Below are 72089 nucleotides of genomic sequence, written 5' to 3'. Positions count from 1 at the left end.
TATAATGAGTTCAAAAATCACGGTAGGGAAAACATATCAGTTTTAGAATGCTGGGACCAGGGCCGGCCCGAATGGGTGTCACGTGGGGAGGGGGGATTGCCAATACAACTTTTACCCCCTAAAAAAAAACCATACACACACATACACCCTTCGCGCCGGCGTTAGCTGGGGCTCTCTAGATACATTTACGAAAATAAATTACTCCAATATAAAAATTGGTTTTAAAGAGTTGAGCTCACCTCTGGCCCGCTGTGCGCCGTTGTCAAAATCCGTTACACAAAATGTTACCTTGGTTTCATAAGGGCTTTCAAAAATTATGAAAATCGATCGATTTTCGATATTATATATATATGTATATATACATATATATGAAACATATATATATAAAACATATATATACATATATATATATATATATATATATATATATATATATATATATATATATATATATATATATTATGTATATATATAATTATGAAAATTGTCGATTTTTGTCGGCTTTCATAATTATATATATATATATATATATATATATATATATATATATATATATATATATATATATATATATATATATATATATATATATATATATATATATATATATATATATATATATATATATATATATATATATATATATACATATATATAGCTATAAATATTTTAAAATGGGTTGAAGTTTTATAAATTACTTATAAATTATAAATAACTGATATCAAATAATTTAATATATTGTTGTTTTTTTTTTAATATTATTGTCACATTACACTACAATGTGACTGAGTTTAGGGTTGAAATTTTTTTCTGACAACGTTAGAAATCTTAAATTTTTAATTCTGATCATTCAAAAATAAACAGTTGACACTATGATTTATAGTATCTACTGTTTATTTTTGAATAGTCAAAGATATTTACACTTTCTAATGTAATATTTCTAATATTTCAAAAATTTATGCTTTCTAATGTTGCCAGAAAAAAAATTCCCATCCTAAAATAAAACTAATAATTTAATTATAATAATATATATCATAAAAAAAATAAAAAGTTTATGTTTACATTTTTTTTTGTAATAGTTTGTTAGAAGATTTAAATTACTTATGTATCTTAAATATACTTATGTTTGTGTAATATCTAGAAATTATGTTTTCTATAACTTGCTTATTGCCCCAAAAAACATAAAATGGAACCAAATTATTTGGAAAATTCAGTAAACTATCTTAATGTAATCTCTCTTGGAAATCCAGAAACAGGAAAATCTTGTTTAATAAAAAGATTCTGTGAAAAGCGTTTTGTAAGCAAATATCTTCCCACTATTGGTGTTGATTTTGGCGTAACAGAGGCCAAATTTGGTGAACTTGTTATAAATATAAACTTATTTGATTTATCTGGTCATCCTATTTTTTATGAGGTTAATTTGGATTTTCCTTAAACTTATATATAAAGTTGAGTCTTTTTCAAGCATTTATTGTATACTATTTAGTTAAAGATTTATTATTAATTTTTTACGTTATCTAGGTAAGAAATGAGTTTTACAAAGACATACATGCTGTTATTTTAGTTTTTGATATTACTCTTAGTGAATCATTTAATTGTTTAAATAAATGGATTGAAGAAATTAAACAGTATACTAACACTGAAGATTTTAAGAAACTTATATTGTTGTTATGTGGAAATAAAATTGATAAGAAAAAACGTCTTATTGAATGGGACCAGGCATGTACTTGGGCAAGAATGAATGGATGCTTTTATTTTGAAACTTCTGCTCTGACAGGAGAAGGTGTTGATGAAGTTTTTCAAACAATGTTTAAATGTTCGAGAAAAGTTTTACTCAGAAACAAGTTAAAAGATATGTCAGATGGTAAATAAGATGAAACTAAAATAATAATACTGTTAACTTTAATTAAAATTTTAACTTTAGTTAAAAGTTATCATAATAACAATGATACTAATATCATTGTTATAAATTGAAAAAAACTATAAATCTAAAGTAATTAGGACTAAAAGTTCAAATAAAAATTTTAATCTTTTTGTCTAAAATAGTAACTTAGAAAATAGACAAATGTTTATGGTTAATAGACATAATGTATCACTGCGTAGAAAATATTTTAGATTTTATGTTTTGACTCAATAAGTAAATATAAATGAATAAGTAAATATAAATAAGTAAATAAAAATAAGTAAATAAAAATAAGTAAATGTAAATAAGTATAAAGTTTTTTTAAAGATTATAGATGGATTATTAGTAATAATAAGTTTATTATAGATTATTAGTATTATTAAGTTTACTATTCTTTTGAAATCAATTTTTTAACTTTTTTGATTTTTAATTGTTTTAAACTTTATTAAGTTATATATTTGGATTTATTTATCATTTACCTTTTTTATGCTGATATTATTCGGTTATCAAAAACAATTGTGTCAAGGCTGTTTTTGAGATTGATTTTAGCTTTAACTAGTTACAGTTGCAATTGTGTCAGTTGCCATGACACAATCGTTTTTGATAATTTAATCTTTAGTTATTTGATAATTAATTTTTAAAATTTTTGAAAAAGTAATAGAGGAGCAGTATCAGTTTCTGGTTATCTAAGAAGCAGAAGATTACAGTAGCATTGTTAAATATTTGGTCTTTTAACTTGTAAAGACTCAAATAGTCACATGCTTGGCCTTGGAATTTAATTTTGTAAAAATTCACCCATTTGTTGGGAAACTAGATTTGAATTCACAAACTATTCTTTTATGTGCTTTTGTTTAGCACCACTTCACTCTATCACCTATCTCTTTGCTCTATATCACTCTCCTTTAGTAAGTGACCGGGGCCCCAACATAAAATGAGACTTTTTGCAAACCCAGCCCCAGCAAAATTATAAGATTTAGCAGGGATTGATAGCTGGGGGAAAAAAAAATTTATAATACTTTTTATATTTTAATTTTATACTTACATTTACTATTTATTATATACTGGCATATATTTATATATTTTTAAACTCTAATTTACTTCCAACAAAATGTGAGCAACCACTATTAAGTTAGGAGTTATTTTAAAATAGAGGATAGGTTAAATTACTAGAAAATGGTTAACTGAAGACTTTAAAAGTTGTAGGATGTATTAAAAAGGAAAACATGAAGATAAGGAAGAGTTATAAGGCTTTTTTGATGTGCAAGGAAAAATATGAATTAATAAAAGTTTTTTTAGCATGAAGGGACAGATAGAGTAAAAGCAAGAATGAGTTGGTTTATCGTAATGTAGATGATTGCTCGTTTGAGCATTGACTAAAATAATATGTGTAGAAAAAAAGAAGAAGTGCAACCTTACAACAATGGGAGAGTGGTTCAGGCTCGGCAGATAAAGCAGGTCTAACTACATTAGCAATGTGCTTTGTCTGAGAGTAAGAGGGTTGTTATTTGTCAATATAAGAATGTCAACAATATTGCAATATTTTTTTGCAGTAAATAAAAGAGTTTTGTTGCCTGAAAAAATTGTGGATTTTAAGTCCAGAATTTAAACCCACAAGCCACTGCAAACCTTAGGCTGTTTCAGAAGAGAGATCAGATTAAAAACCAGCTGCTTGTTCTAAGCAATCAAAAAGTAATTTTTTTAGATTTCATGAAGTACTATACATGTAAATTTTTTATAAAGATTGTATTGTAGATAAGAAACATTACAGGAGCAAAGAAGAAGAGCTTTGTGGTACCCTTAAAGTTACCTGAAATAAAGAGGAATGTAGGCCTTCAAGAATAACTTTAATACTGCAGTTAGAAAGAAATAATTTAATAATCTCAAAAACTTTATATAAAGAAACTAACAGAGTGAAAACTAATTGTAGGATAGTTGGAGAGGTCAAAGTATTTTCTGAAGTTTTAAAAATTGGAACCACTTATTTAGCACTTTTTAAAAGTTTAGAGAATTCTGGAGAACACTTTATTAAATAGTGTTTCCATCATAGTCTTAAAGTTTAAGACTATGATGGAAATTTTGTCTAGAGCACAAACTGTAGAGGTGTTAAATTGAGAATTAACTTTAGTATTAGAAGCCATAGTGATTTTGATGTTTAACAATGGGTTAATCTGTTTAACTGGCAGAAAGAGTGTGGTCATTAGATTCAAGAGTTAAATCAGATTAAGATTTCTTTGCAAAAAATCCATGCCTTAATTTGGGGAGAAGTAGAAAAGGTCAGACTTATAATGTTCTTATAAAAAAGATGAAAAAAATGATTACTATTTAATAAAGCAACTGCTCAATATGGTGAAAATGTGGAGTAGAATGAGTAGCATGTAGAAAGGTAGCAGCTTCAGGAGAAAATGGTAGTGGTAGAATTAAGAAAACTTCAAAGGGGGTGCCTTATATTGTATGAATGAGGTTTAGTTAAGGAAAGAAAATGCTCTAGATGTTTATATTAGAGAAACAGTATATAAGAGGAGGGCTATAGCCTGATGATAATGATCATGATGGTAATGATGATTATGATGATCATATTGATCACAATGATGTTTACATATGCATATATATACAAAATATAACATGAATTTCAAATAAAAAAAGTATACTTTAGGATGTATAATTGATTATGCAGCCCTGGTCACAAACCTGGCTCTGGCCCTGGCTATATTTTATCAAACCCGACTCCTGCCCCGGTCAAATATCAACGCGGTCACTACTATTCTCCTTCATCTCAAGACTGTACTCTTTTTGATGTTATTTCTGAACAAATTAACCAAGCCCTTTCTCTTTATCCTTCAGCCAATATCATTGTTGTTGGTGACTTTAATGCTCATCACACTGACTGGTTTGATTCTAGTGTCAGTGTCTCTGCAGGTGTTAAGGCCCACAACTTTTGCCTTTCTCAATCTCTAACACAAATAGTTAACTTTCCAACTCGCTTTCCAGACAATCCGAATCATTTACCTTCTATACTTGGCTTATGTCTTGTTTCTAATCCTATTCAGTGCTCAGTTGCTTCACATTCACCCTTAGGTTCTTCTGATCAGGGTTTGATTTCTCTAAAACTATTATCTCCTTTTTCTTCATCAACAGAATCTCCCTATTATTGTACCTCTTACAACTACCTTAAAGCTGACTGGGACTCTTTCTGTGATTTTCTATATGTTGGCCTTTGGGTAGAAATTTTTTGTCTTCCTGATGACTAATTTGCTTCATATGTAACTTCTTAGATTCAGGCTTCCATGGAATCTTTTATTCCCTCTTGACAATTCCAAGTCAAGCCTCACTCTTCTCCGTGATTTTTCTCTCATTGCGCTGCTGCATTTTCCAATTGTAACCACTACTTCCATATCTATTGCTAAAACAATTCTCCAGAAAACAGATGTCTGTTTACTATTGCTAAGAACCATTGTAAAAAAGTTTTGTCTAATGCCAAAGCCTGCAATTATTAGGTCACAAAATCTTGTATTTCATCTCAAAAATTAGGCTCCAGAGACTTCTGGAGAATCTAATCCACTAATCACATCCTACCTGATATAGCCTACAACCAGGTTGATCCATTGCTGGACATTCATATCATTCAAGCTTCTGTATCTAAAGTGATTTCCTGCTTGTGGTCCGGACAACATACCTGTTATAGTCTTGCAGAAGTGTTTTCTGGAGCTGTCATCTATATTTTTAAAACTATTTAACAAGTGCCTATCAGAGTCTTGCTTTCCAGCTTGTGGGAAAGCAGCACCTGTTACTCCTATTTTTAAACATTCTGGAGAGTGATCTGACTCTCCAGAATGTTTCTAACTACTGATCTAACTACTGTCCAATTAGTCTTTTTCCTATCATAAGCAAGGTTTTTGAGTCTTTAATTAACTAACGCCTAATCTCTCATCTTGAATCTAGTAACCTACTTTCTGATCATCAATACAGATTTTGATCTTTTTGTTCTACCGCTGATGTGTTAACAGTAATAACTGATAGGTTTTATTGTGCATTAGATAGATGTGGAGAGGTTAAGGCTATTGCTCTCAACATTTCTAAAGCCTTTAATTAAGTTTGGCGTGATCTTTCCCATAATCTCTCTTTGTACGGTATATCAGGTAACATCTTAAAGATTATTGAATCCTTCCTTACCAATCATAGTATAAAAGTTGTCCTCAATGGACAGCACTCTTCTTCATTTCCTGTAAATTCAGGAGTTCCTCAAGCTCTATCCTTGGCCCTACACTTTTCTTAATTAACATTAACAATCTCCCAGAACTAAAATTTCTTTACTGTCTAGCTCTGGAAAAATGATGTAGAGTTTTACTGCAAACCTAACTCATAAGTTAAGTTTGCAGTTTAAATGATTTAAAAAGTGCTTACTTACCAATAAGTTTTTTGTGTTGTTACATTTCTGTTATAATTTTATTATCACATGGTATAAAAAGTAAAATTTTCAATACTGTTGAATCATTTTTCTTGAATCACAGTATAAAAGTTGGGATATAAATGAGTGTTAAATGATTTATAAGTAATTCTCTTCATTTTTTTTAGTATTTTTATTGTACAACTTTTCCTTTATATAATGATTTTTTTAATAAAGTTTATATAAAACATAAACCTTAATGAGATAATCTGAAAAGTAAAATGTTTCATCTGTATAAAAAAATTTGCTATATTGATTTTACAATTACAAAGTATAACAATATATAAATATAATTATAAATCTGATGAGTTGAAAAAAATAATGGTAATGACTTAAGCTTGTCTTCTTTAAAGGTTTATTTTTGATGTTAGTGTTATTTTTACTAAAACCATTGTAGGCTCTAGAGGTTTTAACTTTTTAGATTCTTCTTTACTTTCCAATATAATTTTATATAAGTCTATAATTATAATTAAAAAAGTCCCATGTTATTAATAACAATAACATTTAGTTATGCATTTTGTAATACTAAAAAAATTTGTAGTAAAATTTATTTCAAAATAGAGTCTGACCATTGACTAATGATAAAAGTTATTAGATTAGAAGAGTTAGAATAACAAAAACTATTTCATTTTTTTTCTTTTCTTTTTTACACGAAGTCTTTATGTAATGCTTATTTAAATGGTGAATTGGTATAAAATTTATTGCTAATTTATTTTTTAATTTTAATTTATAATTTATTTTTTAATTTTGATTTATAATTTATTTTTTAATTTTAGTTCATTTTTTAATTTTAATTCATTTATATCAAAACTAAATCTTAATTGTAAATAGTAAAAAGTTTTTTTGAGTTTTTTTTAAGGTCAATAGTGAGTTAATGTATTAATACTACCTTTTTTATTTTGGGTGTAGACTCAATATCTAAGAAGAAAGGAACAAATATTTTTTCTCCCTCCTCCCCCCCCCCCATCTTGTTTTGTTTCCACTATTAAATTGAAGTGGTGTAAAAATACACATCTTCATTTGTGTGCTAAGAGAAACTTAGAACAGGACTATGTGGATGCATAAATTGATTTTTATAGTCTTTGATAATCTGCTTTATTTTTTTTTTTATTACTACTATCCATGTTAAACTGGTGTTTGCATCTTTTTTATTTACTGTCCACCAATGCCTTAACATTTAGACTTGTGATGGCATTGGTGGACAACAATATAATTATCCATTTTAAACTGGCTTTTGCATCTTTTCTATTTGCTGTCCGCCAATGTCTTCACATTTAGACTTGTGATTCGTGGACAACAAAAAAAAAAAAAGTAATTCAGCATCAATATAAAAGTCTACTTTGTGATTGCAAATAATAATAAAGTTTCTAAATTGTGTTGCACCTCTATAAATGAACTATTTTAAATTAATTCGTGCAGTGTTTGTCTAGATGTAATTAATAATGTTGTATTTTATCTAAAAAATGTTGTGCTTTGTGGTCAGTATCATTAGAAACAAAGAAAAATAGCTTGATATCATTACACCATTTGATTTATGCTATATAATAATAAAATGAAATGTATGTTTTTAATTATTCCAGTGGCAATTTTTTACCACATCTTGAACAATAAGTTTGGAAGAAAATTAGATGTTAAAAACAAAGATTTGACAAACCTAAGTCTTTTTTTCTAATGGATTGCTCTTTTTTTTTTAAAGTTTTTGGGTTAGCTTTTGGTTTTAAGTAAATAAGGCGTAAGTTTATCTGGTATCTATTTTATTGCATATAAGTTCAATAAAGTCTTCTATATAGGTTCTCTAATCAATATAGTTTTATTTGTATGTTACCATATGTATAAGGTTATGGTTATGGCCCAGTGTGTACAAGATGTATTTGTAATGTCTGAAAAACATAATAATATGTTTTAATACATTTAAGTAAGCATTACATAAAAGGTTGCATTTAGAAAAGATAAAAGATAAAAAAATATTTTAATATTATAAGTTATAAAGTAGTCTCATAAAATTTGTTGTGGTGACATCATAATTTTGGCTGTCAAATTGTATTTATTGTTAGACTTACATGTAGTTATGGTGCGCTAAATTAAATTTAACTCTGATGTATGAATCTGTCGTATGGAAGACTGTCTGTGCCAAATTTTAAGTTGGTGTTCATTAAATATTGCTATTTAAATTAAATATTGCTATTTAAATTAAATATTGCTGTTGAACTTAAATATTGCTATTCAACTTAAATATTGCTATTTACAAAAACTGCTGAGTTGACATAAGTTTTTTAATTTTTATAGAATTTCTTAAGAATCATATAAAGTTGGATTCTTAAACTTTTAAATTTTGCAAATAATCATAAACTATTTAGTTTAAAAACTAGCAAAACTAAAAATGATATGATAAAAATTTTTGGTTTTTTGTTGATTTAATGTGCTATGTCTCTTTTTTTAGACTGTTGCAAGGAGCAGTTGGATGCTATTAATCTCTTAAAATCTAGCAAAAATAGCTATGAATGTCTTGGTTTATCAAGTAATGCTTCTGTGGAAGATATAAATAAAGCTTATAGGCGTCTAGCCAAGCTTCTTCATCCTGATAAATGCAAACTTGCCAATAGTACAGATGCTTTTCAGTTATTGTTGGTTGCAAAAGATGCTTTGTTAAACAATAAGAATAAAGTTGCAAATTGAGTTATATATTTTCATGTATATTTATAGATTAGTTTATCTTAATATTGACATAAGAATTTTTAATTTTAGTTTTTTTCCTTTATATATGTATGTTAAAAATTTGGTTTAAATTTAAAGATGTATAGTAAAAAACAGTCTTTTTTTTTTCTTTTCCAAATACCTTAAATTCAATTTTAATTATTTTTCAATTTCATAAATAAAATTTATTAAAAGAATAATGACATTTTTAAATGTTTTGATTAATCTGTGATAATTGTTTAAATGAATGTTAACATAGTTGCCATGAACAATAAAAAAATAAATAAGTTTAGTGAAGACATGCAAGAGATGTACTATTTGTTGAAAAACCAAAAGTTGGATTCAAATAAACCTCCGAAAGAACTATGTAATTTTTTTTTTTTTAGAACATGCATGTTGTTTTTTTAAATTTTATTGGTATGTATATTAATTTTGCTTTTATTTTTAATATGTATAATTTTTTTGGTTTTTTTGTTGGTATTTCAATTATTCATTTATAAACAGATGTTTTAATTATTTATGGGTGTGAGCAAATTTCTAATTTGTAACTTTTTAATATTTTTTTCAAATACTCAATCCTGGTCTGCAAAGCATATTTAAGCCAGGAAAAGAATGAGATTTTAGAAAATTGCCTTAACTTTTCTATAATTTTACATTTAGATAAAAAAATGTCAGTATAAAAATCCATTTAAACTATCTTTTATGCCTACATGGTATACACACATTTATGCATACACACATATAGCTTTTATATGAAGTTTAATTGGATTTATAAGCACCTGATTTCTTTGTATTAATGACCATTTGCATTGATGATATATTCATGTATAAACCAAAGTGTAAATCTATGAGTTTTTTAAAAATTTAAACAATAGTTTAAAATTTTAAACTATTGTTTAAATTGGATTCAAATTATAAATTAAAATGTGTTTAAAAAAAATCCAAAACATATTTCTCAAATAAACTATATTATGTTTACTAATTTGTTTGTTAAAGTTTTCACTTTATAAAATAAAATTTCTTTTTAGGCTCTGCAAAAGCTTATCTGCAATATTATATATTACCTATACTTCTACCAGCTATAAATGAGTTACTCACACATATCCAAAAAAACAATATTTTGTCTGTAAGTTATTACATTTAGTTATATTATAGTAATCACACACACACACACACACACACACACACACACACACACACACACACACACACACACACACACACACACACATACATTAATTCTTTTCTATTGACAAATGGTTTTTGATAATTTATAGCCTAACTTTTATACAGCATTAGAAATTCTTGCTAGATTTTTTGTATATTGATTGCTATATATTTATTTATTAAGATTATTCATAAAATTTTGATTAAAACATATATCAAAATTTTGATATAACATATATTTTTTAACATATATGTTTACAAATTTATTTATTATTTATTACAATAAATCTTAAGTTTAGGGATATTCCACGTTGTCACGGCGTGACATTTGACTTTATTTTTGGGAAAAACATCAGATTTTAGTGCATTTAAAATTAAAATTTTAAAAATTAAAGATACTAAAAAATTTTCATATACATTACAGTTTGTAAAAACAAAATTATTTAGTTTTAATATTTTATAGACTTTTAGGTATACACATTAAAAGGTTGCGTCATGACGTGACAAAAATTAACTAGCATTTTCTGTCATTAGAAGAAATGACAGTAGTTCAGCTCTTGTGTATATTTTGAAATAATTTTTTGTTATGCCTGGGATACTTAAAAGTTGTTATAATAGTTTCATAACATTTTTAAAATGTTTTATAAATTTAAATGGAGACACCACGTAAATATATCAACAGAGTTTAAGTCACACCGTGATGTCACGGTGTGACCTGTACAAAATTTTTTAATATTAAGACAATAACATCATCAAAAAGACAGTTGAAACAAAAGAAACCAATTTATTTGGATTTTTTTTATAAGATTGATATAACAATAACATTTAACAAAACAGTTTATTTACAATAATTTCAAAAAAAGTCTTGTAAAATTCAACTACGTTTTTTTATTAAATTTTATCTAGTTAACTAAGTATGATGCACTTGAAAAAGGTTTCATTTCCATTTTATCATTAAACTGTTTTAAGCAATGGGCACTAAATATTCCAGGCGTTTTACAAGCATTATTAATGATGTTTCCAAGTTCTATGCCATCAAAAGCAGTTTTAATTTTTTCAGCAGCAACCATGAAAACATTTACTTGACTTTCATCTCTGACAGCTTTATAAAATGCTGTTGTGTCATTAATCAGAGCTTCTCTTCGAACAATTTTTTGTGTTGCTAATCTTTTTATGGTTGCTCCTATACCATCGCATGGTCCTTTACTATGAGAGGTTGCAAAGTAATTCCAGCAAATTTTAATTTTGTGCTTGCTTTCAAGCAATGGAATTGAAGCTACTATGTAACAATTTTTAAATTGACTGCTAGGACTATCAGACCAAACTTGCAAGTATTTTACATCCTTTCTAATAAGGTTAGTTATTAACAAGTCAATAAAATAAATAACTGAACTTCTTGAATGGTTTAAATCATCAGAAATAATAACGGCAGATTTACAAGAGTCACCATGCCAGCTAACAGCAGTAAATAATGTTACTAACTTTTTGTTCCAATGTGCTGACTGAACTTCATCCTGCCAGAAAGTCAACTTGTAACAAAACTGAATCAAGATTGCTTTTTAAAACTTTTTTTTGGTTTTTATAACTCATTGATTGTTTTCCTTTTATAAAATAATGCAAAAGAAATTTGGGGAGCATTTTGCAAACATTGTTATACAAAATTATGGCTTTGTCTTTTTTTATTGCTTTTTCGAGGTACTTAGTTCCATTAAGTTGCGTAACTTTCTCCTAAAGGTACCAGGTAATTTCTTTATCGTGTTTTTTTTCATCTAATTGGTATGTTTTGAGAAATAACTTTCCATCCTTACAAGCTTCACAAAGATTATTCCAACAGTTATCATTTTACTCATCACACAATAAAGTATTTGGTAAACCATGCAAATAAAGGGGAATTTTAAATCTATGAAATGTAATGCTTTGAGTGACAAGATAATGTTTTCATGTTTTTGACATGAACAAACATATCTAGGCATTAAGCCTAATAAAAGTATAAGGCCTGGTCTCAAACTAGCAAACTTGGATTTACTGATTGAAAAATCAGTGTGTTCATTTTTAAATATTTGATATGCTTCATTTATATTCATTGTTAAATACCTTTTTTGCATTTTCTTTTTTTCTTTATTACATCTTAAAACATTCGTATCTCTTACTCCTGGTGCCTGACGGGATATACCATCTTGTTCAAAAAAACTAATGACGCATAGCTTCGTTTCATCATTAAGAGCATTAGTTCCATGTGTTGGTTGTATATCTGGTAAATCTTTGTTAAACTGAATTGCAAGTTGTTTAACAACAGTTGCTTTTTTAAGAGGAGAAGTTGGAAGAGCACATATTGCTTTTTTAACAGCTTTACCAAGTGTACAAGATGATTTGTAAGCAGAAGAGATGTTAGATGTTATTTAGGTGAAGAAACTCTACTCTTTTTTTTCTTAACTTGTCCTTTAAACGTGCTAATTCAACATTAGAATTTCGTTTTTCCTTTTTCCGCATTGAGTACTTTTCCTTTTAGATTCCGGACCAAATTTTTGCACTTGTTTTTCTCTATACTTTCTCTGGCGTTCAGCATGGCATTTTCATTACTTTCAACGAAGAAATAAACAATTTGCTTGTGGAAGTTTACTTTTTATAAGAATTGTGTAAACAATAAACATTCAGAATAACTTCAGCAATGGCGCGACAAAATTTAAGAAAAACTAAATCACAAAGGTGTTAGTAAAATATGTCTACATATTTACAGGTACACCTACAAGTTTAATAAAAAAAACAATGTTAGTTATATTAAAGGAGGTTTCAAAACTTATCCATAAATAAAAAACAATAAAAATACTACTAATGTTAAACCAACATGTTTTTGCGTAACATTTTTATAAAAATTAGTCTTTAAAAAATTTAATTTTAAAAAATTGTCATAACAATGTGACATAAACTTAAGACACATAACACAAATATAACTAAAAATATTTAAATTTAAATATCTATTGATATTTATTGCCCTATTTTAGTTACAAGTAATTTATAAATATTTATTTAAAATAAATAAATATTCTTACGCTAGAATGAAAAATGTTGCTATTAATGTCACGGTGTGACATGTCACAGCGTGACAAACTTAAAGAAGACCAAATAGAAGTTTCTCAATGAAAGACTATTTAGTTATTATAATAAATTTTCAATTTGAAAAGCAAGAGCCCCATCTATATTTTGCGTGAGACAAATCACATAGAAATTTAAAAAAGTTTTAAAAAAAAAGGTTTCAAAATGATTTACTGGAAAAATAATTTAAATTTGAAGTCTAAAAAATTTTGTTTAAAGTTTAAGCATCAAATCCTAAAATTCTTCGAAAACCAGTTCTACATGTTACATGTTTTTAGAAACTACAAACCTTTAACTTTTGAATGATACATTTAGTTTTTTATTTTCTAGGATTTGAAATTTATATTAAACTTTTTGTACAACGTAGAATTGCCCTTTAGTGTATTTTCATTTTTACAAAATTGTTTGACATCTTGAAAAATATTAATATTATCTCAGCACAAATGTTGCATCTTTGTTTATTAGGTGGAATTGAAACACTACTCCAAAAATTTCTAACTGAATTTTGTGCTTTCTAGAATGGTTCACACATGTTTATCGAGTATGCATTACTTGATTAACTATCAGAGACAAACATCTATTTGCAGAACCACAAGTCTGCCTACTTACTAGTAAATTTATATTTTTTGAAAAAATTGCCCCTCTTTATTTCCAATACTACAAATGCAAGCAGTACATAAATTGCATAAGAATTGCACTGAGCATTTGACAAGTTTGGTAGTTGATTTGCTACCTTTTTTTTTGGTTTTAAGTTTATAATTTTTATCAAAGTATTTAAAAACTTCTACTAGATGATACAGTGTTTTCATGCCACCTCACCATCTAAGATTTTCAAATAGCAAATCTTCTGCATTTTATTTTACTTTCCTAATAGTTTCTTTAATGCATCATAATCTTTAATAAAATTAATCTCAAATGTATAACTACTGATATTGTTTAACACCCAGAATGAAATAGCTGACACTATGTATGTTTGAGAACTCATTCAAAAACATGATGCTGGGATACAATAAAGATTCGTGGCTGAAAACTTTCTGGTTTTACTTTTTTTGTAGTTGATTAATTACACCATTTCGTCAGCTTGTATTAACTTCATAGGTGTCTACCACAATCATCTAATTGGATCCAAGCAAATGAAACTCTTTATTATGTTATTGTAAACTTTATTGGTATTTCCTTTATTTATTTGCCATCAAAATGTAAAAGACCATTTCCCTTTTTTTCCATGGTTGCCTTATAAACAGCTGATGGTGGTGTTGGTGGTGGTGATGGTGGTGTTGGTGGTGGTGATGGTGGTGTTGGTGGTGGTGATGGTGGTGTTGGTTGTGTTGGAGATGGTTGGTATTAAAAAAAGCTAACTTTACTGGATAAACTTTCTTTTTTTTAATTATGCTTGTATTTGAATCCGTAAAAATTCTTTGTCTTCATTGCAAAGCCATATTTGCAAATATGATATCAAACAGTTCAATAAAGTTTACTTACATCATTATATATTTTTAAATTCTTATCCATTTTTTAAATCAGTTTTTCTGCTTTATATGTTATTGTTAATTTAGCATTGTAAAACTTATTGCATAACTCAGCTGCTATTAATTTCACCACCTCAGTTCTGTCAAAATATTTACCTTGCATGTTCCATGCTTTTTTACTAATCTCACTGGTAACAGCATTAAAATTCATCTAAAAAATTGAATTATGAGTATTAATTAGACTTTTAAAATATAATAAGTTATCACTTTTTTAATGAAAAGTGTAAACTTATTTGCAAAAAAATAAATTGAAATTTTATGGCTTATAATTTTTTTATGATTATTAGTCATACATTAGAACTTTGAGAGTAAGTTTGCCATAACTAACTTTTTGAAAACCAGATGTCAAAATTTACAAATTCATTAAATTACATAAAGCTTGAGTATTTATACTTAAAATATTTCTAAAAGGTTTTAATAAAGGTTAAAAACTGTTTTAATTGATATCATCAAAAGCTAAAATTTGCGCATTTGCTTTAAATTTGTTTAGTTTTTTTAAAACGAGATTTTAATAAGATGTTTTTTAAGAGCATTACTTCATTTAGAAATGTTAACATACAAAAAAACATCTTTATTTAATGTCTAAGTGTAAGTTGGTGTCTATAATTATTTGTATTTATTGCTCCATTTATGAACCTATCATTTTCTATCTTGATTTATTTCTCAATTTATTTACCTATCATTTTTTATCTAGATTTATTGCTCAATTTATGAATCTATCATTTTTTTATCTAGATTATTGCTCAATTTATGAACCAATAATTTTTCATCTATATTTAGGTAGCAAAGAGTCAACAACAAATTTTCCTGCAACATTTTGTCTAGATTTTTGCTATACTCAAATTCCAAATCAATTTAATTTATGTTAAACATCATTTTATTTAAGATTTCCAAAAACTTTTCCAAACTTTTCCAAATCTTACATTTCCAAAACAATTCCATTGTTTTGGAAATAAAAACTTACATTTCAGTTTCTAAATTTTTTTTGTTACACCATTAAATTTGAACTCAAAATTAAGTGTGTTACAATCTAATCGCAAATGTTCTCTCAAAATTACCAAAAGTTTGTTTTTTCAAATTCTCACTAATATCAACTCACATTCAAAAAAAGGTAAGTTTTTGCCACAATTGCAAGTACCTTGCCAAGTTTTTTTATTTATTTAAAAGATCAAGGATTTTGATTTTTTAAAAAAAGAAAGAAAAAAAATTAATAGTTTTATTGCAAATGTATTGCAAAATGATATGTTTTACTAATAGTTTTATTGCAAAAGTATTGCAAAATGATATGTTTTACTAATAGTTTTATTGCAAAAGTATTGCAAAATGATATGTTTTACTAATAGTTTTACTGCAAATGTATTGCAAAATTTTAAACATACTATTTTATTTTAATCTCTTTAAACGGCTTAACATTATTTGAGCTCCATAAAAAAAGTCAAACTTTGTCAAATTAAATATATACAATAAGGAGAGCTGGCATTTGATGAAAAGATTTTTGCACTAAATTAATATTCACAAGTTTGTTTCTAAATTAAACTGATCAACAAAAGCATTTAAAAATTGACATATTTAAAAATAATTTTCGATAGAATTTTGCAAATCTTATAGACATCTATACACACGTCTTTCTGGTATATCTATGATATCTTTTCTACCTGTAACAGATGTTACATATTTCTAAAATATAAAATTCTTGATGGAATACAGTATAATTTAGTAGATATTTCTAAAATATAAATATCTTGGTAAGAATATAATTATTTCGCATTTTTCAATTTTATCATATATTTATGTCATTTCTAGGTAGCTAATGATAAAACAATAAGAGGTAATAAAATATTACTTGAATTTATTTTTAATGTTATTCTTCTAACTAGTCTGAGTTTTGTTGTTGTATTCCAAAATTTTGCAATCAAGCAAAACTACTGTTACTTAAGTGAAATTTTACTTAAGTTCAAGTAAACGTTGCCAGTTAAAAAGTTTACTCAAGTTCAAGTAAACGTTGCCAGTTGAAAAGTTTACTTAAGTGAAAGTAAAAAGTAGCTCATCAAGAATGTACTCAGCATAAAACTTACTGCATTACTTTTTTAACAGCCATTTTCGAATAACAGAGCTGTCGAAAAATAAAACATAAACACTGTGGTCTATTCTTTTCTGTATATCTGTGCAACTATTATTCTTGACTGATATTTTTAAGTGTGAGTTTATTAACACAAATAATATGATTTTTAAATATGTCATTATTTAATCATTATTTAATCAGTTTTAATAGTTAAAGCTAAATTTTCTGCAAAATTTGCAGAAACATATAGAATGCGCATCATAGAATCAGCAGATATGCGCGTTATGCATATATGAAAAAAAAATGCTTTGAATAAATTTTTTTCTTGAATACAAGGAGTATCTATAAGGAACATCTTCAAATAAAACCATTAATTGTGTAACTAGGATATATAATTAATTGAAAATAATAAGTTATTTTGCATGTTTTTTCACAACACTTTGTACATAATGTAAACATAGTAATCTCTTATTTTATAAAACTATGACCATATAAAGTTTTAACACCCTCAATTTGAGAAGGCTGTAAACTTTGCAGGGTTATAAAAACCAAACACGAAGAGATTGTAGCGTGAAATTTGAAAATGTTGATGAATATAAGTTTAGATAATAGTAGTAAAAAATTTATTATAAACTTCTTGCTCCTATTTTCTTTCTCCTTCCTGTTGACAAATGTGCTTCTTACATAACTTCGTGGATTCAGGCTGGCACGGAATCTTTTATTCCCTCTCGACGATTTCAGGTCCAGCCTCACACTTCTCCATGTTTTCCTCACATTGTGCTGCTGCAATTTCCAATTGAAACCGCTACTTCTATATCTATCAGCAAAACAATTCTCCTGAAAATAGACACCTGTTTATTACTGCTAGAAACCATTTGAGAATAGCAGGTTTTGTCTAACGCCAAAGCCTGCTATTCTCAGGTCATGAAATCTTGTATTTCATCACAAAAATTAGGCTCTTGTGACTTCTGGAGAATCTTTAATAGCAACAATAATAAAGGCAAATCTGTATTTCCACCTCTCTTGTATGGTTCAGACTTTGTCACCTCACCTAGAAAAAGTTGAATTGAATACTCTTTTTAATTTATATTACAATCTTCCAGAAATTCTCACATCTAAAGTGGCATTGTTTGCTGAAAATACCACCATTTATTCTAGTCTTGATAAGAAACCAACACTCTCTGATTGATTGGAGGGGCATTTGAGCTTGAAAAGGTTCTCCCTTCTGCTACAGTATGGGGCTCACAGTGGCTGCTGAACTTTAATTCAGATAAAACCCAATTTTTTTCAGCCAATCATTATTGTAATAATTTAGATCTTCCTTTATTTATGAACGGTAATGTACTGGATGAGGTATCTACCCTTCATCTTATAGGAATAACTCTTACTTCCGACCTTTCTTGGAAACCATATATAAAATCCGTTGCAAAATTAGCATCTGCTAAGGTTGCATATCTTTACCAAGCGCGCCACTTTCTTACTCTGGATTCTATTCTTTATTTCTATAAATCTCAAATCCATCCTTGTATGGAATACTCTTGATATATCTGGGGCGGATCTTTAAACGATGCCCTTTCTCTTTTAGATAAGGTGCAAAAAGGCATTGTAAACATAGTTGGACCTGCTCTTGCAGCCAACCTCCAACGATTATCACATTGTCATAATGTTGCTTCTCTTTCTCTTTTCTACAAATACTATAATGGGCACTGCTCTAAAGAGCAGTAAATAGCGTCTCTTGTACCATCTACTAAAATCAATTCTCATGTTACTCCTTATTTAATTAAGTTTCATCCTTTTTCTGTGACTGTTCCTAAGTGCTCCAAAAACTCTTATTGGTCTAGTTTTTTTCCTCGACCATCAGTTCTTTGGAATTCGCTTTCTTCATCTTGTTTTCCTGATTCATATAATTTGCAATCTTTTAAGTTATCTGTCAATCGTTATCTTGCTCTACAATCTTCATCTTTTCTCTTCCAGTAACTTCCAACTTTAATTAGTGGTTGCTTGCAGCCTTGTTAAAAGCGAAGATGAAGATGGCTGAGGGAGGCATCAAAAGGTAGAGTTTTTTTGTTCCCAAACTCCTATTGCCGCAACTTTTTGCAAAGTATCTTTATTTTACATGAACATAAACATATTAAAGTTTGTAATTTACTCCACGTATGGAAGTTAGCTATTATCTTACACTAAAAAATAAACCCCTTGCCCCTGTATACTTATAGTATAGAAAGTTAATAAAGATTTAATTAACTGTTTACAGACTATTGTAACTTTTACTTTTTAAAAATAATTACATGCAAAAGTTATTGACTTTTGTTATATATGTTTTGTTATTATATGGCAGTGTCATTCTCATCATATGCAATTACCTTAATGTTATTGCTATTATATGACATTAAGTTATCATAAGTGAAGTTATTGTCATGAGGCAGATAAAGTGTAGATTAGTTTGCTTGTCAATCTGGGTCTGAAATTTTTTCCAATTCGGAATCGGAAGAAAAATGGAGAAAGTTTGACATTTTTACTCAGGTTAATTAAAAATAACTATTTTAATTTTTTTTAAAGCATATAATTAGTTGAAAATTATTAAATATCATTATTCTTTTAGAAAAGGAGATCTAGATTTAATGCATGCGATTATATTTCTGAGTATTTATACAGGTTTTAATATTTTATTTATTTATTTGGTACATTAAAATTTTGGTTAAAAAAATGAAGATCTATACTCATTTCTGTGAAAACAAGTTTTAGTTATTATTTAGAGAATTTTCGTTTTAATTTTAAAGAAATAATCCAAGATATTCAAACCGAGCTGATGCGTTCTTAGAAGATATCCCCTTTGTTCAAAGAATTATGCTTAAAAAGTAAAGTTTCCTAGCATTCTTATTTGCTTTATTTTCTGTTTTACATTTTTCATAACACTGGTATACAAGGAATAATTTTTTTACATTGAATAAGTCCTATAAGGTCTAAAGTTGAGGGTTTGGGATTGAATCAGGTGATTCAACTCTATTAATAATGAAATCGTTGGTTCTTTTGGTGAAAAATGAGAGGTTGAAAAATTATTTTTAAATAGGTTAATAACAAAGATGAGAACTGAATTGATCTTATAAAATAATAAGTTTACTCAGTGTGATTATTGATTTTATATTAAAATATTTATTTAAGTTTATAATTACACCTAAATTTAAAAAAAAAAAAAATGAGTTTTTAAAAAGAAGTTATTTTTAATATTAAAAAAAAAGGTTTATCAACAACATGCATCACAAATTCATGAATTCAATCTAGAAATAATTATTCAATATTTATTACTAATAAAACAAGTATTTTTTATTGTAAGACAGATTTAAAAAAGTTTTTGAAAAGAAAGGAAAAGTGTCAACAAAGCTTTTTTTAGTTTTGTGAGTATTAAAAAAGTTAATGTGGCTTTAATGATGATTATGATGATGATGACAGCAACAATGATGGTGATGATGATGATGGATGATGGATGATGGATGATGGATGATGGATGATGATGATGATGATGATGATGATGATGATGATGATGATGATGATGATGATGATGATAATGATGATGATGATGATGATGATGATGATGATGATGATGATGATGATGATGATGATGATGATGATGATGATGATGATGATGATGATGATGATGATGATGGTCATTATCATGATCATGATGATCATGATGATTCATGGGAACACATAAAGTATTTTTATTCAGGCATAGGCAATATGATGATTCATATCATAGACCAGTTAGGTTGTCTTTTAAAAAAAAAGTGTAACACTTGCAGCCTAGTGCTTGTAGTGACTATGGAACTAGCATATCATGGGTGTACTGGCAAAAGAAATTATATTGAAAATTAGCATAAGTCAAATGAAGCATTATCTTTTTTATGGTTATAAAAATATATTTAACGTTAACTCATAAAACTTTATTCAGGCCAAAAGCTTTAAAGCTTTAAATTACTTAATATTTTTCAAAGAGTCATGGTGATTATTTGTGCACTGGAAAAAAACGTTTAGTCGATTTAGCATTACCTGTCTATGGATAATGTTTTAAAAGTTTCAAATTGGAAGAACACTTTAATGATTGATTTCTCTAAACAAGGAATTTTGAGTTAACGTTTTTTTCCAATATACCTGTGATATATCTAATCATATTAGCATCTTTTTTATAATGTGTTGTAAAATGCTTACACACTGTAGACAAGATATAAAAAAATGAATAAATTTTAATAGTAGGTTATGTCTGACCCAACTGAATAGCTGCCTGACAACCTAGTATTTAGGGTTGTTACCACAACAATGTATAATTTAGGATTGTTACTAAGTCTTAGTTAATAATGTATACCAGTGTAATCATAAATTTAAATATTAAATTTTTTTTTTAATCCTATTAGTCCTAGACCTCCTCTGCCGTTATCATTAGTTTGGAGTGACGAGGAAGCAGCAATCAAGATACAATCATTTTGGAGAGGATACGCTGTAAGTTTGTTACTAATGTTTTTGTTAAATTTTTCTTTTTGGCTTTTTGATTGCTACCTTTCTAAATTTGTCCTTTTTTAAATAAAATTAGTTTTAGTCTTCTGCTACATTTTTTATGTATACCTATGTTTTACCTCTACCTTATCTCCTGAAACCACTATATTTCCACATGCTGAAACCGAGTCATCCTAATTTTTTCTACTATTTGTAATGTTTTCCTCGTGTACTTTTTTCCTGATGTTGTCTTTAAACAAGATATAAAAAGTTTTCATTAACCAATAGATTATTGGTAGCCTTGCTGTGATATTTCGGTTAATCAGAACACTGAATGAAAAAAAAATTCATTTAGAGTTATAAGAATTTTAACTATAACAAAAAAATCCAGGGTTTTTTTTTTTTTTTACTGATTTCAAATATTGTCTTGAAATCAGTAAAAAAATAAAAGTTGCACTGTTTTTCACCTTTTTTTCCCAGAACCTTTTTTTTAAAAATGTGTTAATAAAGATTTCATTTTTAAACAAAAAGAACATTAACAAATATTGTGAAAACCTTAGTTTATAATTTATTTATTATGATTTTATAAATAACAGGGGTTGAAAATTACAATATTTCAGTTCTTTAAAGGGGAGACTAGGGCTTGTTGGAAACTAATAACGAGGATAAATTTGTTTTTATTTCCTAAATACTGCTTACTAAAGCACATAATATTCACTAATAATGATCAAATTTAGTTATGTAATATTGAATATATCTTCGATTAGAGTGCTTCAAAAAAAAATATCTGCTTTTGTGGCTAATTGAAACAAATATGAAATTATAAAAATATAACTATAATAAATGCATTTCTACATTACACAAGTTGTAGTATAATAAATTGTTAATACTTTTGTTGAATCACATGTTTAAAAAAATTACACTTCAGTGCAATTAAAATTGCACAGAAATCACAGATAAATTTGGCAGTATATTTAAGTATACTTTTTGAACCTAAATGAATCACCCAGAGTAAATGATCCAGTTTTCTCTTGGATTAGAATTGCCCAACTTTACTTGACAGTATATGCTTCAACTGGCTTGCTATTCTTGTCTAATGCAGGCTTTATACTGTTTTAAGTTTTTTTGTCTCATATTTGAGATCATTGAAACTAAGTTAATGTCCTTAATTTTAATTTTAAGTTTGAGATCTTTTTTCCATGTTGTTTTCAGAGAAAATGCACAGTGGACACAGTTTAGAATGTCATATTTTTGCTTTCATTTGGTTTCACTTTTTTGCTTTCATTTGCATTCATCATGTATTGTTGAAGAGCTTTTTAAAAGGAAAACAGACATCTGGCCAAATGCTCCAGTTTGTGTGAGTAGTGATTCAAAAAGGACAACATTATAATTCCATTGGTATTTGAAAAGTCAAAAACTTCTAAAGGAATAGGTAAATTATGATTGTTGAGTAGTAATAAAGCTGGGTGCTATGGGATGCATTGTACTTGAGTCACAAAGTGCTTTATGAACAGCAAAAAATCCTGTCTGACCATTACACACACACACACACAAAAAAAGATGGTTGCAGAAAATCTAAATGAAAAATATCCATAGGTGGAGAATTACATGAAGGGCTCACTGCACAACACACTTTCACTTAAGCCATGACTTTCTTTAAGATGTATATCAAATATTTTTTTCACTAATTTCAAATATCTGTTGTAAAGCCATGTATTGTACCAAACTCAGATTGTCAAAAAATGAATTCAAATTTTACCTGTTGAAGCTGATTGCATGACTTAGCAATGTAGCCCCGGGTATTCTTATTGCTAGCTCTGGTTTTCTTTTTTAAAAAAGGAAGAAAATCAGTAAGTTATTTTTGATTTTTGTAAACAAACCTTTGCACTTCGGCAGGAGTGTGGCCATAATTTACGCATGAAGCCCTTAATATGTATTTTCATAAGCTTATTTTCTTTTTCTACAATAAAAACATTTCTGTTGTTATGGTACCCTAGCATTGAATTGATCAAGGTCATTTTAGCTTTGATAAAGTTCTGAGTGACACATGAGGAATGCCATAGTCTGCTGCAACTGCTTAGCATTTTTCTCCATTTTCAACTATTCTCTTGACAGTAGCAGACATTATATCGTTTGATATCATGCTTTTTGCTGATGACTGTTGTTTCCAAAACACATTCTAAAAATAAGTTATTAATGTTTTTAACTCTTTTACTCCACAGTTTTTAAAATTTTTATTTTTAGCCATGATTGCAAATAATTTTTAAGAAAAAATCAAACCATTTATAGTAAAAAATAATTTAATTAACAAAAGCATCTGTCAACAGCTTGCAGTAGTGAATAAGTTAAATGATTGAAAACACTTGCAAAATAAAATGATACTTAATTTTAAATTCTAATTTAGCTTGCCAGTATGGATAATTACAAAATTAAAAAAAAAAATCTTTAAGCAATAAAAGAAGGAATATAAGTGGTGCCCTAAACTCCAGTTATCCAAACAACAAACCACAATTATAATTTTTCTATTTATCTAAGCATTTTAATCAAAATTACTTCATGCACAAAACTTTATAGAAAAGTGCATTAAAAGAAAGCCTACTAAGATGTTATCAAATACTACTAAGATGTTATCAAACAATTTTATTATCTTTTAGAATACAAGGTTACATTTAAATTTACAAAAATATTGTATTATGTATATATATAAATAATACAATATTTATATATAAATATTTCTTTTTTATCTTGGCGTTTTTAAAAAATGTCGTAATTGATAAATTAAAATTATTTTTAAACAAAAGTTATTTCATTAATTAATGAGCAAGACTCTCTTAGGAGCTCATTAAGTGTTTAACATTTTATATTTAAAGCTTGCTAGTGAGCAGGTAAAATGGGCAGGTTTTTAACTTGGTTTGCTTTGATATGAAGACATTTTAATGTTTGTTTTTTTTTTCACCGCATTTATTATTAAATTATTAAAATGTATGAATTATTGAATTATTGAAAAGCACAGGGATGCGGAGTCCCAAAAAGGACTCCGGATTTGAAAGTCACAAAAAGATTACTTTATCCTAGTTTTTGGTATCCAGGAGCTCTAAAAATATAAATAAGTTTATGGACTACTAATAGGAAAAAAGTTAAGACTTTTAGGTTAGAGGAACAATCATTTTTTGAGCCTGGATTCCTTAAGTATAATGGTGGCAAGGATTCCAGGACTATGGGCTTAAAAACAATAAGCTTCAAGTCTTTAAATCTCATGAATTTTTTTCTTTTTGTAAATCATAAGTCAACAAACATGTTTAGAGCTTCTGGACACTACAGACTTAGGAAAAGTAGAGATATAAAGTCGGAGTCCTTTTGGGACTCCGCATCCCTGGAAAAGAAATAATTGATATAATATTTTATTTTTAGATTTTTAGAGCATATTTGAGTAGTTATTGTTTTAACTTAACTCTTTATTTATAAAAACAAGTTTTAATGTATTAGCATGTGGTGCTTGGAGTTTTAGCAACAGTTTATTCAAAGAGTTTCGAATCGGATTTAAAGTGTTTCAGTGAAAAAATTGATAGAGTTTGTGAAAATTAAAAATTTTGATGAATACTTAAACATATTTGGATTGAGAGAAAGAGTTTCACAGTTAATTTTGTCTGCTTTGTTTTATATGGCGCTATGGAATCGCAACAGTACATGTAATTTTTGGATTAAGTCAACCATAACTTTACCAGTTGACAAGAAGAAGTATCTTATAGAACATATTTACTAATGTTTACTTGAATGCAAGAATTGGATTTGGATGAGCACACCCAAAGAAGACAAGTAAACTATTGTTATTTTATTTATTACTCAATGCGAACATTATGTAACTCTTTGATATATTGTCTGTCCACCATGACCAGGACAATTTAGTTTCAATAGGATCGAATATAAAATATAAATATCTCAATAAAGTTATTTATCGTGTGTAACAATTTTATAAATATGTTTTTATGTGTTTAAATTGAACTGGAAACAAAAAGAAACCAAAACAAAAAACTTTTTTTAAATAAATTTTTGGTTTTTTGTAAATGTAGAATTAGGTAGTATTACATTATGTGTAATGTTGACTACATTACGAAAGCGTAAAAAAGTAAAAGAAATTTTGTTAACATTGCATTTTTGGACTTTGCGAAAGCATTTGATAAAGTTTCTCATCGTAGACTACTTCATAAATTGAAAGCATATGGGATCAATGGCAATGTTCTCAAATGGATTGAGTCATTTTCGATTAGTAAAAAACAGCGAATTGTTTTAGGTAAACACTATAGTGACTGAATCAATGTTCTAAGTGGAGTTCTACAAGGGCCTCTGCTTGATCCAACATTATTCATTATCTATAAAAACGACTTAATGGATAAGATAAAATCAGTTTATGAAATCTGTGCTGATGACACTAAACTATTACAAGAATTAAGACCTGAGTTTCAAGATGCTGATTGTCTGATTCTTCAAAACCATTTAAACATCACAGAATGGTTAAAGGAATGGCTAATGGAATTAAATATTGCAAAATGTAAAGTTATGCACCTTGGTTATGGAAATAATAATCATGAATATTTAATGAATGATGGAAACACATCTTTTACTCTTACGGCAATGGATATTAAGAGAGATCTGAGTATCTTTATATCTAATGATCTAAAATGGAATCAACACATACAGGTTGCAACACGTAAAGCAAATATGATACTCGGCCTATTAAAAAAACATTTATATCAAGAAATATAAAGCTTTCGAGTAAACCATACACTACGCATGTTAGGCTGCATCTGGAATTCGCTGTTACAGTATGGTGTCCTTACTTAAATAGTGACATCAAAAAAATTAAAAAAATTTAGCCCAAAACAACAAATGTACCTCATGATTTAATAGGATTATCTTATGCTGGAAGGTCTCGGCGTCTCAATTTTACTACTTTGGAAACTTGCAGGCTATGTGGCGACTTGATCCATCAGTTTAAACTAGAAAACAGTTTTGAGATTATCAATTGGCATAAATCACCGTTTCCCAGATCACCATCCAATGCCCTAATGTATGAATTAACATATAATAATGCATGTCATAATTTCTACACAAGTCATGTTGTCGATGATTAGAATAACTTCCTGTTAGCATGCAAAAAGGCTCTGTCAGTTAATGCATTTAAAAATAGAAGTAAAAAGTATTTATTTTCTACAGCTGCAAACAGTACATCTTTTACTGAAGAATAGCTGCGCATTTATTTGTCATGCAATCTAAAAAGACTTATTTAAATACTATTACTATTACTAGGTTGTAATAAAACCTAATTAAATAATTAAACTATTTAAATCTTTTAATTCTAATTTAATTTTTGTCAATTTACCTTGTTGCACACAAATTTTAGTGGTTTTGCCAATTTTAGTGGCTTTTAGCAGCCTCTAAAATTGATATGCTGTCTTGTTATTTGTTTGAAATGTTTTTAGTTCAAAATATGTACAGAATATTATAGACAATAAAAAAGCTACCAAAAATCTTTAAATTGAGTTACATAATTTTTTTCTATTGTTTGTAAGATAAAATTTTCTCAACATTTTTATGTATTCGATCCCAACACAAAATCTTAACTTTAAATGGTATAAGCTTCTACTATTTTATATTTAACACTAAATCTTAACTCTAAATGATAGAAAGCTTCTACTATTTTTTATTTACCTGGTGCTTTTGTCTGCCATTATTTAGAAATATATAAAGTTAGTTTATGACAACATAATATCAATACTACTGCCATTATTAAGCACAACTTCTAAACTCATGAAGCATATAAACTAATTTTTTCAATGTAAAACCTTTTGGTGTTATTTCAAGGTATGCAAGATTCTATTCTAAAAATGCATACATCTGTTTTGAAAGTGTGGTGTGTAAAGAAACCAATTTTTTGGTCTGTTATGTACTTTCTCTCCTAAATTTACACATGTGATTTCTTGTGATTTAACACATGATTATTAGCCTCATTTTTTAGAAACCATTTTTTTTTTGTAATACTTATTTTAATGCTTTGCAAAGTATCAATGTTTTTTTGTATATATACTAGAAAATTCAGCGATTTTCAATTACGCTTTATTTTTTTATTATTTGCTAAAATTTAAGTTGAAGCAATTATTGTTAAAGATAAAATATTTCCTACTCCGGAAGGTTGAAGAATTTCAAAAGTTTCTTCAACAAGAGTTTGTTCAAAAATTACAAAATAACAGCGTAATCCAAAATGTAATTTCTTGATGTTGTGAATATGTGTACTCCACTCTTTTAATTCTTTTTAGATCCCAATTTGTTGTTGAATGATTTATTTTCTCATTATTTATTGTATTAACTCCATTAGTTACGTCAAATCTTTGCATAATATCAAACGTTAAATGTGCCATCTAAAGTTTTTGTATAGGAATACTAAAGTTGCACATTTAAAATTTAAAATGACTATTTCACTAAATATATGTGTAGTCATATTGGAAGGCAAAGTACACAATAGACCACGAAGCATCGTTGACCTTACTCCGCACCACACGCACACGCACTTTCAAAAAAGATTTTCGCTTTTGTATACACTAGAAATTATGTGAAACTAATTGTAATCTTAAATAAAATAATCTTCTATTATGTTGTTTTTAAGTTAGCATTTACAACAATATAACAGGTTATCTGTAAAATAATAAATATTTTTTCCTCCAAGGTTCGAAAACTTGAAAACGTGCAAGAACTTCGAAATTATCAAAATGAAATGAGAACGGTGAGTGAAAGATTTTACTCTTTTCTGAGTTTTAAGAATCTTTAATTACAGTAGTGGTAAAAGTTTATATATATTTAAAAGGCATATGACATCCAGCGCTGAATAATTTTTGTTTTTATTATAGGTATCATGTGAAATTTTGTTTCCTGTTCAAGTCTATATGAAAAAATAGTTAAATTGCTATAAATCGTGACGTGTTCTGCAAGCCAACATTAACAAATCACAGTGTACGGTTATTGGCGATAAGCATGATCGTCATTGGTATCATTCTTTATAAGGATTATTTAAGACTAACGTAAAGAGTAATTAAGATTGTAATATAATCTATATTTATTACAACGTGTCATCTTGTAATCTTGAATTCTTCTCAAAATAGATTTTCAACAAAAACATTACTACACAACTATAAAAATTACTACACAAATTGACATTTAAAACTGTCTAGGATTTATCTATTGCCTAATCTAAATGCATAGTACTTAACTTGACTTTTGATAATAAAACTGCAAGTTCATGACATGAGAAGTAATGAGGACACAAGTTGGGCGTAAAATGCTATTTTTAAAATTTTAAGTCTATTTAGCCCAAATTTAGCTTATTTACAGGAGACGCTATATGGGTAGTGAGTAGTGAATTAGTGCGTTACTGGGGCGCCGCCAGCATTTTTTGGTCTTTGAGATAGCTAACTTCCAGACATAGATCAAACTCCAAACATTTATGTTTATACTTATGTCAAATAAGGATGCTTCACAAAAAATTGCGATAATTGAAGCTTGGGAACAAACAAACAAACAAAAAATTCTCCCCCCCCCCCTCCCCTGCTCCAAACGTCAGAGCAACAAGTTGATGAAATATTTTTTGTACTATTATCAACTAGATTTATATTCATCGATAAAATTTAAATTATATAGTAAATATTTTAGCGTTCAAAAATAATGAACATATAAAGTTTAAACCCCCCTCAATTTGAGGGGGTTGTAAATTTTATACTGTCATAATTTTTGAACGCTAAGAGATAATACTATGAAACTTAAAATTTATCGATGAATATAAGTCTAGTTGAAAATAGTACAAAAAGTATTTCATCAACTTGTTGCTCTCACGTTTGGGGCAGAGGGGACAAAATTTTGGGTTTTTTTTGTTCCCAAGCTCCAATCATCGCAATTTTTTGTAAAGCATCCTTATTTGACATAAGTATAAACATAAATGTTTGGAGTTTGCACCATGTCTGAAAGTTTGCTATCTCCAAGACCAAAAAATGCTGGCGGCGCCCCTGGTGCGTTATCTATAACACCTTTCTTATAAGCATCAAATTCAAGACGCGTTTACTAACAAAAATTATATTCTCGGGTTGTTAATTGACTTGTCTAAAGCTTTTATCACTGTCAATCATGAAATCCTCTTGTTCAAACTAGAAACATGAAGCAATAAAATGCAATTGGCCACAAAGTTATCTTAAAAATAGAAGACAAGGGGTATCTTATAATTCAGCACATACATAGTTAGAAACGATAAGCTGTAAAGTTCCTCAAGGTTCTATTCTTATTTATGTAAATGGTATCTACCTTTCCTAGGACATGCCTAATTTTTTTCCTTTTGCTGATGATCCCAATCTCTTTTAATCCCATTCCAATATAAAAAAATTTTCTCTACAGTAAATCGTGAGCGTGAGTAATATTCTCTTTAAATGTTAGCAATTCTAGATATTTTATTTCATCGCCAATCTTAGGCCAATAACTTGCTTCTTCAACTTCTTCAGCTAACTATAGACAACATACAAAAACAGTTACATCACTAAAAATCTTAAAATTTCCTTTTTTTTCAGTTTTATTTTAGGTGCTCCAAGAAGTCCTTACGGTCTTATCACAGAACACCGTGGATGAACATTTAATAGGAAGTTCACGCCGATGTCGCTAAAATTTCCCGAGAGGTAGGGTTTGAACCACGGATCCTTTGTTTCTGAGGCAAGTGCGCTACCAATGCACCACGGCTACTATGGATTAATAACACTTGTATGATAAAATTTGAGACTAGCTTTAATTAGCAATAATTAACTAGTAAGTTTCATGAAATAACCGCGTCAAATTAAGGACAATACAAAACAACGGCATCAAATTAATGAAAATGCTTAACCATCGTAGAGGTGCGTCATTTTCAAGGCCCTAGAAGGCTTGGTTATAGCAAAAGCACCATCGTATAAATCTTAAAGTGCTTTAAAAAACCCATTCTTTGTTGTAAAAGTAGAAAAAGGCCGAGCAGAACTCCTGAACTGAGGTTTTGGAGTTGCCAAAAAGTGGTCAACTTTATTCAAAATATCGTGACGAATTTATTATTGGCACACAAAGGGTCACATCAATTTACATTGTTCCTTCTGGCCAAGCAATAATCCAAGAGATCTATTTAGAAGAGTGTTTACAAAAGTACTTGCAACTTTTTATTAATAAATATTATTACAAAGTATCGAGATACTTTGTACATCTTTTGGCCCAATTTAGTACCATCTCACTACGCTAATTTGGTAACATATTGGCTTAAAATCGAAAGGATACCATTTATTCAAAAAAAAGGACAACTCAGAAAACTTGCCAGAAGCTCGTGTCATAGGGAGTTTGGGGGCAATGCTTGCTAATCTTAGTTCAACAACTAGCCTTGCTGTTATAAACGCTGTCACTAAAAGCGCTAAACTTCAACAAAACACAGCAAAACAAACAACTTATTACTGACCTCCCAAACCCAACCCATAGAATTCAAAAAGTAGAAGAGGAGTTAAATAAAGTAAAACAGGTATTGAGATTATTAAAATTCTGAAGTTGTAGGCCAGATGTCACCTAAAGTATTGTCCCTGAACTAGAACCGATATAATCTCGTAACTACTATTCATATCCATTTGGATCCACAAAAATAAACCATATGCATGCTATGTTTTATTGTAATTTTATAATCCAGATTTATCATTCTATCAATATCAAAAGCCGAGAACATTTTGATAATGAAAGTATTAATGTTGAAAGCATGATGACTCAGCAAAATCGTAATTTTTTGATTTAAGCAAAAAATGTTCTTAAAGTTAGATTTTTTCTTGTTTAAAGAATTTTTTTTTATTAAAATTAGATTTTTTTTTACTTGCTTAAGAATTTTTTTCTTTAAATAAGATTTTTTTTTTCTTGTTTTATAGAACAAATATAGAATTTTCTTCTTAAAATTTTTTATTTTCTTCTTAAAAAAAGATTTTTTTCTTCATGTTTTAAGAACTTTTTATCTTAATACGATTTTTTTTTTCGCGTTTTAAAATCTTAATATTTGAAAAAAAATTAATTTTGAAGAATTGCGGTTGAGTTGAGTTTTTTTCTTAAAATAATTTTTTTTCTTGTTTTACGAACTTTCTTAAGATAAGAACTGATTTAATAACTCTTTTTTTTTGAAAATACTTTATTCATATTTTCAGTATTTTTTTCTCCCTAATGACAAGAAAAACAAATTTTCATAAAACAATGTAAAAAATGAAACGCTATGGTAATATCTTTATTTAATATCATAAATTATGATAGTATTAAATAAAAAAGTTCTAAAAGAATTAAAACAACCGTTATAGTTTAAATTTAAAGTGGCTGCAATGTTATTTACAAAATCGTAAATGACGAAATAATAATAATTTAATAAATAATAATAAATTTCTATAAATAAATTCTATAGTTTAAATTAAGGACTTGTTAGTTGGTTGTTCGAATTTCTATTTACTGGTCATGTTTGTAGCGGCAAAAATCTTCCCATAAACAACTCATTTGGCCCAAACATAATTCTGTTAATGTCTTTGAATAAAATATAATGCAAAATTGTTAATGTTGTTAACGAATGATCGTCATATTCTATGTCCATGACATAGTATATTTCAACTAGTCCAATCACTGCATCAGAAAAGCTCTCAGAACTATCTATTCACTGCACATAACGATTGCCTCATCTCCATTGTCTATTATGTATAGATAAGGATTTTTTATCTGGAAATAAATTTATCTAACTCAAATCTATGTTTAATGTAACTTTTCATAAAAAGTCGCTGCATCAACTAAAACGTTATTAATCGGGTTTTAGAATTTGGTAACCTTACAATTGACCAGTGCTATGCCTGTTTTTTGGAAGTATATTTAGCCGCTCTATTATTTTCACTCGAACTCGCGACAACTTTTTTCTGCGCAAACCCGACTCGTAGTAGTTAAACGATAAACTTAAGTATAATAGTTTGTTACTTGGTTACCTGAAAATATAATAGTTTGTTACTTGGTTACCTAAAAGCATAATTTTTTATAAAGAAATAAATTTCCTAAACAGTTTTTTGAAAAGATTTTTTTTTGTTTGTTGTTGAAACTTGAAGTTAATTTTTGATAATCAAGTTATTCCAGGTTAGGTGTAAGGTCTTCATAATCACCCTCCTACTGGTAACATGTATCCCAGTGCAACCTGTTCCATGTCCTGCTGCCTTGTTGTATTTGCATCAGTGCTATTTAAAATTAAAGATGTGCCGGGTACCCGTCTATTTTTTTAGGTGTGTTGGTTTACATTGCAATTATTGGAAGTACCTGGGGTACTTTTTAATTTCTAAAGGTGCTTGGCCACCCAGAAACACAAAAAGAGGTGCCAGTTACCTAGAAAACCTCGCGGTGTACCGGATACAGGGTAAGTTTAAATTACCGGATACCCGGCAAAAATACATAAATTACAGGGTACCTATCAACTTCCAGGATTCCCGAGCATTTTAAAAGATTACCTAGCTCCTTCAGAGGGAGCCAGGCACCTTCAAAAATTGGCAAGCAACAAAAAATACTGCCGGGTACCCGGCATTTCTCTATTTAAAATCGGTCATTCCTATTGTAATACATACATATATATTTATTTGTGTCTTTTATATAGTTGGAGGTGCCTTCGTTACTGTTTTAGCTCAACTGGAATCTACTTTATATGCATGTTTGTGTTCTGTCTAAACCTCTGGTGCGGTTTTGATTCACCCGTAAGTTGCTATCAGTATGTTTGTGTTGTTTCTGAATCTTATGCGAGGTGTTGGTTATTTTATGTACGTATGTGTTCCGTTTAAATGTTCAAGTCTGTTTTGATGCAGTGTGAGCTCATTAACTAACTAAACACTCTAACTATAAAGCCTACGCTCAGCCTTATCTCTAGTATTTTGTTACATGTAATATTTTTCCTAATTATCATGCCCGATGTTTTAAGGTACTGTTTCCAGGAAGTAGCTCGTTTTAGTTACTCCAGGTCAGGTTCAGGATCATTACAATCACCCTGCTAATAGTATTATGTAACCCAGTACTACCTGTCCCATGCCCTCCTGCCTTGTTGAGTGTGCTTTTTTAGGCAAAAGCTAGGAGAAACAAACTCCAACTTAAAAACCCCCTGCCTTGGGGCTCTTGGTTTAGTAAAAGAGATGCTGTCTTAATAATAATACTCGTCTTGGCCAGACGTTAACTGCATCCAGCTACTATCTTGCAGGAGGCCTCCTAGGCAAAGACTTTAGGGGTAAGCAGAATAATTCTACCAACATATGTCCCGGTTAATGCTTTTGGTGCGCATTTTCAAAACCACATAAAGAGCCCTATGCTACGACTTGGGGTTAATTAACAGGACTAAGAAAATTGCATACCTCATTGCTTAGGAGGCCTTGCTCTATCTATAAATAAGTCAAGCTCTCTTTAAATTTAAATCATGCCAAAAGCAACTAAAAATATTAAACATAAAAAACCATCCCACCACCAAACTGTTTTAATTTTACAAATACTTGTGTTCTGCGAAGCAACCTTTTGTCAGTTGAATCTTACCTCTCGCAAAATTCACCAGACTTGCTTGCTCTTAGTAAGACTAATCTAAATTCTGCTATTCCTTCTTCTGATCTCAATGGGTACTATCCTTTGACTCGCAAAAACTCCAATAATCACATGCTTGGCTTAGGGGTATTCATACGCATCCATTCACCTATTTGTCGTGAAATCAGGTTCGAATCCTTTGACCATTTCTTTAAGTGCTTCCGCTTAGCACCTCTTCACTCTATCACCTCTCCACTCTATCACAAATAAATATACTTTTATACAATTATACCACTCATTTATTCATTGTCACATAAACTATGTAAACATTGCATGGGTTAGTACAAATAAAAATAAACTTAAACCCCTTTATTGTCAGCAGAAGCATGTAGCACATCTTATATATTTTAAAGACCGTTATACTCATGCCAACCCTCTGTTATTCGAAATGAAAGTTTTTAATATATATGAGCCTAATATTTTAAATATTCTTTTTATGTTTAAATGTAAAACCAATTTCCATAATTTGTATTCATCAAAAGGTAAAAAATAAATATATTTTATATATTTATAAATATATTTTTTTATGATAATTTTATTTAACAACCCATTTTTCAAATGAATCTTCTTAAATTTTGTATTGATTATTGCGGACCATTCTAAAGGAATAAAATAGTTTTAAAAAATTTTACGAAGGGTTTTATTCATCAAAGTAACTACTTTTCTTTTAAACAAAAGCTTAAAAAAAAAGACTTCATTTTTACAATCGAAGGTTTAACAATACACTTCTGATATTTTTTAGTAATCTTTCTTTTACCTTCTATTTAAACATGAACTATATATGTATCATTAACAACTGTAATCTACATACATAATAGATATAAAGCATCTTGTATTTATAACGGAATATTTAAGTTCATTACATCATTACTTATTATTTATCTTGTAAATAACTTATAACTTTTAACGCGAACATTTCTTAGCGGTACTCGACGACAAGACTGTATGGTCTTTTACGAGTCCCTGAGTTCTTTTATTTTTTAATAACGATCATAAAATATATATTTTTTTATTATTATATATTTGTATTTTAAATATTGTAATGAAATGCTTATTTAAAATGTAACAAAAAGAACAAAAAATCACCTTTCTCTTTGTTCTTTATCATTCTTCTTTTCTTCGGTCTTACATTCCATCTTTCCTTGGGAGAGGTAATAAAATCAATCATGTGAATGATCTTATTACCTCTCCCAAGGATAAGGCAGAACTATTTGCAAAAAACTTTTCTTCTAACTTGACTCTCAAATCTTATGGCTATTCTCTTTTTCCATTCCAATTAAACAGGTTTACACATTGCTAGATATTCAAATCACTCCAGCTTCCGTTGCAACAGTCATATTTCAATAAAACTATTCTACGGCTTATAGTGTAGGCAATACTCCTATCATAGTCTTACAAATTTCTCCAGAACACTTCAGTTCTCTCTAAACTATTTATTAAGTGCTTGACTGAGTCTTGAATTCTGCTTACTAGAAAATTGCATCTGTTGTTCCAATTTTTAAACACTCTGGTGGACATTCTGACCCCTCCAATTATCGCCCCATCAGTTTTCTTTCTTTTATTAGCAAGGTCTTTGAGTCTTCAATAAACAAACTTCTCACATCCCATCTTGAGTCAAATATTTAACTGTCAAACGATCAATACTGTTTTCAATCTCTTACTCTACGGCTGACTTGATAACTGCTGTGACTGAAACATTTTATCGTGCATTAGACGGAGGCGGAGAGGCTTGGGCTATTGCTCTTGACATATCTACGGCTTTCGACAAAGTTTGGCATACTAGTCTTCTCCATAAGCTTGTTTCATATGGTATATCTGGGAAAGTTTTTGAGATTATCATATCGTTTCTTTCTAACAGCTTTATTAAAATCATCCACAAAGACCAACAATCTTCTTTATTTTCAGTAACTTCTGGGGTACCTCAAGGTTCTATCCTTGATTCTGTTTTTTTTCTTATTTACATTAATGATTTTCCCAACAACCTTACATCAAAAGTAGCTTTTTTTGCTTATGACTCAACTTTATACTTATACTGCTGACAAAAAGTTTTCTCTTTTTGATCGCTTAGAACAGACAGCCAATCTTGAATCTGATCTCACTTCTGTAACAGATTATGGCTCACAGTGGCTTGTAAATTTTAACTCCAAAAAAGCTCAGCTATTTACTGCAAACAATTATCGCAGTACTGTTGACATTCCTATATTAATGAATGACAATCCTCTTACAGATTATGTCTTCTTGGATTATCGTTTACTAATGACATTTCATGGAAACTATATATACAATCGATTGCCAAATTAGCATCCGCTAAGGTTGCTTTTCTTTATTGTGCTCGGCATTTTCTTTTTCTTGATTCCATTCTCTACCTCTACAAATCTCTTATTCGTTCCTGTATGGAATACCATTGTCATATTTGGGCTGGTTCTTCTAATCGTAGTCTTTTTCTTCTAGACAAGGTCCAAAAACGCATTGTAAACGTAGTTGAATCCGCTCTATCTGCTTAGCTTGAGCCTCTTTCACATCGTTGTAAAGTATCATTGTCGTTATATCTCTTTCTCTTTTCTACAAATACTATCATGGTTGCTGTTCAAAGGAGCTATCATCTCTAGTTCCGTCAACTAAAGCTCATTCTCGCTTGACTCGTCATTCAGCTAAGTCTCATTTTTTTACTGTATCTCCGCATGCTCTAAAAACTTTTATTCTTCTTGCTTTTTTCCTTGCTCTATAACTCTATTCTTTTTTTGTAGTAACTCCCAACTTGATAGTGGTTGTTTGCGGCCTTGTTGGGAGTAAATCAGAATTAAAAAAAAGCAAACATCAAAGGGAAAATTGGATACCTTCGCTCAACTTCATGCAGCACCACGGACTGAAAATAACTTGTAAAATCGGTGTTTAACAAAGTTTCACTTAATGTCAAAAACTTGTTTATAAAGCTCTTTACAGACATGAGCATCATAAATAAGTGTAAAAATAACCCTCTGCTTCGTTGAGGTTTATCTTTACATATACACAAAATCGTTCAAAAAAACGCAAAACTTGTGTTCGAGCTCTCGAGAATAACGATAAAGTGCTAACATGTGACGGAAATAAGATTTACAACTTGATGAACAAACAGTTTTTCTCTGGATATAACAAGGGTTTTCCTAGTAATTGTCCTAATCTTCAGCCACGTACAGATAGCATGAATGCAAATAACTTTTCCCAAGCCGCTATTGAGTTGCGTTTCTCTAAATTAGATAAACACAAATCACTGAATATTAATGGATTTTATACTTACATCCTCTCAAAAGGCCGATCTGCGCAAGTCTTGCGTTTTGGTTTGTTTCTACTTGCTGAAAGCAAGCCAAAGTATCGTCAACTTTTAAAAAAGGTTTCAGAACAAAGCTAATGAACTACAGCTCTATCTCACTCACCTCTATTTCCTGCAAGGAAATGTAGCACCTAATTCGTGAGTGCCTAATTTTTAATTGCATGCTAATACATCTGATTGACCAAAACCTGCTTGACAGCAATCAATATGGATTTGAAAAAAGTAGCTCATTATAAATGAAGAGCTTAGTGCTAAAAGTAACAAAATAAATATTGAGAAAATATAATTTGATCAGAGATATATTACTTTAAAATAAGGATTTAAAATGACTGATCAAAGTAGATTTTCTTAAAACATTTATTTTGTGACTTATGTACTTTTAGCAATAAGCTCTTTAAATGTACTCAGTGTAAAAGTTACCAAATTAATATTTTAACAGCCTGAGTGTAATTAAAAAAAGAACAGGGAAAAATAAATCTCAATCTAGTTGTTTTTAATTAAAGGAAAAACTTTATAAATTAATGCGCAATAGCTGAAGCAATAAAATTAAAACGAAAGTGAAAGTGGAAGTGTTTATTTTAATGCAGATTAATCAATAAACATTTTATTACAATCTAAAATATTACTAAAACCAATAAATATGAACTGTTGATTCAGTAGAAAGATCTTTTGTTTAACAGACTGGCTACAAAACGATAAATCTAAATTGGGTTAGGGACCAAATTTAGGTTTAATGTTTTGGCAGTAAAAACTGTGCTATTGGGTAATGACCAATCTGTGTTACTAGCCGATGACAAACCTGTCGAATAACAAAACATAAACAACGTGATCTGTTCTTTTCTTTATATCTTTATCTAATAAACTTTTTCTAAAGGTTGAGAAACAGTTAGTTTTCAAAAATAGAAAAATTTAAACTTGTCCATAGAAATTCCTAATTACAAATTATTACCATCTGAACACGAAATATTTAAAGCTTTTGATGAAAACAAATTTACTTTAGGCGTCTTTATTGATCTAAGTAAGGCTTTTGATACGGTGGATCATAATATTCTCCTGCACAAACTTAAAAATTATGGTATCATAAGTTTTAACTTAGCATGGTTTAAAAGTTATCTAACAAACAGGAAACAGTACATCTCGTTTAATGATAGTAAAACGGATTTAGCGACAATTTCCTGCGGCGTCCCACAAGGATCAATTTTAGGGCCCCTTTTATTCCTCATTTATATAAATGACTTAAATGAATTTTCAAATCTTAAATTCAATCTTATTTGCAGACGACACCAAATTATTTTATTCTGATAAGGATATTAATTCTTTATTTGAAACAGTAAACAAAGAGCTTGCAAAACTAAGTGAATGGTTTATAGCAAATAAATTATCCATAAACATAAAAAAAACAAAATATACTTTCTTCCATCGTCTTCATGAAAAGAGACTCATCCCATTATATCTTCCAATTTTAGTTGTAAATAACTCTTGTATAATAAGAGAGCGTTCATTGTTATTTTTTGGTGTTGTTATTGATGAAAATGTGAGTTGGAAGGAGCACATTATTATAATTCAAAATAAAATTTCGAAAAATATTGGTCTACTTTACAAAGCTAAGCAATTATTAAATCAAACCTGTTTAAAATACATTTATTTTTCATTTATTCATAGCTACCTATGTTATGCAACCGTTGCCTGGTGTAGCACTAACGTAACTAAAATAAATAAACTATTAATTAAACAAAAGCATGCTTTAAGAATTATTGGAAATGTAGATCGTTTCTCACACACTAAACCTCTATTCATTAAATTTAATATTCTCAACGTATTTCAACTAAATCTTTATCAAATTCTTATTTTTATGTTCAAAGTTAATAAAAAAATAGCACCTATTTTATTTAACTCTTTTTCGGAAAAAATATATCATCTATACCCAACACGATTTTCAGAAAACAATTATGTTCAACCTAAAACCTATTACTCTGTTACTAAGTTCTCAATTGCTAACAGAGGTCCTAATCTATGGAACATGCTATTAAATAATGAGTTAAAAACTATTTCTTCTATTAAACAATTTAAAAACAAACTTAAGCAAAAGCTTTTAATAAATGACAACGAATTAAAATTTTTCTGAAGCCTTTGATTAGGAGTAATCACGTTTGTCTATTTCTTTATAAATATGGTTTAACAGCGGCGGATTTACCATATGCGAGGCCATAGGCAAGTTATCTATTATATTAGTTGAGTTTTTAATTCTTGTGTTCTATTGTGTTTTGGATATTTATTAGAACGTAACGAAGCAAAAAACGCACATAGGTTTTAAATGTACATTAAGTATTTTTTTTATTTTGGATGAAGATGCACTAATAAGACTACTCAAAATGCGATACCATTTATTTTTTTCGCAGATTTTAGGAGGATCAATTCCATTGACTTAAAACTTAACCTTTCTGACTTTTAAAAACGCAAACTCATCAATTAAATCAGAACAGTCCAAGGACCGACTTATTTTAATTTCAATGGAAATTAAAGCTAATGCAGATAAGCGGTCTTGACCATAGTGGAACGTAAATAGTTTTTTATGAGTTTTAATTTAGAAAATGACCTCTCTGCGCTTGCCACTGAAATAGGGGAAGTTAGTAAAATTCGTAGGGCAATAAATAAATTTGGAAAAATTTCGATTAAAGAATTTGCCGTAATATACTTCAAAATTTGCAGTGCATCTTTCGATTCTGCCGAAGCTTCCATTCTTAAAAATGTATTTATTTCCGAGTATAACTCTTCATGGTTCACGTCCGATTCTTCTGTACTAGGATTTCTCAGTGATATTTCTAAATTTTTACAATCATTCAACAATTCATTTGCATTTAAACTTCGCATTTTTTCGGTACGGGTTAAAAAACCTAATATTTTGTTGTATGAATCAAGCATTTTGAATCTTTCATTTAAGCATACTAATGCAACATCAATTATTGCATTAAAAAAATCTACTTTATATTTAGACTTTCCATTTAGAGGTGTATCAGTTCCTTCATATTCAAAAAAACGTCGTTTTCGGCTAAGCCGCACTTGAGGGAGTACTGGCTCAGTACCTAATTTTATAGCTATTTCTTCAGATTTTTTAATAATCGCTTCAAATGATTCATCACTTCTGAATGATTCTAAAAAAATTTTCGTAGTTTCCACCTATTTTATCATAATAGAAATATCTGCCGAAGGATTCTGCATAACTTTATTTACTTTGTTAATTTCAAACAATAAATCATGCCAAATTGTAAGTGAAAGTATAAACTGATATGAGGATTTCTCATTTGCAAGACCGTTAGCTTCAGAAACAGCAACTCCAATTGAACTTGAATCTGCAACTTTGTATAAAGCTTCTATAATTTGAACCAAATTATCTTTTACAACTTTTATACTATTTATACGGCTTTCCCAACGCGTATCTGATAATGATTTAACAGTCATTTTACAAACACTTTGCAGTATGTCCCATCGAACGGTTGATGCAGTAAAAAATGTAAAAATTCGTTGAACAGTACCAAAAAAGTTAATTGCAATTGATACTGATTTTGCAGCATCACATACCATTAGATTAAATGTGTGGTTAGCACATGGAACGTAAAGAGCTCTGGGATTTTTTTCTTTGATTTAAGCTTGAACCCCTTTGTATTGCCCTCGCATGTTACCACCATTATCATACGATTGCCCGCGACAATTCATTAGATCCAAATTATACTCAGTTAATAAATTTAAAAAAGTTTCAACTAAACTTGAACCAGTGCTATCAGTTATGTGAAAAAAACCACAAAAAAATTCTTCAATTTGTACTTCTTCCTGATTAATTTTAACGCATCTCAAAAGAATTGAAAGCTGTTCCTTATGACTTACATCAGGAGTGCAATCCATGATAACAGAAAAATATTTTGATGACTGTACAGAAGATACGATAGTTTTCAGTATTCTTCTCGACATAAGTCCAATCATTTCATTCTGCACATCTTTTCCAAGATAAGTGTCAAAGCATTCTTTATTTTTTATTCGTTTGAGATGCTCTAACATAACTGGATCAAATTTTGCAATAAGTTCTACTTGTGCCAAGAAGTTTCCATTATTAGGCTGATAAAGTTGCTCACGGTGTCCACGAAAAGGTAATGATCTTTCAGCTAACATTAGCACTATAGACTATATAATTATAGCACTATACAACAAATACCCGGAACCAGCAGAACATCCCATCACTGCTCAGATTATGTCTTGTGCAACAGTAAAAATGTAAAGACAATATTATATAAAATAAATAAACAAACAAACAAAAAGTCATTCAGTTAGGAGGATGGAAAAACAGAAAAAGCCTTTGAGACGTGTAGGTGTATATGGGCAAAGATATATTTGTCACAGTCATTGTCAATGTATATGAGACTAGAAACCGCATACTCTTTCATATGGTTGCCAGGTATTATGTATAACGCAAAAAAAAAATTGCTACATACATAATAATAGATGTATATGTAAAGTTGAGTATTTTATAAAAATACTGTTTGTAAAAATACTGTACGCATACATTATATTGAATTTTAATAAATGAGTTTCGTTGTTTATATTTATTGTACTAAGAAAATTTTTTTATATTACTTGTACTAAGAAAAAAAAATGAGAGGCCACCTAAGCGCGAGGCCACCGGCAAATGCCTGCTTTGCCTGCGCTTAAAACCGCCGCTGTGGTTTAAATATATATTCTATATACAGTTTAATTTGTACATTATGACGTTGTTTTTTATCTGATATAATAAACTTTACATATATAAAAGACACATTATGATACTAAAAGGGTTTTTAAAAAATGTTTTTTGTTTTTGTTTGTTTGTTTGTTGTTCGTGTATTATCTGTTATTTTATGATTTAAATTCAAAAGGTTTATAAATCTAAAACCAGTTAGGAAAAAAATAATTTAATTAAAATAATTAATTAAAAAATCTTCGTATACTTTTGGATATATTACACTGTAATATAGCGTAAAATGTTTTTTAGTTTTTATTTATCGTTATTTTATTTTAACGCAACGTTTTGTTTAACGTTTATTTTACGAGTTACTTCGATTTGTATTTTTATAATTGACATTTTATTTAAAGGGGCTTGGTGATAAGACAGAACTTGTCTTCTTCTTGCCCCAGCCATGTAAGTATATATTTGTATTGCATAAACTTGTAAACTTTTCTTATCGGCGAAATACATAACAATAATAATAATAATAATAATAATAATAATAATTTGAAAGAAAAACTAACAAAAGGGGAGGTGGAATTATAACTTATATTAGGAATGATCAAGTTACCAAAATAAGAGATGACCTATCGATCTCAGATGCTGAGAGTGAGGTTTTAACAATTGAAATAACTAGAAACAAATCAAAAAACATACTGGTCTCCACGTGTTACCGACCACCTGAAGGTGATTTATTAAAATTTTCCAATCATTTAAAACAAATTTTTATAAAAAACAACAATAATCATAAATTGTTTACAATATTATAAACATGTCAATACTAAACATTTTTTTGACAAAATACTTCAACATTACATTTTCCCAATTATTAACAAACCAACCCGAGTAACTCCAACTTCAATCATAGCAATAAACAATATATTAACTAATTCAATCTTTGATACTTCTCTAAAGGCAGAAATAATAAAGTCAGATATATCTGATCATTTACCTATTTTCTTCTGCCTAAAACAAGATACAAAATTTATTAATAGTTGTAAAATTAAAACTTATTAAAGGAAAATCAACAAATTTTCTATTCAACAAATTAAAGACTCACTGGCGGCAGAGAGTGGGACAAGGTATACGAAGAATGCAACCTTTGGCATACTAGCTCTTCTTATTTTAACTTTGAAAAAATTTCCCTAAAAACTATAATATGCACTTCCCAACTAAAAAAAAATTAATAAAAGAAAAATATTTAAAATGTCCTTGGATAACCAAAAGTATGAAAAAATCTTCACAAAAAAAAAATTTTTATATCAAATACTTAAAAAATAGAAGTGAGGCAAACCCAAATGTTTACAAACAGCACAAAAACTTGTTTGAAAAATTTTTTAAAAATTCAAAGAAAAACTATTACTCAAAGAAAATAAAAAACTCAAATGATAATATTAAAATAACTTGGGATATCATGAAAGAAATAATTGGGACTAAAAACTGGAAATCAAATAGTTTAACTGCTCAAATTGTCATAGATAATTAAGAGTATGACAATTATATTATTTCAGGAAAATTTAGCAGTTTTTTTGTCAACATAGGCCCAAATCTGGCTTTAAAAATTCATTGTCCAAACAACTCATTTGAAACTTATCTAACTTGTGTCAACAACGAATTAATGTTTAAAAAACTAAAAATTGATAAACTCGAAAATGCAATAAACTCTCTTAAAATAAACAAGTCTCCAGGTATAGTTGACATTTGCAGTAATATTGTTGTTAATGTCTTTTAGAAGAAATATTCAAATCATCAATTAAAACTAAAACTATACCAGATAAATTAAAAGTAGCTAAAATTATACCTATTTTTAAAACCGGTGAAACATTTCTAATAAACAGACCAATCTCAATACTCTCAATCACAATACTCAACAACAGACCAATCTCAATACTCTCAATCACAATACTCAACAAAAAAATGCAATTTTAAATATAGTTAGAAGCATAAGTGATTCTTTTAATAAAATGCAATTTGTATTAGGAACTTTTACAGACCTATCCAAAGTGTTTGACACAACTAATCATGATATCTTACTAAAAATGGACAAATACGGAATAAAAAATACTACCCTAGCTTGGTTTAAAAGTTATCTGTGCAACAGACAACAATGAGTTACTTCGAACGATAATAAATGTTTAAATTTACTAAAAATAAAATACGGAGTTTTCCAAGGTTCCTTTCTTGGTCCTCTTTTATCTTTAATTCATATTAACCCTTTCGTGACGAGTGACCCGTGTGGCGGTTCATAAAATTTGTTTCTAAATGACGAGTGACCCGCATGGCCGTACATAAATAGTTTTGAATATTTCAAATTATCTATAGCAATTAGGGAAAACTTTAAACTTGTTTTTGAAATGTGAATAATTTCTTAAGTTAATGCTTCAAACCGTTTGTTAATTGCATTTATAGATCGCTCAAAAATCAATTTTAAAAAATGACAAAAACAGATAAAAAGTATACTGTCATAAATGAGATCCTTGATATTTTTTTCGATGATAGTGGTGAATATTTTTTTTGTTTGATCACCACAATAAATGTCTCATTTATTTAATATCAAAAACGATATGTTTATGTATTTTTTCTTTATTTGTTAAAGGTTACATAGAGAAACTATATACTTTTGTTAATTTGAACATATACTAAGACAATAAAATTTTTTTTTTAGCTTTTTAATTTTCTGAAAGCCAATTCTTTGACAAAAAAGCAAGGTCTTATTTGTAGAATTCTGACTAGTAATTTTTATTTTATACTCTTTTAATTGATCATGATCCTAGATCGTTATTTTACGCGCAGTCATATAGCTGTTTTTAAGTCAGTCGCGAAAGGGTTAACAATCTTCCGTAATCCCAAAAAAATCTCTATGCAATAATGTTTGCTGGTTACACAAATTTGTTTTATTCATCGATTAAAAATCGCTTTGAGCCCGTGAACAATGACCTTGAGAACTTAAACACCTGCTTTAAAGTAAATAAATTATCTTTAAATACAGAAAAAACAAAATACATTTTGTTTCATTCCAACCATCAAAGAAAAAAAAAATTTACCAAGCATGCTACCTTTATCAACTGATAGCATAAACATCAAAAGAACTAAAACCATTAAATTTCTTGGGATAATTATTGACGAAACGATTTCTTAGAAAGCTCATATATAAGCAATAAATACAAAAATATTAAAAAGTATCGGCATACTCTACAAAGTCAAACCTATCCCAGGAAAATCAAAAGAATTTTCTATTTTTCTTATGTACAAAGTTATTTAACATATGCTAATATTGCCTGAGAAGTACAAATAAATCTAAACTAAATGCTCTATATGAATCGATGTATACAAAAACGTTCTAAGTCATAAAAACTATTTTTTCGGGGAAAGAGAAAAAACTTATTAAACCCAAAATTATTACTTTAATCAATTCAAAAAAAATTCTGGGTGCTTTTTGACATCTTTAAATATTAGATTTGTTAAAATATATATCAAAATTTGTGATATATATATGTGTTATACATAGTTAAAGTTGTCTGACTTAGAACCTTTTTGTTTACATTTGTTAAGGATAATAACAAAAAGCTTGTCTTTTATATATTTATTCATTTTTTGTACAAAAAAATATTAAAAATCAAAGTTCAAACTATTACACATGTTAAATCACACAATGTATAAAAGGACCGATTACAAAGCCTTTGTCAGACACCTCACTGGATATTGTGTTCCTCTTCCCCGCCATTCGTCTCGTCGGTTGTTGGCCAGCTCATGAGTTCATCATAAAAACCACTGAACTCATCCACAACATATTGCATTATCTTCCTAATATCCTGCAGTTTCACTCTTTTTATTGGAACATTACCCAATGGGTAACACACAATTTGCGGAAACTCGACGATGCGATCGACGACTTGAGACATCTTGTAAGTTTGGACCATCAGCCCATCAATGAGTGGCCTACAGACAATTAAATGGAACGATATGGAACGTGTTGGATTAGTTTTGTCTAAGACGTTTTTATGAAAACATGTTGCATGGTATGCTATGATAGGCCTAAACAAATTATTAAAAGACTAATTGGGTATCGAAATTGCAATACAAATCTTACATGCAATCAGTTCCAACAGTAGTAGCAGGTACAGTTCTTCCTTTGTAGTCAATGTACTCTTTACCTTTCACTCTAGCTTCTTTAACAACATTCCTTTTCCACATAGCCTGATTTTTAACCTTTCTTCCACTGCTGGTACTAGGTTCTTCATCCATTATAAGTCTTTTTTATTAAAACAACGAGATGAATTGTAATAATTACAATTCATAACGCAATTTAATTATTAAATTGCGTGGGAGAAACCCTGTACGGCGGATTTGACTGACGTAGTTTCCTTGTGGAAATATAAGTATAATCTAAACGGTTTTTTTATGAGCATATTTGAGGTGTTTTTTAAAGTATAAGTTGAACGAGGAATTTTTGTAGAGGCAGTTTTTTTAATGAATAAAAAAGATCTGAAATCGAAACATTGTGTTCACTGCGAGAAAACTACATGAATAATAAAATAAGTCCAAATAACCTCAAACTCGTAACCAAAACAAAATAAAAATTGGATTAAAAACATCTGGAAGCTACCAGCAGAACACAGCTGGTTTTCTCAGTGCTACAAACAAAAACTTTCTAAGTCGCTGACCTAGAACCTTTTAGTTTACAGACAATATTTCAGCTCTCTATTTAACGTGTACGGAGAAGTCTGATTTAGAATGTTTTACTATACAATGGTGGAACTGTCTTCAAAGAACAAATTTTCATCAAAAAGTCAAATATTAAAAAAAATGACTTAGAAAGTTTTTGTATACATTGATTCATATATACACCAGAAACACGCATCAAGACTAATTTACAATAAAAATAAATTCACTCATGCCGATCCTTTGCTTAAAAACGGGTATTGTGGTTTAACCTCCTCCGGCTAGTTGCCATACAGAGGTCACATTACCAACGCCCGCAAAGACGAGTTCAGCTCACTAAAGAGCATCATAGCCCGCTTTGCAGACCAAGAGTAAGTGAGTTTAAGAAAAACGAAGGAATGAGAGTGAAATTCAGGAAAAGTCGAGTTAGAAAGATAGCATAGAGAAGGTGGACAGATATTGCGCGAGATGTGAGAATGTGCTATTTATACTATTAATTAGGTCACCTAATTAAAGTATCAATATAAACGTTGTCAACATTGCTGATCACGTTTGTTTATACTTTTTTTATCCTTTACTTAAAAGCTTGAATGCATTAAATATCTATCAAATTAACATCTACCAAAATAATTTATTTATGTTCAAATATAAGCTCGGACTTGTCCAAACTCATTTTACTAACAACTTTTTTCAAACCTACGCAAACAAATATATCACACGAGGAACAGGAAACTTCACACCGCTAATAAAAAAAACAAAATTTTCGAGATTTTCAATTGTATACCGTGGCCCCTATTTATATAAAAAAATAATACCTCAAAATATAGAACTTACTAAAATGGATAATCTGCGAGTTTCCTTACAACTACATTGTATTATTTTAATATATTAATATATATTTTCAATGACAACCACAAACAAGTCCCTACTTGCCCTGTGGTGCAACAGACTTGCGTATATTTTTTAAATGCATTCGTTAGTAGCCATCACTTTATATCATAAACCACGATTTTTTTTTAATTAATTATAGGGATGCGCCGAACGTTAAATTCGTCCGAACCTTTGAAAAATTCTGGTAGCTATGGTAAAATAAGTTAAATTTTAATATAAAATATAATTATTTTTTTATTATATTATTTTTAATGTATTTAATTCAAACATCATGTACATAAAAATTAGCGCAAGATCCATAGATAAAATTAAATAAAGAGTTAATAAAAAAGTATATATACAGTCATCTACAACAACCCATCACTCTGAAAGTATTGATATTCTGTTAACCAAACCAACAGATAAATTTCTTTACAAAACTAGCATCTTCGTGTATAATTTCTTCCTCTTCGCAGTTTTTAAAGAAAGCTGAATGTTTCTGAAAAAATCTGTTTTACGGCGCTAAAAAGAACTGTAAGTCCAACAAAATTATTATCCAATATTACATAAAAAATTTGCTTTTGGAGTTGGGATTTCAAGGGAGATTCGCCTACATCACTCATTTTTCTTACATTTTTATCGTATAATTGTTTTCTGCTATCGTTCCTAAACAATTTTATTTCTATATAAAGGCTAGACGCAATAAGCTTAGCTTCATTCAACATTGCTCTCCACATTTAGTAGCATCATTACCACATAAGTTAAATGTATGGCATGCGCAATGAGAAAACATAGTAGCAGGACACAGTTCTTTTATTATTGCCTGTACTCCATTCTATTTGCGACATATTTAGCGCATTCTCATAACTTAAAAGCAGCCGTGGCTTTGTGGTAGCGCACTTGCCTCAGAAAACGTAAGATCGGTGGTTCAAACCCCACCTCTGTGCAAGTTTTTCAAAAACGGTTGGGAAGGAGGCGTGAACTTCCTTTAAAATGCTCTTCCGCGGTGCTCTGTGATAAGACCGTAAGGACTTCTTGGGGCACCTAAAAATAAAACAACAAAAAAAAGCAAAAAAATTGAGCCTTACAACCAGCCAGTGGAATAGTATTAATTTCTTACGTTTTTGTAATCATTTGAGCAACTTCAGAACTATTTTTATCACTACAATCTATAAATTTTAAAAATCGTTCCACATTTCATATATTCCATATTTCATATCACGATTCATAGCGAACTAGGTAATGTAAAATAAATGTTGTTTGCTCAACATGTAATGAATCTGTTGTATAATCTACCATTATTGCGTAGTACTTTGCAGAATGTCTTGAACATGTTGCTTAACAAGATCAGAACATTCTGCTAAAAAATCCTTTTGGTAATTGTTTAAAAGGTAATATACTTGCAGTCTTTCGCCCTTTTTTTGTGACTCAGCTACTTTAAGAACGTGTTCCTTTAGAATAGGGTCCTAGTTAAAAAGCAACTCTATTAGACCTAAAAAGTCTCCATTGTTTGAGTCACCAATGCGTTGCGATGATCCCCGAAAGCTAGACTACGTAATTCTAAGAAAAAGATAACATCAATAATTCTTCTCAAAGTTTGGTATCATTTTCTGATCCACTTTAATTGTTGATTCAATAAAATTATCAATATCGCCTTACATTGAAAGACGTTGTTCTAATTCACGCCATCTAATTCATGCCCATTACTCTTTTTATGATCTAGAATCTTGTTGCATAACTTCTACCAATCGGAACTCGCTGGCCAGCCTTCAGCTGTAGTTAATACAGATTTGGAAACAATACTTAGCTTGGAACAGACACTGTTCCAAAATAACAGGCAAGGAAAACAATATAAAGAAGTCTTATGCTTGCTCCATACAAGCCAGTCTCGGGTACGCTGTTCTGCATTAATGTTCCTAAACTTTAATATACCTTTCGGAAAATTTTGATTATTATCATCTTTAGGCAAATTTAATGGAAAGTCAATATGACCTCTGGTAACAAAAGCATTTATTTCTTATTGAGAAGGAAATTCTGCTGTAATGAATCCAATGTCAAGTTTTGTACTTTTTTAGTGAATGAATCAATGTCAAGTTTTGTATTTTATTAGTGAAGTGAATCACTACTTAATTTAGAATTTTCTGCAGCACCAGATATAGGTTCTGAATCAATATCTATGTTAATCATATTTGTAAAAGGCTCAAAGATTTGGTTTTTTTTACTAATTGTTGTTTCATTTTTAAGATGGCTATTTTGTTTTTGAATGCCTTTTCATTTTTCTCTTTTTCCAAATTTACATCAGGATTTGTTTCTAATTCATATTCAGTATTTGTTTCTAATTCAATTCGTTGTTTTTTTAAACCTAATTGAAAGAGTGTCTGTATTCCTTTTCTTTCATTGTATATGCGTTTCTTTTTTTCTTTTCTTTTTTGTGCTCCCGATATATGCATTTGGATATATCTTGTACGCGGAATCTTAAAAATATCAAGTTGATAAATCTAAAAAAAAGATATATGAAATTATTTTTCTATAATAAATTTAAACAAAATTTTTTTTTTTTTAATTTGCATTAACCACCACAGGATTAAAAACATGTAAATAAAAAAATTAATAAATTGTTGAAAAAAAAAAAAAAAATTCAAAAAGTTTGAAATAGTTTAATATTGCGTATTATATCAATAAATCATTGTTAGTAACATTATTAAAAATCTAAGATGTTAAAGAAATGTATGTAAAGAAAACAAGTAAAAATTTATATTTATTTCATTCATTTTATATTTCCATATTTTATTAAGTTCTTTTTTAAAATTAATACGATTTAACATTGCTTTATCGAGTTAGCGCTAAAGTTTGTCTTCGCTTATGCTATGCTATAGCATAGCATAAGCGAAGACAATGACAAGTTTTATAATTGTGGTATAATGTCTTTCTTTCTATTAGTAACTTACCACTACATCGCATTAATAAAACCGCTTTTACTAAACTCTTATGGGCCCTGGTGCGGCGCGCCGTCAGCAACTTCTCTCATAGGGCTTGGTTTCCACTTCTAGTTCAATAACTAATGTTTATATTTAAAATTAGCTATAGTTCGGTTGCCGAACCATTCGGAGTTCGGTAAAAAAACATGGCCAAACGTTCGGATTCGGTGTTCTGCCAAAAACCGGATTCGGCACCTCCCTAATAAATTATTTTAACCTACTGCAATACGCGCATGCGTGAAACAGTATTGTTAACGCTCTTTGGGTATTGTTAATATGTGTGGTGGACATTTATATAAACAGGAGACATGTAAATATTATTTGCTTTTGAAGTATATAAATAACTGTTTTAAAAAAAAACAAAAAAAAGGTACAGGGGCAGTAGCATCAGTTTCAACATTTAACAGTAGCTAACTGTGCGCAAATAGAGTTCTTCTCGGTCCTAAATGGATTTTTCTTTTGAGCTCTATTGTATTCGCAATATCAGTCAATGCCTTTCAAAATCAACTGGACCGAAATCTCTTCAACAATACATAAAAATCAGACATTAATCATAGCGAGGCTTCGCATAGTGATTGAATGCGTGATTTGAATGCCGCTTTTCTATCCAGCTTGGAGTCTATCTAGCTTGGATGAAAAGTATGTTATTTATTCTTTGATCAAACTTTTAGAAATTGTTGTGTCTTTTTACAAAAACTTTTATTTAAATAGTAGATTGTAAACAAAATTATCACATAATATCTGAGCTCTCAGATAATGAACATTAGACAGTTTTGGTAAATGCAGTTATTCAGGTTCTTTCAAAATTTAATAAATTAGTAAAGCAGCTTCTTTTTAAATAGCTGAAAGTATGAATAGTATGATTTACTGACAGGTTTTTAAGACAGCTGCAACTCTAAAAGCAAAGACACAAGACATAAACTTGAATACTTAGCATTGCTCTTGACTGTTTTGCATTGCAATTCTTGCGAGAGAATATCCGTGAACATAAGCTTTAGACAATGGTATAGATTGCTAGAAAGTTGTTTGCTAATCTTGCTACAAGTACTGCTATTAAAAGAGTATTTTTACTGGTGTGTGTGTGTGTGTGTGTGTGTGTGTGTGTGTGTGTGTGACAATTAGTTTTCACAGAAACATTAGAAAAGTTAACATTTCTCAAATACAAATGCTGCCCTGATTACCAGACTAACAATTAACCTGCTTAACTATTTTTAAATCATTAGTTATTCAAAGCACATCTTTGTGTACTTTAGACGTAGCATTTTGTAATTTGAATTTTGAACTTAAATTTTTATTTGAAACATAACCAATATTTAAAAGAAAGGTTTGATTTTATCTTTAGTGAAAAGTACATTTAAAACGTTTATTTTAAATTAGTCTTGACTTGCAATACACATATTATCATATTCGTAGTTTTCTCGCAAGAAACACATTAAGAAATTTTTTTCATTTATCTATCTTGTCATTAAATTAACTTCCACTTAACCTTTTTTCTAACAAAATCAATCAATAACCATAATAATATTACAAACCTCAAAAGTTCATATTAAAAACCATGTAAACCATGTAATTACTAATTAAAAACTATGCTAGTCGCAAACCACATAGTCGTCACTAGAGTTTACCACAATATAATTACACTCCTGCTTGATTCTTAAGGGTCACACAAAACATCAGCCAATGAAGTCATTATCCACGACTCTCATAGCTTCAACTGCCGTTTCAGATAATTAATCGTTTACCGTTCTTCGTTCTACGATCTTAGTTCTACATTTACCGTTCTGCGGTCTTCATTCTACGATCTTCATTCAACAATCTTGGTTTTACAAACTTCGTTCTGCGATCTTCATTCTACGGTCTATGATTTACGATCTACGTATTTTTTCTTCCGTTTTGGTACTATCTTTTACTTTAGCCCAGTTAGCTTGTAGTTTTCTTGTTCGAAATAAAACTTCTATTCTTTCCAAATGATTTATTTTTCTTCCTAAATTCAACTTGCTCCAATATATGATCAATGGGAACAAAATCAGAATTGAACGCCCTAAGGAAGTATTAGAGGCCAATGTTGCAGTAGTTTTAAAACAATTATTCCAACTATGAAACTTAAAAGAGCAAAAACAGATATTTAGAAATTTGATGGAGAAGAACGTTACAAGTAAAATGCAAGAATATATCTAACAGTTTTTAAATAAATATATACATATTTTATTTGCCGATAATTAATGTAATTATTAGCAAGTTTCATACGACGCGGTTTAACTAAGCGAATATTGCCTGTAGGGACCAAATTCTAGCCAATCAGATAATGTTTTTAGATTAAGCGATATTCAGTTTTTTTCTCGATTAAACTACTAAAAATAGCGTAGTACTTGATACAATCGAGTCAAAAATATATATAAAAATCAAAACAAATATATTTTTTTTAATATGCTAATAAAATAAGTTAGCGATATGTAATTATTATTTATTTTAATAAAAAGATATTAAACATTATTAGATATCAAATTATATTGATTGTATCACTTAAAAGAAACGGTTAACTGGTTTTGTGGCGCAGCATTATGTTTTAACAACTTTAGAACCAAAACTACTAACAGAGAACGTATAAAGTTTTACAAGCTTCCCAAAGATGTTTCTATTCAGAAAGAATATATCCGAGTTTTAAATACAAAGGGAATGAATTTCGGAAATGGGCATATTTGTTGTGAACATTTTTCATCTGGAATAAGAGAGTTATGCACTGATATTCCAGACATAGCTGCACCACCAAGCCAAATTGCTATAATGGAGCGAAAATACGCAAATGCTCTGGCCAAATTAATTAAATCAAGAAAAACGACTGAAGCTGATAAAAAACATTTGAAAGGGTTAAAACGTAAGCTTAGTATGATGATATCCTTGTCTAAACCTTGTCCTATTCGTAAAAAACCAACAAACCGACCTTCTTATGTTACAAAATCTCGTTTATCATTACTTAAACCAACAAAACAACAGTTATTTTCCAAATTAAAAAAAGAAGCAGATGCTAACAAAATTCCACTAGAAAAAATAAACAATGCAAACAATTATATAAAACAGCTTAAAAAAGAAAAAAAAATAAACAAAGTAAAGAATGATATGTTACATAAAAAATATTTAATTTTATCTGTAAGAAATCAAATTTAAAAAAAAGAACTAGACAAATTTGAAAAAGGAATGTTTAAATATTCCAAACTTAAAGACAAACCAAAGCAGTTTAAATATTTATGTGGTTTAACTGTCCTGCAATTTCAACTCCTTTATAATTGTGTAGCACCATACTGCCACTTAATTGAATATCCGGATTGCAAAGGTATAGGAACCAGATTCCTTGAAAAGAAAACCGAATTGTTTTCAGTTTTAACATTGTGCAGACATGCACTTTATCTTGGTGTTATTGGATTTATGGCTGGCGTTTCTAAAAGCACCATGTATCGTGTTTTCACTGGATGGGTTGTATTTCTAGACACAATATTTTCAGAGATAAATTTAAAAGTCAAAAGCACTTATATTTCCCTGATGATGTCTTCTGTTTTTAAAAAAACTGGCCATGGTGAAACCGATATTGTTGTGTTTCAAAATTTAAGTTTCAAAAACCAACCAATTATGATCTTAACACTTTAATGTTTTCAAGTGTATAAAAACTCTCCACATGGGTCAGGATTGCTTTTTGGAAACATATACCCTGGTTCAATCACAGATAATGAATTAACAGAACAATCTCATATTTTAGAACTAGTTGAGAAAGAACACGAAGTTATGGCAGATAGAGGGTTTTCAATTCAAGATTTATGCGCTTCAAAAGGAATATATCTGAATCGACCATCTCAAAAATCAAGCCATCAGTTCCCACAAGCTGATGTAGCTGATAATTTTAATATAGCTTCTACCCGTATTCATGTAGAGAGATTCATAGGATGCGTACGTGATTGGTCAATTCTTAATCTTCATTTCAGGAGAACATTTTGACATCTTTGCAAAGTGCTGAAGTGCAATAAATTCATATTTATGACCACACTCAAAATTTTTTATGTTTTGTGTGTTATAAATATCTTCATTTAATCCTTCCTTAACTAACTTCCAATAATTTGTAAATTTTTCCTGTCCATATATTCCTAGCAACGCTGGTAATCGACTCCCCGTTATTTTCCCTTTTCTTGTGTCCATCCACTCCTGTGTATTTTGTTTGACATTAATATGATTTGTGTATTGTCCTTGTGATGGTATCAGATTTGTCAAATCAATGCAAATAGCAGGATCCTCATTTAAAAGTTGTTTATTAATTTTTCCTAAAACAAATACTTGTTCAGGCGAAACTACGATACCTCTGTGTTTACTTTATTTTGATTTAGTATTTGCAATATTGTTGGTATTTCACTATAATTATCTTGACATTTTTGTGAGTTTACTGCTTGTTTATTTAAAGTACGACTTTTTGCATTTATAGAACTTAACTTATTGAATTGGGATTTAAAACTTTCAGGGTCATATCAAAATCTTAAGTGCCCCATTAGTGAAGATTCATATCCAAGATCTATTGAACAAAGAGTATCATATACGTGTCTTTCAAAATTGGGTTCCTTTTTCAACCCTTTCTTAATTTTTTGCTTCATTTTTAAAACACCTCTTTTAAAAGATGAACTTTCTGGATCTGCTGGAGTAATTTTTAAGTTTTCAATTGTGCTTTTGTTTCTTGCTGATTTTACTTTAATATGTGATAGTGGGACCATTGGAATAGAACCTTTTTTTGATCTTTTATGCCATTTCTGTATCACTTGTGTGCACGTTGTCTTTGTATCATCATAATGCTTTAAGTAAAGAAGGATAGCTAAAACATGACAACAAAGCCCACTAAGACCAACGGGGCATTCACTATAATCTTTATGAGGTGTCCCTCCTACAAAAAGTAAATAAGCAGGGCGTGCATCATGGCTATAAGATTTTCTTATGAAAGCTCTTACATATACTATATTGATATCTGAATGTATTTTAACTGATATAATTTTTCTGCTAGTTAACATTTAGTATGCTTTAGTATGTTTTCCAAATGTCCCTCTCTTTTATTGAGTATGTATTTTTTAAAAAGTTCAGAGTTTACACAAGGGTAGAGGTTTTCACTTCCAGTCCAATTTTGAGACATGTGTGGTATCTCGTCTACATATAAGCTTGTTTTGAATAAGTAGTTTTTTTTTGCTTTTAGATAAAGTTTCTTAACTAGTTTTGGATATGGTAAGAACTTCAAAATTCTGCCTTGCAATTCTATAACAGAGCCTGTGACACCCAGTCCGTGGTTAACAAGCCATTCAACACAAATCTTTCTTGATGCAGTTGAAATGTTAACTACATTAATATTTAATTCCATTTATAACAGTAATAATAAATTAGTTTATATTTATATTAGCTATATTTTGCTTCACTTTAAACTGCTATAAATGTAAACAAACGCAATAAAATTTTTTGTCCCTACAGCTTAATTGTTAGTACCCAGACCTTCCCGTATGAAACTTGCTAATAGGGTGTTTAAAAGAACTGTATAAATAACAGGGCCGCCAAGAAGGATGGGGGCGCCAAAGAGACAGTTTGTTCCGGGCGGCAGATGTCGATGAGGTGCCAGATGCCGAAGTAAAATAAAAATAGTTTTTTTAATCTTAAAATGCCATAATTGAAATGTATATATTACTCGCGTTATATCATTATTTTTAATTCCTCGAAAAAATTTTAAAATACTTATCATTGATTTCGTACTCTATACGCTATTAAATTAAAAATGTCCCTTGAGATTTTCACATTCATCAGACTAAAGTAAAAAAAACGTAAACGTTGATAATTAGCAATAAGAAACTGTGGATACAATTTAGAAATAATTCTATTCAGAATTCAGAAAATAAAAGTAAATATTTTTCAACTCTTTACGATCAACTTATTTATGGTAATTCATGTTTAAGATTTATATTTAACTATTGAAATATTGATTTTTGACATTAGCTTTTTGAGATTGAGTTTATAATTTTTTGATGAGCTTGCGTAGTTGACTATGCTATTATTTTATTGATGCGTACGGTTATTTATAGTAACTGTTAATAATGAATCGTAAAAAACTTTCTGGTGCCTAAAATAGGGCATTGGCTTTCAAAAGGGCAAAAGAATGTGAAAAAAATGAACAAACGCTCCAAGAATTAGGTTGGTTTTACAAAGCTACTAATCAAAATACTGATTTGAAGGGGAGTTAGTAAAAATATACAGGTCTATATATATATATATATATATATATATATATATATATATATATATATATATATATATATATATATATATATATATATATATATATATATATATATATACTATATATATATATATATATATATATATATATATATATATATATATATATATATATATATATATATATATATATATATATATATATATGCATATATGTATTATTTTCGAAGCAATTTACGAATAATAATTAATCATTTTGCAAGTCAGCCTAATTAAATAAATCAGAACGAACAATAGAATTATCGTATTATGATAATGATGATTGCGTTGAGGATATCGTTGATCTACATTCTCTTGGTTCAGTAGAAAATGAAACAGACGACAGTTTAATGATGAATTGAAACCCGAAGAAAATAAAGGCTTTTACACAAACAATAATTCAAAATAGTTAAATAATTAATTAAATATTAAGTTTTAATTCATTTTTTTTAATTCAGGCGTTGAAAATAACCCAGCACTCTGGCCATCGATTCTTGAGCAAAAAGAAAAAGAAGAAATAATCAAAAAAGGTCCGTCAACTTTACCTGATGATTTCCCACGAGATGCTTCTAATAACAGGACCTTCCCAAAAGAAGTTCTTTTCATTGCATTGCCTAATGGAGAAAAAGTTAAAAGAGATTATTTGATATGAATCCCATCGTCTAACTCTCTTCTTTGTTTCCGTGTTCTTTATTTGGATGTGAAAATTCCGGGTCCAATGGGGATCGATCTCTTCTTCTTCGCTGGAATGGAGGAATAAGAAATGACTGGAGAACATTGAGTGATTGTATCAAAAGTCATCATAGCAACCCAGTTCATCAAAGTCATTATCTCAATTGGAAGACTTTGCACTCAGCTCTTGTCAATCAGCACGGAATTGACTCAGAGTTCCAAAAGGCACTAGGAAAGGAAGTAGCCAGATGGCGTGAAATATTCGTTGTAATTTAGATGCAACTTTATTTTTAGCATCTCAAAACTTTTCATTTAGAGGTAAATATTCTAGGCCAGAACTCTAAATAATTAAGAATAAGTTCTTTATTATTACAGAACTTCTATGATATACGTTTAATTTACGTAGAAATTATTGTTTTAGGGCAATATTCGTCGATGGAGAAGAACGAGAAAGGGAACTTTTTAAGTTGCCTTGAACTTATTTCTCATCACAACGAAACATTAAAGAATTATCTTGAAACAGTTGCTCGTCATCAAAATAAGGGAACCAGCATGCAAGTTCACTATCTCTCCTGGCAATCACAAAACGAATTCATCAGTGAATGTGCTGCATTAGTTCAAGAAGCAGTTGTGAAAGAAGTAAAAGATGCCGTATATTTTACGATAATTACCGATAGGACCCCAGATGTATCTCACACCGAACAAATCACTCGGGTAAGATGATTTGGGAAGTTAAAGAACGATTTCTCTGCGTTGAAGATATGGAGAAAAAGAAAGGTGCAGATATTGCTTATTTAATTTGCAATGTTTTAGCAAAAGTGAATCTCGATTTACAAAAATTGAGAGGCCAAAGATACGAAAATTGTTCTAATATGGCTGGAATCTATAATGGAACCCAAGCTCATATACTGGAAAAAAATCTGTTCGCTTTATACATTCCTTGCGGTGCGCATAGTTTAAATTTAGCTGGAATTCATGCTGCTGATTCTTACGCTGAGATCAAAACGTTTTTTGGCAATATCCAAGCCCTTAACGTGTTCTTTAGTTGCAGCCCAGCAAAATGGAAAATTCTTCTTGAAGAAACTGTTTTATCACTTCACAAGCTCTCAGATACTAGATGGTCAGCCCACATTGCAGTTGTAAAACCTTTGGTGAAAAAAACACGAGAAATCGTTGCTGGTTTGGATAGAACCGTTAATCAACTTGACCTAACTGCGGACATGCTAAATCAAACGAAATCGTTGGGAAAATATTTTAAATTATTTGAATCAGTAGTTCTCCAGACCATTTGGTAGACATGCAAAATATTGATGGAGAGACACTGACACTGCAAATTATTAAGACACTGCAAAATATTGATGGTGTTAGTCGATGTCTTCAGTCGGAGTCAATCACCATTGAAGAAGAAGTCATCCTCATTCAACAACTTCTAGATGACCTAGGTCGCATCCGTTCGTCGTGGAATTGTATTTTGACTGAAGCAAAGCTAGTGGCTGGAAACCTAGGCTTTGATACAGAATTTAAAGTGAAACGCTCAAGAAGAGTGAAAAAATTCCACAAGGAACCATCAAATACAGCCAACTACCTCGACGATACAGAAAAGAATTTTGAAGTAAATATTTTCAACGTGGCATTGGACTACATAATTCTACAAATTCAATCAAGGTTTAATGTGGTGAAAAAGATTTCTCAGTTTTCCTTTATCTGGCTTCAGTCTGAAGACCCTTCTTCACAAGATGACAAAGCTCGTCAACTTGCGAAATTCTATTCAAATTACATTAAGAAAGATGATCTTGTTGAAGAAATTTGTCACTTTGACTGGTTGAAAGCATCTTCGTTGTTCAATAGAGGCAACTCTATCAATCTTTTAAATCAAATATATTCCAAAGACTTACAACCAATTTTCCCGTCGATATGCATACTTTTGCGCATTTTTCACACAATGCCAATATTCGTTGCAGAGGGTGAAGATCTTTTAGAAATCTTAAGATTATAAAAAAACCACTTCAGAGCCACCATGGAATAAGAGCGACTTTCAAATCTTATGATGTTGTCTATTGAAAATGATCTCGCGAAATCATTGTTATATGATGAAGTAATTTATAATTTTGCCTCGAAAAAAGCTCGAATATTTTATTTAAATTAGGAATTGTTTATGCTGTGGTTAGTTAGCAAAAAATGAAATAAAGTTAAAGTAGCTATAAAAGCATAATGTATTTTTTTGCTTCTATACTAAGTATATATATGAAGCAAAATCTATAATGGCGCCAAAAAAGGTTTTGTCCCGGGCGGCTTGAAGGCTCTCGGAGGCCCTGTATAATAATAATATTAGTCTTGTTAAACATTATAACGCTCTTATTTTATTCTATGCTAAAACAAGAGGCTAATATGTAAACTTTGATTTTTTCTTAAGTAAAAAAAAAAAGATAAATAAAGGTACCTATTCAAACGGCAATCAGTAAATTCAAACACTACAATACTTTTTGTAGTATTAATTTGAAAAACCTAATATTGTCTTTTTATTTTGTTTCCTTATAAAAAAACAACAACAATAAAAACAACAACAAGAAGAAAAAAAAAACTACAACAACAACAGACTTACGCCACTTTACAGTATTCCTACAGAAATAAACGTTTTTAAAATCATACGGTTTATTCAATAAACAATCAAGTTTGGCCCAGATTAATCAAGTACCGCATTTGTAAACACATTACAAAATGTATGTACAGCTTACACCCACTGCATATTTTTATTCCTTCAGTCTTACAGACGATTTTAAACTAAGAATAAAAAAAAGTTAAAAATAAACATGGTGACCAGGTGTTTTTCTATTGAGCTTTAGTAATTTAAATAAGGGAATAAATCAATAAAAAAAAATCTGTCGATAAAGAAAAATGCATTGAAACAGTGGTGTTTAAATGAAAAATATTTTTAAAGACGGGTTTCTTTCAAGAATCAAAATTTAATAATTTAAAAATTATGAAAAATTAGACGCCAAGATAATGAATGACGCCTTAATAGAATAACGAGTTAATAGAATAAAATAACGCTGATGTAAAAAAAGTGAAATAAAAAGGTAGAAATTAGTCAAAGAAAAGCAAGAATGAACGTCATTGTAAATCGAATTACTTTTTATAAGTTGTATCTTTTATAATTTAACGTTTTATATTACGCAATATAAAAGATATACTAAACTAATAATAAAAATTAATTATAAAAAAAGTAGTGTGAAACAATCTTTAGTAAAACTGTTCTCAAAACTACAATAAAGCATTTTAAGGTTAAGATTTAATAAAATGTTATTGGGAAAGAGGATCAGACAGTAGTTTAACTTAAATGTTTGAAGTTTTCGGTGACGGCTTTATTTTGTTTTTCAGTAAATTTAAAATTTCGAACAGTTTTTCAATTATCAAATATTTCTCAGCTAGTTCGAGTTTTTATAGTCACTTCTATAACGAATAATTTTTTCTAAAATTAATGATGAATTAAAATAAGAAAATAAACAATAGAGAAATTTCTTTATTTAATTTAATTTGTATAATTAATGTTTTTTTTTTCACTTTATTTGTTTAAATCAATGGCTCTAAATTTTTTTTTAAATAAGTTAAAAAAAAAAATTTAGTTAGCTGCCTAATAAAAATGTAATTTTAAACATTTAAAAACATTCAGTCTCGTATGTATGCAAGGATTACAGTAGTTTTTTTTTTTTTAAATCTGTAATTCGCCGTTCTTAAAACATTTTTTATTTCGTTTTTGTAAAATAAACAATTGGCCGTGGCAAAATGAAAACTTGATGTTTTATAACTAAGCATTTAAGCATAACCCGTAAATAATAAATATTCACATATATTTTATAATGTAGGAATACATATATACACGGCAGGCGATAAGTTTAGGACCAGTTGCCTTAATATACGTAACGGAGATAAAAACTGACGAGTTTTTTAATTTTTCTATTATAAAGAACACAACTTTAGCCTACACAGATCATTTTAGATGATTCTTTTGTATTTACCCAATTTATCCGATTTTATATTATAAGGCTCACCCAGTGAGAATGCGTTGCTCTTAGGACGTCCGGATGCCCTTAAAACGTTGCATGCCCACTGAGCAATTTTCTTAATATTTATATTGTTAACTGTTAATATAGTCTTTATTAGTGACTTACAATAAGTTTGAAACGGTAGATATTTTTAAAATTTTTTTTGTATTTTTTCAGATTCAATTATTTTCAATTTTTCGTCTGTTACAAGTAAAAAAAAAAATAGATGTCTGACTATCCTTGAGATTTGAGCAGCATTGAACAGAACTGGTTTGAAGAAGGTCTCATTAACTACCGTGAAGCACCATTTACGTAAACTCAATTTGTTCGGTCGTGTCGCTGTTCGAAAACCACTTAATAAAATAAGAAAAAACTATTTAAAAATATAGAAGAAAAACATAGAAGATAAAAAAAAAAATACAAAAATTTATTGCCCGATTGCCAAAATTAGTTTAAAAGGTTTTAGAATGTTAGAAAGTTTTCATCAACGAAAAACCTGTTTAACGTTTTTATGTATATTTAAAGGTTATTTTATACAAATTAATGACTGTTTCTAAGTAAAACACCTTTATTTAGGTAAAAAATTGATATCAATACAAAATGAGTAAATTATTTAAAGTTATTATTATTATTATTTTTTTACCAGTTTTGATTAAATGCCGGACCGGTCCTAATCTTTTGGCCTACAATGTGTAATTAAACTTTATACATAAAAATTAAAAAATTAAAATTATAAATATAGATTTTGAAATATATTATTAACAATAAATGAACAAAATCAAAAAAGAAATGTGATAAAAACATAGTAATAATAACAATTTCAAAAGTATAATATAATTTTGAATCATTACGAATAACATAGTATTAAGAAATTATCCATATTTCAAAAATAAAAGTTTATTTTTAATATACATTGAAATCAAAATGAAAAATTATGATTTTTTAAAGAGTTTAGTTTCTTTGAATATATATATATATATAAAAAATGCGCCATATTTTTATGACCACTAAATAAATGAAGCTCTTGAAGAAGTTAGTTTTTATTGTTTAAATTTATTTCTCTTATTTTCGATTTGAAATTATTTAAAGTCGCTTGTGTTTTAATATTATTGATTATTATATTCCATATTTGAAGACCTCTGATTTAGATTTTTAAACAATAGCTGTGAGTGTGAAAGATAGTATACATTTTTCTGATTGCATTTTGTTTGTTGAACAGTTTTTTTTCAGTTTTGTTTTACTGATACTGAGGTTACTCTTGGTGTTTGAGGTAACTCTCTGACATGGAGCAAATTTCAAAGGTCAAAAAGTCCAGGATACAAAAAAAAAAGGTACCGCGATTCTTGTTATGGTAAAATAACTCTAAAATAGTTTGTTCCTACTAAATTTGTTCTTACTAAAAATTTTGAATAAAAAACAATATATTTAAGGCCTTTTTTCCGCCTTTAAATGTATTACTTGATTTTTTTTAATACGTAACTTATAGCAGAAAAATGCGAACGCTAAAAATTATTTCATTTTTTAGTATCGAAGCAACCTCAAATGGTCAACTCTATAAACGATTCTTTAGAACGGCGGTGCACAGCTAATTTTTAAATTTAAAAGTGCGTTAAGAGGTCATCCATAAAGGACGTCACTTTAAGTTTAACTAATGGCAAGAAGTAGGAGAACGTTGGCTCTAGTGCGTATAGACTTTAATAGTAAGATAGCGCCTTACGTTCAATGAAAATCTCTGCGGAAGGGAGCTAATAAACTTCTACTTCTGGTTTGTAATTGAATTCTGAATGACGTCCTTTATGGACGACCCCTAACAAGATTTTTTGTTTTAAATAATACCGTTGTCTTTAGAAAGAGTAATGAAATGAAAAACGATCAAAACTTTTTTTTACCGCCTTTATAGTATTTTCCGCCTTGTAAAGCATCATTAAAACGTAATTATATGTTATTTGCTGGACTGAATAATATAATTTTCAAAATTTTCTAACAGAATCAGAGAATAAAATTAACTTTTTTGTAAGTCTTTTCATTAATGTATATTTGTTTGGCGTAAATGTTGGATAAAAGATCACTGAATTTTTCTGTAATTTTTGCTAATTTAAAGACGCAAATCGCCTTATGATGCGCTGGATAGTTTAAGTTATGTCATTCTCCCAGAACCTCGTTTGAATAAGTTTTTGTTGTGAGTTTATTTTTTCAAGTGTAAACATCGTTAATTAATTCACTTGTTACGGCAGATTGTAACATATTAGAAAATTTTTAAAAAGTTCTTTAATTATTGTTTATTGCATTATTAATAATTGTTTAACAATTTTTAAATTTTTGAAAAGCAATATTGTAAAAAATATTATTAATATACCTATTTATCATATAAAATGATGGTAGATAATGGATAAGAAGTAATATAAAAATTTATTCTATTATATTAAAATATTTATTATATATAATTGTACATAATATATTATATAGTTTTAGGATGAAATAATAATTTAGCTTAGACTAGAAAAATAAATGCCACCTATGTGGAGGCAATCTTGTCCGCAAATACCAAGTTTACCTAATCCAAGAGCTGCTATACTTAATTTTGTGAAAGGTGTTTGGGGTAAGTTTTGCTGAAGTTTATAGCTTTTTATTCTTAAAAAATTTTTTTATGTTATAGTGCTTCTATAAAATCAATATTCTTTTTGGTACTCCAAAAATTGTTAGTAGAAGCGTATTTTTAGTCATGGTTTTGAAATTTGAATTATTGAAGGGTATCTAAAATGTCCTGCATTAGCATCATTAAATCCAGCAAACAACAAAGTACATATTACCAGTGAAACACAATTGCAGGCATGATTTTTTAGGTGTTAATTGAGTGTTATACATTACTATGAAAAACTTTATTACAAGATATGGGCCAATTTCTTATCAAAGTCGTTTTATTAGCCATACTGAAAATAAGCCACTGCATTTTTGTACAATTTGTCTGCTAAAAATCTTTACAAAACCAGTATATCTTGGTCTCAAATAAAGCAATAATATTCTCTTACATTTTAATTGTTATAAGCGTTTGTTTTAATATCCAAAATATCATTTTTTTTGTATAAAATACGTACATAAATTTTTTTAATATTTAATTTAGGAGGGAGCAGTTTCAGGAAAAAATAAATTATTTTTCCTATAGATTATTTTAAAAATAATATTACTCCCAAAAAAGCTGCAAGCACTCACTACCTAAGTTGGGAGTTACTATAAGGTAAAAAAAGAACATTGACTAAAGACTTTAAAGACTATTTATTATATAAGCCTTGAAATTATGATGATTAGAGAGAATTGATGTTGAATGGGATTACAGTAATAAGTTGCTTTTGACTTTGTAAGCAATGAGTCATACAAGATTGTGTTTTGGAGTAGCAACCATGGCAATATTTATAAAAAAAAGAAAAAAAATTCAACCTCATAATGATAGGTACAATGCACTTTGAACCATGTCTAATAATAGGGTTCTAATGAAAGAGATAGGATTTCATTAGATGAACCAGCCCAAATATGATAACAATATTCTATTCAAAGATGTATATGAGATTTATAGAGAATGGAATTAAGAATAAGAATATGACAAGCATAATGAAGAGAGACAACCTTATCAGATGCTAACTTTAAAATGTATTTAAAGTTTTTAAAAGAGGTCAGAATAATAAAATATAACAGTGCTTTACACGTAAAGGTTTATGAGTCTAAACTAATAAGTCAATATCTAGCATTACGGTTTTTCTGTGATAATTTATGATAATATACCCTTTATATATTTATTTTATGTAGCCTATATCAGGCTTTGTTAAGAAGTGCTACGCAGCTTGCATTTTACAAACAAAATGATGATTTGCATGCATATTCAGCAGTTTGATGTTAAGCAAAAACTTTTTATTTTGGAATATTCAAATTATCTTTTAATATTGTTTATGTGACATTCATTCAGAAAATATTAAGTCATAAAAAAAAAGCATTTAACCACAACTGAGCATTTCCATTTCTGTGCGTGATTTTTTAATTTTCTATGTTTTTACAATTAGAAGCTGGGACTCATTGCAATATCCTTCTCTTATGATTTTTTTATAAAGCAACTATAGCAAAACTATTTTTTTTTTTATACTTTAGGTTACCTAAATGTTTAAATATGTATATTTTTATCATTTTATATTTTTCTTTGTGTTACTGTTGCAATATTTTTTAAAATATACAATGATTTTGTAAAATATTTGATTACTGCTTTTTCTAATCAATAATATATTAAATATGAGTTGTAGAGATATAATATTTCACTTGAAATACTCACAAGCAATTTATTTTCATAAAAATTAATCAACAAATTTGCAACTTCCGTGCGTGACCATACATGAACTGCATTTAAACAATTGTTGTGGCTCTATGATAATAGTGCAATCTTGTAACTTCCGTGTGTGACCATACATGAACTGCATTTAAATGATTGTTGTGGCTCTATGATAATAAAGTATCATTCAACTAAAGTATCATTCAAAAAAATATATATATACTGCTGAAACTTATATTTTTCGATGAAAAACTAAAATTTGAGTTTTTCTGTTCTGTTTGTGATTCCACTTCAAAATTAAATTATTCTTTAATTACATTACTAATGTATACCATTCTTTGTTTAAAAAATAGTTTAAAGATTTAAAAAAATATTTAAAATTAAGATTTTACCAGTAATTTTTGTCATATTAGGTTAAATGATTTTTAGCGTGATTTAAAACTAAATTTAGTTACAACTTTAAAATACGCTTATGATGCAATTTAACTTTTAACGATGTAAGTATGAAAGCTGTGGTCACATTTATTATTAGCAAGTTTGTGAGTAGTTGATGATGATTTTGTTAAAGCTAAAATATTGAGAAAAAAAAATTTATAGTTTTATTTTGACCATTAAGAAATTCTCCCATAAACGTTTTTTACCGGGTTTTTAATTAAATTTAATTACTATGCGGTGTTTAAAATATGCAACTGATGTAATTTAACTTTTAACAAAATGACAGAAATTTTTATTATTTTTAGAATTTGATTTTTTCTATGCAGAAAAAATCAAGTTCTAAAAAATGTTGGTTAATGCATGCATATATACTGTGATGTTAGAATGATAGGGTTCTATCTCCCTTTTGTAAGCTTAGAGAATTTGCCAAAATTTGTTACACTCTCTTAAATTCGTTAAATTAAAAGTTCAAAACATCAAATTTGTTAAATTTGTTGCTTCGAATACACATTATTTATTTTTTATTAAGTAATATAAATTGGTATAAGACAAAATATCATATCGGTAGACGAGAATAATAAGGTTCTATCTCCAAATTTTCATGGTAAAAAAAATTAATTTTTTGTTTTTAATTATAATATTATTTTTGTGTTCAAAATTATATAATTTTAATATAATAATCTTTTTATTATTATTTATATAATTTTAAAAATTGTTTTTATTTTTGTTTTTTCATTGTCAATTTCAACCTTGTTTAATAAAGTTTGAATTAACAATTTATTTATACTCAAGAAATTTTAAAAGTTATGAAATTAATAATGTAAGATTAATTATAAAACATAAATAAGATTAAAAAAAAACATATATTTTATCAATATAAACAACGACAACTGTAAAAAATTTAAATAATTAAAAATCGCAAATATATATATTGCAAAGTTATATTCTCACAACATTAAAAAATGTAGATAGAACCCTATTATTCTAACGTCACGATACGTATCTATCTCATATGGTCTTTTTTTATATCACTTTTTCAATTATATAATTATATTTATTAGTTCATCAGTATACGCATGTTTAGCTTATTTGGATTAGGCATTTGTTTCATTACAAAATGGCGGTGGTTCGAATCCCATTGCTATTCAATTTTTCATTGTTTTCTTTTAAATTCTGCTGCTCATATATTTGCTTTGTAACTCTTTATTAAACATACAACAAAAAGATTTAAAATATCTTTCTGTTGTATGTTTTTGAATAATACACATTTCTTCACATTTAGATTTCTTATACCATTTAGGCCTCTCAGTGCATTTTCTAAGTATGGCACTCACACATATATACATAGTTTTTAGGCTTCAATTCAATTCTATTACCTTTCTATTCCTGTACGTTTTTTATCCCAAATCTTTAAGCGCTTTGTAATTTTGGATACCTGTTGCTTTTTAACATTCGGTTTAGTGCATATAGTTCTCCCCCATCCCTTTCTTTTGGTCTACTATGTTATTGGTGAAATATATGTAAACAGTTATTAATAATAAATCTTTGCTTAAATTTTGTGCTTTTATATCTGTCCATCAGCTTTTAATAGCTTTTAGTTAACTCTTACTCTAATATAATTTTTTCTCTTTCTTCCCTGAGGCTCCTAGGGCTGTATGTGTTCCTTCAAAATAACTGGTTTTTGAGTTTGGTTGCAAATGATAAATGGTAATCTAACATGTATTGCAATAAAAAAAACTTTTGAAATGCTAAATTTAATAACAACCGCCCTAAAAAAACAAAAATAAAAACAATACACAAATTGTTTAAATTATAAAATTTTTTGTTTTTTTTTTATTTGAAATTACTTTAGTTTCATAATTTGTTAGTTTTGTCTTCTTTGTTTTTGAAACTTAGCTTTTTCTGCAAAGTATTGAAATGCTTGATATAATAAAACTTGCAAACAGACCAAGTTGTTTAAATAAAAAACCTTTTTGGACAAATAAGACAAACAAGACAAAAAATTGCACACGTCTCCTGGGCAGGCTTGAACAACAAATAGTATAACAATTTTTAACAAAGCCTATATATATATATATATATATATATATATATATATATATATATATATATATATATATATATATATATATATATATATATATATATATATGTATATATATATAAAATCAGGCGTCGGCAGAAAGAAATAAGTGCAAGAGCGGCAAATAGCTCTTTTAAAATGAACATGACGAGCTCATCTAAACAGCTTCTTAGGAGAGCTTTTGGTTTTTGTGAGAGCTATCTGTTTATTCATTAAAAAAATTGGTTATTAATTACAAAATTTTGTTTTTATACTTGTTACAAGCCCAGGGCGCGACAAATGGTTGTTTTTTTTTAATGAACGTTGATGTTCGTAACTTATTTAATGACAAACGTCTAATTTAAGAGATATGTTATTTTAGGAAGTTTTATTTTTAAATAATTTTTATTCTAGTTGATAAGTTATTAGATATAGTAACGATGCTTATTGAATTTAATTAATTTTTATTTCTTCAAAATATTTTTTTATGCATTTGCAAAGTGTGTGCACATTAATGATAATTAATATGCAATGACCTAACAATTGTAAATTGTTATCAATTGATACTAAATAATGAATTTTTTTCAATTTAGTTCGCTAAACTTATTTACAAAATAAAAAAACTTGAAGAAATTAAAATAAAAAAAGCTGAAAATAAAATAAAACTTTTTTAAATAATACCATATTAATAAAAAGTTAATAAAAATATCATATTATTAGCATTGTTAAACGTACAATAAAAACTAAAAACTATAATAATTGTATATATTTCAGCAAAGCTTAAATATTCTTTTCAACATTTTAAAAGTGTTTTTATTATGCAAATAAGTAACTTCACTTTAAGAAAAATTGAAAAAAAAGCAGGCTATAGAAAAAAGCAATCATAATGTTTAAGCATGGTTTATTTTAAAGTAATTGCAAATCCATTCATTTTATGGAAAATTTTGTATGCTTATTTTAACGCATGCAAAAGCCATGCTAAAACATAATTACTATCTTTGATAGCGTATTTAGTAATTTTACTTAATAGTAACGCTATTAAAAGAAATAATCATGTTTAGCATGGTTTCTTTTTAAGTCTTTAAAATGTGTTTTAAATTTTAGTAACTGTTTTTTTATCATAAATATGTGTTTTTTATGATAAAAACCTATCAATCACATAATTATTTGGAAAAAAATTGCTGAAGTAATGCGTATGTTTTTAATAATTTTAAGCAAATGCCAACGTATTTTGTTATGCATATGCAAAAATATATAAATGTGACGTTCATTTTTCTGTCTTTTTTTTAACAAAAATTTGCACTTTCGTAGATTTGTCAGGCCATGTCAAGCATATGTTTGTTACATTAATATTACAAGAATATATACATAACAAGTGTCATTTATTGTATCATGAAAAATTTTTTTATATATAGGAGGTATTACCTGACAGACTATGATATATAATTCTTTTTAATTGTTATTATACCCTCTCTAAACTCTATATCTCAAAACACAAATCTTGACAAAGGAAGATTGCTGTGTGGAGAAACAAGTTGAGCATAATAAAGCATTGATATGGTGCATTTGAACTCAGTATCTCTCACCTATTAATCTAAATACTTTTGTATTTAGATTAACCTTAAATGTAAACAAAAATGAAAAATTACCAGATGTTAATTTTTCATTTTTGTTTACATTTAAGGTTAATCTAAGTATGAAATTTCAAGGCTTGCAGACATAATCCACAACTTAATCTTTTTATAGATAATGATTTTTATAAAAGAATTAACATTTAATTTATGAGAGTAAAAAATATTTTTTTCAAAAACTTGTTTACCTCCAAGAGGTTAGGAGAGAAGTTTGAAGTTAGCATGATACCTTGAATTAACCATATTGATTATAAAAAATCTAAAATCCACCTGTTTAGTCACAAAAACTAGGGAAAATTTTTTTTTTTATCCTTTCTGGTTAGAGTGGCTGTGAAATTTACACGGTGTGGTCACCTGGTATTTAATAGGTTTATAAATTAAATAGAAATTACTTTTTTTAACACCACGTGTTTACTTTTCTGACTCAAAGCATAAGTATTTATGTTTTATTAGATAATTATATATCATAAACTGTTATTAAATACAATTTATTATTTAATAAAATTATTACAATTATTTAATTTTAATATTTAGTATTAACCTATTAGGTTATTAAATATCTTCTTCTTCTTCTTCTTCTTCTTCTTCTTCTTCTTCTTCTTCTTCTTCTTCTTCTTCTTCTTCTTCTTCTTCTTCTTCTTCTTCTTCTTCTTCTTAAACTTGACTATTGTTTGTGAAATTTTGTTAGTGAAATGATATTTTTTAATCAGGTAGAGGAAACGTCACATTAAATACAGCCATATATTCTAGTGATATGAAAATCAAACTTTTGCCAGCTCTTCAAGACAACTATATGTACATGATTATTGATGAAAAAACAAAACATGCTGCCATTGTTGATCCCGTAGAACCAGAAAAAGTCATAAATGCAATGAAGGAAGAGAATATCAAACTTACACATGTTCTGACAACTCATCATCATTGGTAGGATAATAGTTAATTTTGATTTTAATGAATTAAATATGTGTTTCAATTGAGATTGTTTTAGGGTTTCTCACATTTATTCTTTTGCATTATTTTGCATGTCCTACAATACCAAATGTATTCCAGTTTCTTTTGTATTCCAGTTTATGCTATTTTTTATGCTTATACACATAATTTTTTAAGTACCATATATTTCTGTGTGGTAAAATAAAAGAAGAGATTATTACAATTATATTAGTGATTATGATCTTTATCGAGTGTAATATTAAAATTTAAAGTATAATTAATTTTTTCATTCAATCATTAAGGTTAACATTTTATTCAATTTTTTCATTCAATTGCAATAAAATAAAGCAAGTAAAAAATTTTGTTTAATAAGACAAATTGTGTTTCTATAAGTCGATGTATATATTTGATTTTCAGATTTTTTTTAGAACAAAAAAAAAATTTGAACAGAAATAGAAAAATTTTTTTTTAATTTAAACAATTTATAATTTAGCTTTAAGTTTCCTCATTAAATCTTTGCAATAGAATGTTTTTACTTTCTAAACTATTTTATGAAGCAAAAAATGATGACGTTTTTGCAAGTATAAAAAATATGAAACTGCTAAAAATGTTTATAACTTAAATTTTTTTCTTTGCTTGCACTATGTTCTATGATATTTTCTATGATATTTTACTTTCGCGATTTTATATTTTTTATTTTATAAAAGGAAAGCTTTTATTAAATCTTTTATTTTTATTTATGTATCTTTATTTTCCATTTTAAAAAAATTTAGTATTACAGACATCACTGCACTGGTATTGTAGTATTATTTAGTATATATTTAGTATTATAGACTTCACTGCAAAAAAACATTAAAAATTTGCAAAAAGAATTTTAATCTTCAATCCTTTTTGCAAATTGTTTCAAATATTGTTTTAAATTTTACAAAACTTAAAGTTTCAAATTCAAGGTTCTTAAAAAAACTTGTATATCTCTAGAAAATGTTACATCTTGATAATGCTATAAATAAAATATAAATATTTAAAAAATGATATTGCGTTTTTCATTTTTTCATTCTATTTGAAATTTTCTGTTAAAATGATTTTTAGTTAAAGGCTTTTTGTTTGTTAACAACATATAA

General features: G+C 28.5%; 5 protein-coding genes across 5 annotated transcripts in view; 3 read left to right on the top strand and 2 right to left on the bottom strand.

The window, feature by feature from the left end:
* Nucleotides 1-1102: 1102 nt before the first annotated feature.
* Nucleotides 1103-9084, top strand: LOC100197415 (dnaJ homolog subfamily C member 27). Its single transcript, XM_065803140.1, has 3 exons — nucleotides 1103-1414; nucleotides 1522-1864; nucleotides 8788-9084. Exons 1-3 carry the CDS (start codon nucleotides 1187-1189, stop codon nucleotides 9021-9023), a joined length of 807 nt encoding a protein of 268 aa, XP_065659212.1. The 5' UTR covers nucleotides 1103-1186; the 3' UTR covers nucleotides 9024-9084.
* Nucleotides 9085-9259: 175 nt separating this feature from the next.
* On the top strand, nucleotides 9260-28500 carry LOC100212836 (IQ domain-containing protein K). Its single transcript, XM_065803141.1, has 7 exons — nucleotides 9260-9408; nucleotides 10070-10167; nucleotides 19495-19547; nucleotides 19673-19750; nucleotides 21302-21386; nucleotides 28102-28158; nucleotides 28283-28500. The coding sequence occupies exons 1-7, from the start codon at nucleotides 9285-9287 to the stop codon at nucleotides 28328-28330; spliced, it is 543 nt and encodes a 180-aa protein (XP_065659213.1). The 5' UTR covers nucleotides 9260-9284; the 3' UTR covers nucleotides 28331-28500.
* An 8991-nt stretch (nucleotides 28501-37491) lies between these two features.
* Nucleotides 37492-40920, bottom strand: LOC136083049 (uncharacterized). Its single transcript, XM_065802458.1, has 3 exons — nucleotides 40570-40920; nucleotides 40233-40515; nucleotides 37492-37589 (listed from the first exon to the last, which is right to left on the bottom strand). Exons 1-3 carry the CDS (start codon nucleotides 40918-40920, stop codon nucleotides 37492-37494), a joined length of 732 nt encoding a protein of 243 aa, XP_065658530.1.
* A 60-nt stretch (nucleotides 40921-40980) lies between these two features.
* Nucleotides 40981-41502, bottom strand: LOC136083048 (zinc finger MYM-type protein 1-like). The gene has a single exon (XM_065802457.1). It carries the CDS (start codon nucleotides 41500-41502, stop codon nucleotides 40981-40983), a length of 522 nt encoding a protein of 173 aa, XP_065658529.1.
* A 22559-nt stretch (nucleotides 41503-64061) lies between these two features.
* Nucleotides 64062-72089, top strand: part of LOC100209346 (hydroxyacylglutathione hydrolase, mitochondrial) — a 36185-nt gene continuing 28157 nt past the window's right edge. Inside the window, exons 1-2 of the mRNA XM_065803139.1 lie at nucleotides 64062-64197; nucleotides 70749-70962. Of these exons, the coding sequence (XP_065659211.1) occupies nucleotides 64107-64197; nucleotides 70749-70962 (305 nt within the window). The 5' untranslated portion in view covers nucleotides 64062-64106. The remainder of the gene's footprint in view (nucleotides 64198-70748; nucleotides 70963-72089) is intronic.

Source organism: Hydra vulgaris, chromosome 08 (assembly GCF_038396675.1).
Source record: "Hydra vulgaris chromosome 08, alternate assembly HydraT2T_AEP".
Taxonomy (NCBI): Eukaryota; Metazoa; Cnidaria; class Hydrozoa; order Anthoathecata; family Hydridae; genus Hydra; species Hydra vulgaris.
This window is presented reverse-complemented; position numbering and strand designations above follow the sequence as displayed.

Excerpts from the sequence above, each read along its gene's own strand:
- LOC136083049 (XM_065802458.1), bottom strand. The coding sequence starts at position 40,920 with ATGGTATGTGATGCTGCAAAATCAGTATCAATTGCAATTAACTTTTTT. Across the intron at positions 40,516-40,569 it reads TATTGTTTGAAATTAACAAA|GTGGAAACTACGAAAATTTT; the intron begins GTAAATAAAGTT and ends ATGATAAAATAG. Across the intron at positions 37,590-40,232 it reads TTCATACAACAAAATATTAG|CACTAAGCTCTTCATTTATA; the intron begins GTTTTTTAACCC and ends TGTTACTTTTAG.
- LOC100197415 (XM_065803140.1), top strand. The coding sequence starts at position 1,187 with ATGGAACCAAATTATTTGGAAAATTCAGTAAACTATCTTAATGTAATC. Across the intron at positions 1,415-1,521 it reads GTCATCCTATTTTTTATGAG|GTAAGAAATGAGTTTTACAA; the intron begins GTTAATTTGGAT and ends TACGTTATCTAG. Across the intron at positions 1,865-8,787 it reads GTTAAAAGATATGTCAGATG|ACTGTTGCAAGGAGCAGTTG; the intron begins GTAAATAAGATG and ends CTCTTTTTTTAG.
- LOC100212836 (XM_065803141.1), top strand. The coding sequence starts at position 9,285 with ATGAATGTTAACATAGTTGCCATGAACAATAAAAAAATAAATAAGTTT. Across the intron at positions 19,548-19,672 it reads ATTTCTGAGTATTTATACAG|AAATAATCCAAGATATTCAA; the intron begins GTTTTAATATTT and ends TTAATTTTAAAG. Across the intron at positions 19,751-21,301 it reads CAAAGAATTATGCTTAAAAA|TCCTAGACCTCCTCTGCCGT; the intron begins GTAAAGTTTCCT and ends TAATCCTATTAG.
- LOC136083048 (XM_065802457.1), bottom strand. The coding sequence starts at position 41,502 with ATGTTAGCTGAAAGATCATTACCTTTTCGTGGACACCGTGAGCAACTT.